This window comes from Hemitrygon akajei, unplaced genomic scaffold (genome assembly GCF_048418815.1).
Source record: "Hemitrygon akajei unplaced genomic scaffold, sHemAka1.3 Scf000042, whole genome shotgun sequence".
In the NCBI taxonomy this organism is placed as follows: Eukaryota; Metazoa; Chordata; class Chondrichthyes; order Myliobatiformes; family Dasyatidae; genus Hemitrygon; species Hemitrygon akajei.
Window position 1 is genome coordinate 745,376 of NW_027331928.1, and position 72,089 is coordinate 817,464.

Sequence of the window (72,089 nt, forward strand, 5' to 3'; positions counted from 1 at the left end):
TTGTCTGACTCCGGGTGTGTATGATGGGATGGAATGGAGGGGTCTCGCTCAGCGTCTGACTCCGGGTGTGTATGATGGGATGGTATGGAGGGGTCTCGCTCAGCGTCTGACTCCGGGTGTGTATGATGGGATGGTATGGAGGAGTCCCGCTCAGGGTTTGACTGACGGTGTAAAAGAGGCATAAATGTTTCACCATGGGGCAGCCTCCAATCAGAATTCGGGAGAGAGGAAATGTGTGCATTTTAAAACAGTGCCTCGCGTCTGCTTGAACAACAACCAATCCGCAAGGCGGGTTCATCAGCAAAAGAAAATAAAGATAGAAATATAGGAACATAGAAAACCTACAGCACAATGCAGGCCGTTCGGCCCACAATGTTGTGCCGAACACGTCCCAAGCTTAAAAAAAATTACTAGGCTTATCTATAGCCCTCTATTTTTCTAAGCTCCATGTACCTATCCAAAAGCCTCTTAAAAGATCCTATCGTGTCCGCCTCCACCTCCCGTTGCCGGCAGCCCATTCCACACATTCACCACTCTCTGAGTATAAGACTTACTCCTGACATCTCCTCTGTACCTACTCCCCAGCACTTTAAACCTGTGTCCTCTTGTGGCAACCATTTCATCCCCGGGAAAAAGCCTCTGACTATCCACACGATCAATGCCTCTCATCATCTTGTCGTTATACGCTGATTCTCTGTCAGGTCATATTGGAAGGAAAATAGACCGAATGTTCAGTTCGCAGGAAACTGGGTGACGGTCAGAAGATTCAAAGAGGTTAAACATCCAGGCAAAGTACAGCGTCCCCCTCTGGCCAAGCGGCTCAATAACAGGTATACCAGTTTGTACACCTCTGGTCGGGAGAGACAGGTTAAAATAGCCAGGTGGAGATATGTCTCACAGGTCAGGACGACACATAAACATCCATGAATACAGCCAAACGAGACAGCGTTACTCCATAAACAAGGTGCAAAACGCATTGTCAGCATTCAAACACGGCAGAAGGCACAGAAATATGTATAAAATAGAAAAAGAAACACGCAGTTTGAAGCCTTCGGTCAACTGAATACCACTGATATCTGCAGTCGACCAAAACAGAGCCTGTCTTCTGCCGAGCGAACACTGGGGGGCAGCACAGACTCCTGCCTGGAGGCCGCGCCAAAACGGCCTGCCGTGCGCAGCTCCTTCACTTCCTCTGCCAGCGACCGGCTCTCACAGTTTACACATGAACTTGAGTTGAAATAATATCTCAGCGGGAATGTCTGCCATAAAAGGTGGGTGCTGTGGACATTAAACCAGAAATGCAGGTCGATGAAAACCCTAATGCCATCACAGATAGAAGAAAGCTTGTTGGAACAGATGTCGTTCAGGCCTCAGACGAAGTCAGGAAGCAAAAGGTTGAGCCTGTTGGGACTCACGTTCCGAGCTGCCTACGTTTCAATGCAGAAAGTATTGTACGAAAGGCAGATGAGCTCAGGGCGGGGTGTCAAAGTCTGGAAGTATGGCATTGTATCCAGTAGTGAGACTTGGTTGCAGGAGAGGCAGGACCGTTAGCTTAATATTCCGGTTTTCGGCTGTTTTAGTCGCGCTAATGAGCAAATAAATCAAAGGTGAGGGGCGGCTTTACAGTCAGGGAAAATGTCATGGCGGTGCTCAGTCAGGGCAGACTGGGGATCCCGTCATGGTGAGGTTTTTTGGGAGGAACTGAGGAATAAGAAATGTATGATCTCGATCATGGGGCGATATTATCAATTACCTAATAGTCCCGGGGATTCAGAGGAATAAATCTGTAGAGAAACATTAGGTTGTGATATTGGGTAATTTTAACAGCTATTATCTGTGAGCTCCATACCGTGAAAGGACCAGTGGAGTAGCTTCTCAAATGTTTTCAAGAAAGTTTCCTTAATCAGTAGGTAGATAATTCCAACCAGAGAGTGCAATACTGGATCTCCTCCTGCGGAATGGAACAAGGCAGGTGACCACTTTGCATCTCGTGATGATATTGCCATTAGATTCAAGGTGATTATGGAAAAGGGTATTTATGACATCGGGTATAATTCTAAATTGAATGAAGGCTAACATTTTTGACGGCAGGAATGATCTGGCAAATGTGGATTCGGCCAGGCTGTTTTCTGGCAATGATGTACCTTGTAAGTTGGAGCCCAAGCGCTGTTTCATAAGAATACTGGGAGGTGTTGGATCACAACCAACAGTGCTGGAAATGGATTTCCTACGGTTGAGCACTGAGTGCTCAGCACGAGCGCTTGAATTACAAACTTTCCAGGAAGGATTGTGACAGGCAGAAACTGTCAGTCCGAGTTTTAAATTGAAAGTGACAGCTGCGCACACTCCAAATGAGGCCACACCAGAGCCTTAAAATTAAATCCTTGCCTGGGAAATCAATGTGAACCTTTTATTTGCCTTCCTCACTACCGAGTCCTTGAACAATCCAGCCTGTTGGTGCCAAAGGTTTTCAGTGACCTACCAGGTACACATTCGGAACCCGATGACTTGCGAGTGTTCACCCAGCTGAAGGATGATTCTTACATCGGCCTTCGAGACAGAGGCCACAGAAAAGAAGGGGGCGAGCAGAGCCGAACTTGGTGCCCCTTTCGAACGTCTTTTTCAACAGCAAGGAGACTTCTCAACTCGAATACTTACTCAACTACAACCTTCTTCGTCTCCGTCATCTCCTCTCTCTCCGACATCCGAACAGTTTTATGTTACCCCATCCATCCGCTGAAACCTACCCCGACTCCGTGACTCCCCCTTACTGTGCACCACTACTCCATTTCAGTTGTTCCTACTTCTCCTACTATTCCTCTCCTGCGTCTGTGTCAATCTCTCCCTCTCCCCCACTCTCGGTTGGTCCCAGGACAGATCCACTGAGATGCTGACACCCGGCAACACAGGAACCTAAACTCAGACCATGAGATATCGGAGCAGAATTAGGCCATCGAGTCTGCTGCGCCATTTCATCTTGTCTGATCCAGGTCCCCCTCAGCCCCAATCTCCTGTCTTTTCACCGTATTCCTTCATGCCCTGAGTAATCAACAATCTGTCCACCTCTGACTTCAATATATCTAAAGTCAGACTCCACAGTCGCCTGTGTAACCTGTTCTACATATTTACCATACTGTGAGGAAATAAATTCCTCCTGTGATGGGATCTTATGTTTCATTCGCTATGGTCTGTGCCTTTATGGAGTGAGAGAGAGAGAGAGACAGAGAGAGAGAGAGAGAGAGAGAGAGAGAGAGAGAGAGAGAGAGAGAGAGAGAGAGAGAGAGAGAGAGAGAGAGAGAGAGAGAGAGAGAGAGATGTGGAATACAGTGTTGCGAAAAGCAGCTGTCTTCTGCTGCTGCCCGAGTTGCTATGGAGAGAGAGGAGGAGTTACATGATGGACAGCTGATGTTCAGCGTGTGTAAGGCCAACTGTCTTTCTCGCAGACAAACAGAAGAGACTCACAGAGGCTGGTGACGAAGGAGTCACTGGATGAACTCTTCGAGTGCACACGAGGGTGGTTCGAGGATCGATCAAGTGAGATTGATCAGAGGCCGTCACAGTGAGTGCAAGGGTGACGCTGTGCAAACTACCGGTGTTTTTAACCCTGGCCTGGGTTAGTAGATTTTCCACTGAAGACGGTACCCTTAGGGGAGTCACATTTGACTAACTTGAAGAATTCAGACTAGAACGGCAAGACCAGCGACCCCTGTTTATTCAGATTACAAATACCTCTCTCTCAGCTCAGTTCTGTGGATTGAACTAAACTTTCTTACAGACCATCGTCAGACTGTAACTCTTGCCAGCCGAACTTGAATGAGTTTGGGATCTTTATTTTATTCGCCTATATCAGCATAACTCTGCTAACTTTCGATTTACCTGGTTTAAGATGCTATATTAAGTGGTTGCTAATTGAATAATGTTTGCGAACAGCAAAACCAGACTCCAGGTCTGTTCTATTGCTGCTGATGGTTTTATCACACACATTTACGTGTACCTGACACTCCCAACCTCCGTTCTGAAAGGACGGACCTCCATTCCGATGTGGGTCCGCTGGTATTGACTGTCCCGCCACGGGGAACCTTCTCTCCACATCTATTTTATCGATGCCTTTAAACATTCGATCATTTCCAACAACAACATCCGTCCCCCTCATTCTTCTGAGATCCAGCCATCAAAGGCATTACATGTTTGACTATTTTGCCTTAACTCTGTGTAATGTTCAATTCAATGGGCATCGCAAACCCGCTGACACCCCTACACTCCCCATACAGTGTCACAGGGCAAGAATAATCTCGAACAGCTCACAAAATGCCTGCCTCCAGCATAAAGTTACAAGAATACTGGTGAAAAGTTCAAGGTGCATTGATTCTGAAATTATCTCTGAATGAAACAATCTTCAGATATCTAACAACTCCAAATCACTAAATCTGTTCTCATCCTCAGATTAGTGTGTGAGGACATATTTGCCGAAACCTGTAAACATTCACATACTGGCCTGCACGCTCCTCGCTCATCAATGAGCATCTCTGTATTGCCGGACACATCACTAAATCTGTTCGCTCCCCCAGACTGGTGTGTGAGAGCATATGTGCCGACACCACCCTAAATCTGCGTAATCCCAAAAATCAGTGCTCTCTCCATACACACTGACTCCCCAACATGCATAATAGATTATCTCAGAGCGGGAATCATTTCAAATCGATCAGAAAATGACTGCTTCGACATTAAAATCAGCACGCATCCCGAAATGCATCTGCAATTCCAGATCGTTTGACACACACAGATCTGGGTGTAACCGGTGCACCTCCATAGTAGACAACAGACGCCTAAATCTGCGCACATTCCCAAGTCCGTATTCAACCATAAATCTGTGCGCATGACCGAGTAAGAGCTCGCCCTAAATCCATATGCACCCCAATCCTGACGACAAACCCACATGCACGCTGGATTATCCGAAATCACGAGTCAGGTCAAACAGTTCACAAAATAGCTTCACGTTCAAAAATCTAAAACAAACTTCCAAGTTCAATTATTAAAGTATCTATAAGTGAAACAACCTTGCCATTCGTCAGCCACCCCTATCCAGCGACACACCCAAATCCATGTGTATCCAAACTCGGCGCGCACATGTCAAAATCTTTGAGAACCCCCAAATCCGAGTCCGCCCCTACATGTACAATTGTTTATCCTAGAGAGAGAAACATTTCAAATATTTCACAAGATAGCTTAATCCACTTTAAAAAATAGCAAGAACAAGGCTCAACGTTAAAGTGAATTATTTATCCGAGTATCTGTAAAAGAAACAATTTGAATTTTGGCATTATACCCAATTCCTCCGACATCCAAAATCCACGTGCACTCCTAAATCCGTATGCACACCCAAATGGGTGCGCACTCCGAACCTGTCAACATCTCCCACTTACAGATTATCCGAGAGGAGAAATAATTTTAAATAGTTCAGAAAGTAGCAACTTCCAACTTAAAAATCACAGCAAGATCAGAGTAGAAAACTGAAAGTGTATTTATTAATAAAGTACCTATCAATGAAACAACCGTGAGATTTGAAAGGACCCCAAATCCGGGAGCATCTAAGATCGCGTACATCACCAAACCTGCTGATACTCACGTGTACACATTTGATTTTTCACAAAGGAAGAGTCACCTTAAAGAAATCGCGAGGGCATAGTGCAGCTATTATTAAAGGCTGTATAATTAAAATGACTTTGAGATTCACCACAACCCCAAATCGACCGACACTATCAAATTCATGTGCACCCATATGCGCCGACACGCACCTGATCATCCCCAATCGTCAGGCACCCGTGTGCACCCCAAATCCGTACTGACGTCCTGTGATTATTGATTTCTAATCTTGTGCGACCTCCCAATCAGAAAGCACCATCAGATACGTATGTGGTTCCAAATCCACCCATCACTGTGCACACGTACTCGCCGAAACTCTCCTAAAGAGACCAAATCTGTATGTACCCACAAATCCGCTGATTTCTCTAAATCCCTTCGCATCGCAAATCGGTTGCCGCCCATATATGCCGAAGCAGCCCGAAATCTGCGCAAACCCAAAATCGGTGCGCACCCCAAACCCTCTGACACCCGAGAGGCATAATGGATTATCCCAAACATTTCAATCAATTCAGAAAATGACCGTCTCGAGGTTAGCAAGCCATATGTGCGCCAAAATCCTTTTGCAGATCGGCGACATACCCAAATCTGCGTGTCAACCCAAATCCGTGTGCAGCCCCATATTCAAGACTACAGACCAAACTGGACACTGATCACTAAAATCCGTCCGCACCCCCAAATCTGCGCACATCCTCAAATACGAGAGCACCCCACGGGCATATTAGATGACCCAGACGGATAATCATTGCAAACACAAAATGGCTGTCTGGTAAAAACCACCACGTATCCCAAAGTCCCTACGTATGTCACCAAATCGATATGCACTCACAAAAACGTGGAGACTACGACCCTAAATTTGCTATCCCTAAAAAGGTGCGCACCCTTATATCGGAGCACTCCCCTAAATCAGTTTGCAACCCTTTATTAGAGAACGCTCCTAATCCATGAACAACCCCCGATCCATATGAACCAGAAGACCGTATGCAACCCACATTCGACGACAAAAAATAAAATTGCGCAATCGCAAGTTCAGTGCGCACCCTAAACCCGCGGACTCCGCCACTTGTGCATCAGATTTTCCGGGAGCAACAATCAATAAAAAACAATTGAGAAAATGGCAGCCTCGACATTAGAAATCCGCACTCAAATTTTGATCCGTCAATTCACCAAATCTATGTGTGTTCCGTGATCGAAAAGGCAACCCAAATCAGCGAACATCACCAAATCCATGTGCATCGTCAAATTGATGCGCATCACCAAATTCGTGCGCAGCCCAAACACGCTCGTTGTACACAGATTTTGTCATCTTGTGAAGGTTCGAAATTTTTCTTTTGAGATAATCTAATTAGCGGGTGTGTGTCCACGGTTTTAAAGTTGTGGGGATTCATTTGCATTTGGAGATGCACACGGATTTCTCACGTATTTGAGGTGTCTGCGGTTTTGGGGTGTGCCGAATCTCAAAGTTGTTTTATTTAGATCACGTGAAAAATGAATTTAATTTGAAATTTGACATGAAGTATTTTAAATGATACTTCCTCTGGGATAATCTAATGTGGAAGTTGGTTTCTCCACAGGTATGATATTCGCATGAATTTTAGGGTAGTTTAGCCATCAGTAAGACTTGGTTGTAGGAGGGGCAGGTTTGTTAGCTCAAACTTCCTGTTTACCGCTGTTTTTGCCGTGTTAATGTATGTATAATTTAGGCCGAGGCGAGGCTTTAAAGGTGGAACTGAGGAATAAGAAAGATATGAACTCCTTCATGGAGCTTATTATCGACCACCGAACTGTTTGGGTATTTAGAGGAACAAATCTGTGGAGCGTTCGGAGTCTGTTGTAAGAGACATCAGGTTGTGTCATTGGGTGACTTTAACATTTTTGGTATTGACTGTGAGCCTCATACCGTGAAAGAAACATTGGACAGTTTTCTTAATCAGTTAAGAAAGTTTCCTTAATCAGTAGACGGAAAGTCCCAAAGAGAGTGCAGTACTTGATCTCATCCTATCGAACAGGACACGCCGTTTGTGCCGGGGACCACTTTGCATCGTGTGGTGGTAATGCCATTAGATACAGGGTAATTACGGAAAAAGGATGGGTGTAACCTCGAGTTAAGTTTATTTTTGAGGTTTATAATAATACGAGTCGCAGGTTGACCAGATAGCTTGTATCTTTTACCCCCAGCGTGGAAATGTCTCATACCAGAGGACCTGCATTAAGGTGAGAGAGAGTAGGTTGAAAGGAGATGAGTTTGACAAGTTTTTGTTGTTACAGAGACTGGCGGGTGATTGGAAAGTGCTGGCAACGCTCGTGGTTGAGGGAGATCCATAGAGGCGTTTAAGTGGCTCTTTAACAGGCACGCGGGTGGGCAGGACTGGAGGCGGGCGGATGTTGTGCCGGCAGAAGGAATTCAGAATTGGTATATCACAACTCTTGGACCGAAGGGGATCTCTTCTGTGATTTACGTTCTCTGCTCTGTAGAAAGAGCAGAGTGATTTGAGCTCATCGGGTGGGAAGAGCAGGGGGATGGGGAGAACAAGGAACTTGACGATTTATTGACAATCAGAGGGAGCGACCAATTCGCAGATGGCATAAGCCGTGAAAAAGACACACAGCGACACCATCTTCAAAGGGACACTGAAAAACCCCTTACAGTGTTTCTGTGTCACCGACACAACCCTCGTCGTGATACGAACTCGACCCTCACAGTGACACCCACACACTGACAGACCCTGCAATGCAACAAGGAAACCTCCTCGCTCATAACACCCACCCTCCACAATACCCCTCCTCGAATCCGTAAAACACGCCCTCTCCAACACTACTCCTCGTCCCCGTCACATATTCCCTCCACTACCCCACTCCAGTCTCCGTCATCCGTCGCTCCCTTACCAGCTACCCTCTCTCCGTGATACAGTCCCTACCCTGCACACATTCTCCGTCCGGGTCATTCCTAACATTCACTACGCCTGTCACCGTCCGCGTGACCCACTCCATCACTTAAACCCCAACCCGTCTTCGTCAACCTCTCCTTCTCCTGCACTGCTCCCTGTCTCTGTCACACACTGCTCACACAGCACCGATTCACTTTCATTCAGCCCCCTTCCCTTACAGGCTACCACGTCTCCGTGACCTATTCCCTCCCCTGCACACGCCCCGTCTCCCTGATCACCCACCTTGCTGTGGCACCTCCCACGTCTCCGTTGCCTCCTCAATCCCTTAAAACTACCCCTGTCTCGGTCGCCGCCCCATTCGCCTCCCTTACTATGTTCACAGGCAATTGTGGGGTGTATGAGGGAGAGCTGACGTTTGTTGCTACACCTCGCTCCTTCCACCGGATATCTCTCACCCTTAGCAACAGTTATATTACTGTGGATACTGTCGGAGAGGTGACCGAATGATGGAAAATCGCAGTGGGATCTTTCAAGGAAGGTGCGCCATCTAAAGGCGAGACAGTTTCACTGCATTTCAATTCAATTCAATTCCAGCGTTAGACATCAGAAAGTGGAAGGAATTGAAGGAGGAGGGGTGAAAATCCTAGGCAGAGAAAATGTCACCGCCCTGCTTAGTCACGACAGACATGAGAACGCGTCTAAGTGAGGCCCTATGGGTGGAAATGAGGAATAAAAAATAAATGACCATTTCCTTGGCGCTAAATTCTATTTTATTACGAGAGACACAGATAGACCAGACAACCGGTACATTTTCCTGGAGCGGCGTAGTGTGGGAGGTGAGCAGATACAGGTCTTTCTCATTTCGAAAGACATAGACAGACGAGATAACCTATATATTTCTCCCCTAGGATAGAAATTTCGAATACCGCAGAGTTTAAGGAGAGATGCGGTATGCTTATAGGAGCTGCGATGGGCAAGCTCTTGTTTACACAGAGAGCCTGGGTGACTGGAATGTGCTGCCAGGGTTTGTGGGTGAGACAGATCGATAGAGGTGTTAAAGTGCTTCTTTGACAGGAGCGTGGATGTACAGGGAATGGAGGGAGATGGACATTGTGATGCCAGAGAGGATTTCATTCAGCTCTCCCCACCCTCTCAAATTCAGCCCGCAGCCATGGAGGGGAGGGTTCACCATGATAGAGCTGGGTGGGGCGACATCCCTCTGCAGCCTCTTGCGACCCTCTGAGTTGCAGGCTCCAGACCAGATCCTGATCCTCTCCACTGAACCTCTGGAGAAATTTCCGAATCTTCAGCGAGAGACTGCAGATCCCCAGACTCCCAAAGTTGTCATCCCTTCGGTATCTGAGTGCTATGGATGGTGGTGAATGTGAGTGCAGAGCAAGGTGTAGAATACACTCAGACTCAGATGCTAAATAAACAAGAACACATTGAAGAAACCCAAAGACGGATTCACAAACACTGGTAACTGAAAGGGATCTCCTCTGGTTGAGGAGCCCTTTAACTACAGACATTCCAGGAAGGAATGTGGCGGGCAAAAATTGGCAGCCTGAGTCTTAAAGGGGAAGTGACAGCTCACCACACTCCGGGGAATTGACGTGCCGAAACCTGGATGCGCGTTCACATTAGCCTTTTCGCTTTGTATAATTAGAAAGCGTTTTACTGTCCGTTTTTATATGTTGTGCTGGTTGATTTTCATAGTGCAGCTTATCTTTCTTAATTGCTCGCTTAGCAGTTCTCTGTTGCTTTTTAAACATTTCCCAATATTCTGGTTTACCGCCACACTTGGCGACGTTGTGTGCACCAGCGTTTTAGTTTGATGCCTTCGTTCATTTCCCTTGTTATCCACGGCTGGCTCTCCCAACTCTTCCTCTCCTTGCTTTCAACCGGAATGTACTTCTGTTCAGGACCATGAAAATTCTCTGTGAAAGTCTTCCCCGGATCCTCAACCGTTCCGCCACAGAGCCTGTGTTCCCAGTTCACACCATCCCATTGTTGTCTCCATGTTGAGGCACAATATACTGGCTTCAAACCGACCTGTTGCACCCTCCATTTGTATGAGGAGCTCAGTCATACTGTGATCACTCTTTCCAAGAGGACCCCTAACTACAAGATCACTAATTTTCGCTCTCCCATTGCACAGAACGGGTCTAAGATAGCGCGTTTTCTTCAGTTCACTCCACTCTTATTATTCTCGTTTTTAGTTTTTTATTTTACTTTATCTTTATCCACACTTTTCTCTTGTACTCTATCCCTACTTCTGCAATCTGCTAAGACCACACCACACCTCCCTCTATTTAGTTTAAACCCCTATCCACAGCTCTAGTTATGTGATTTGCTGGGATCCAGGTCCAGGCACGTTTCAGATGGAGCCCGTCCCATTGGAGCAGCTCCCTCCTTCCCTAATACTAGGAACAATATCCCATGAAATCAAATCCTGAGCCAGGTGCTTAACTCTCTATTCTTCTTTACCTTATGCCAATTTTCATGTGGCTGAGGCAGTAATCCAGAGGTACATCTTTTTCGTGTCTGCTTTTTCAGTCTCCAGGGGCTCAGGAGCCCTCAGCAGAATCTCCTTCCTCGTTGTACCGATGTCTTAAATATATCCAGTGACCTGGCCTCCACAACCGCCTGCTGCTGCTAATTCCCCAAATTTACCCCTCTCTGGCTGATGAACTTCCTCCTGATTTCCGTTCTAAATTGTCATCCCTGTATTGAGAGGCTGTCCTCGCTGGTGTTAGTCTTCCCCACCATTGGAAGCCGTCTCTCCCCACCCACTCTATCGAGGACATTCATCATTATATCGGTTCCAATGAGGACACCCCTCATTCTTCTGACAGTCCCAGATTCATCAAATGATCCTAATGTGATAAGCGTTTCAATCCCGAAATCATTTTCGTGAGCCCCCAGTTAACGTTCCTCAATGTCAACACATCTTTCCCTACATAAGTGACCAAAACCGCTCATAGTACCCTGGATTAGGTTCTTAAAAAGGCTGAAGATGTCATGATTGCCTTTATATTCCAGTCCTCTGGAAAGGAAAGCTGCCACTGTATTTGCCTTCCTCGCCACTGACTCCATCTACAGATTCACTGAGGGAATCCTGCACGAGCACTCCCAAATCCCTTTGCGCCGTCGATTATTGAATCTTCTAGTAGGGAAAACAGGGATAGAGAGGAGAGAGAGGCAGAGAGCAGACTGTGGGAGGAGTGAGAGTGAAGAGAAGGGGAAAGAGTGAAAACAGAGTAGGGTTAGAAAAGGGAGAGAGTGGATAAAATTTGATAGTGCACTACCTCCTCACCGTCTCTCCATCCTCCATCCTCACCACCCCAAAACGTCGCTCACAGGTTACTTCCCAGCACCACCCTCCCAACGCAGAACTCGCTCCTCATTGCCCCTTCCTCCACAAGGACCATCCCATGTTATCTCTCCTCACCGACCCAACCACAGCACTTGGTCCTCGTGCCATCCCACGAGGCTCCATATATACCGTCCCTGCGAGGGCGCATCATCCTTACCGACCATTCCGAATACACTCCCTCCTCATCCCACCCTAAATGTCGCCCCTCCCACGGCGCAGCATTCTCACCGATCCTCCCACAGAGGTCCCCACTCATCCCCAACGCAAGGTCCACACCGAGTTTCCCATTCATCACCTCCTCACGCGTTTCCTCCATCTATTCTCAAACAGAGAATCACGGGAGTCAACTGGGCGAGATCTCTCGACAGGACGGGACACATCAGCTGAACAGAGTCAAAGCGATAAAAAATGAAACTCACCCCCATCTGTCCGGACCCGGGGCTCACAGAGAGTCTTGACATTAAGTTCCACGCAGAAAGCATCAGCTGCAGCTGGGGACATAATGTGAAACATCAGAAACAGAGTGAATCTCCCTCCACACCGTCCCATCACACACACCCGGGGTCAGACACAGAGTGAATCTCCCTCCACACCGTCTCATCACACACTTCCGGGTTCAAACACAGGGTTAAACAGTTTCCACTCCAATTCATCGCACACTACAGGGTTCTGACAAGAGTCAATATCCCTCCACACCGTCCCGTCACACACAACAGGGTTTGGAGGACTGAAGGATATCTCATGTTGTTCTGTTGCTTTAAAAAGATTTAACAGTCGTCCGGGAAATTATAGGACTGTAAAGGTGAAGTCGGTAGCAGGTAAATTATTGAAAGGAGTCCTAAGAGATAGGCTCTACAAATATTTGGATCAACAGGGACATATCAGGGAGAGTCAACATGACTTTCCGAGTGGGATGCCATGATTAACAAAGCTATTAGATTCCTTTTTGAGGAGGCAGCCAGGCAGGTTGATGAAGGGAAGGGAGTGGATGTTGGCGACATGGACTTCAGTGAGGCCTTTGACAAGGTCCCACATGGGAGGTTAGTTAGGAAGATTCAGTCGCTAGGTATACATGGTGAGGTAGTAAATTGGTTTAGACATTGGCTCAGTGGGGGAAGTCAGAGAGTGGTAGTGGAGGATTGCTCCTCTGAGTATAGGCCTGTGACTAGTTGTGTGCCACAGGGACCGGTACTGGGTCCATTGTTATTTGTCATCTATATCAATGATCGGGATGACAAAGTGGTGATTGCAACTGCAAATTTGCTTGTGATACCAGGATTGAAGTTGTAGTGGACAGTGAGGGAGGCTTTCAAAACTTGCCGAGGGATCTGAACCAGCTGAAAAATTGGCAGACGTACTTTACGCAACACACACAGACTATTGGTGGAACGCGGGAGGCCAGACAGCATCTATAAGGAGAAGCACTGAGAGACCCTTCGTCGGGACGGACGGCCTGTACCGTCGACAGTGCTTCTCCTTATAGATGCTGCCTGGCCTCCCGCGTTCCACCAGCAGTCTGTGTGTGTTGCATAAACTCCGTCTGACAATTTTCCTGCTGGTTCAGATCCCTCTGCAAGTTTTGAAAGCCTCCCTCACTTTTCAATACAACTTCAAATGGTCTCGTGTTTGCAGATTGCGTTTACTACAAGTGTGAGGTATTGCACTTTGAAGAAAAAAACAAGGTAGAACATACAAGGTAAGTGGTAGGAGAATGAAGAATGCAGTAGAAGAGAGGGATCTCGGAATACAGATAGAAAATTCCCAAAAAGTGGCGTCAAATATAAGAAAGGGTAGTAAAGAGGGATTTTGGTACATTGGCCTTTATAAATCATTGAGTAGAAGAGTTACAATTTTATTGTGAGGTTGTATAAGGCATCTGTGAAGCCGAATTTGGAGAATTGTGTGCAGTTTTGGTCACCGAATTACAGGAAGGATATTAATAATGTTAAAAGAGAGCAGAGAAGGTTTACAAGGACACACAGACACAAAGTGAATCTCCCTTAACACCGTCCAATCACACACTCCCGGGGTCAGACACAGAGTTAATCTCCCTCCGCACCGACCTATCACACACTCCCGGGTTCAGACACAGAGTGAATCTCCCTTCCAACTGTCCCAACACACACTCCTGGGGTCAGCTACAGAATGAATCTCCCTCCAAACCGTCCTATCACACAGTCCCGGGGTCAAACACAGACTGAGACTCCCTTCCTCCGTCTCTCTGCCCCACTCACCTTGGGAACGAGACCGTGAGTCCGTTTTGGTGAACTTCACATTCACGTAAGTCTCGCTGTCGTCCATCCTGTCGAGGATCCTCTGCGTTTCTGAGCTCAAAACGGGAAGTGACCGTTGAAAAAAGAACCCGTGTTCACCGACACCAACAAACACCAGATCAAGGGCCGACAGCAGGGGAAGGAAGTGCGAGGGAGGAGAGAGATTAAAGGTGTGAGTGCGCATGTCTCGACAGATGGAGTGTTGGGGGAAGGAGTAGTGAGTGGGCGGTGAAAGAGGAGAAAAGGTGAATGAACGAACGTTGGCGGTGTTCGGAGAGAGAGTAGGTGACAGTGGACAGAGAGGTGGGAGGGGAGTGAAAGTGGTCGAGCTGTGGAAGTGAATGTATAGGGAGTGCGGCAAGTGTGGGGTATTTTCCGAGAATTTAGGGGAGAGAGGGAGAAAGCAGAGGGCAAGCTGACGGTGGAATGAAAGGGAAGAGAGAGAGAAACGGACAAGTAGCGGGCGAAGCGCATGAGAGGGAAGAGAGAGCGCTACAGGCAGGGAGGACCGATGCAGTGAAGGGACGTTTGACAGAGATGTGGACGATGGAGTGTGAAAAGAAGTGGAGGCAGAAAAGAGTGGAAGAAAGGAATTCTTGGAGGATGACAGGAGTGAAGAAGGACTGAACCACAGATGGATATGTGACATTCATGCAGTGCCTCTATTGTCCACTCCATTAGCCACCCGCGATTCGTTCCTGGTCTGATCGTCTGACCCTCCCACTGCTCTGCTCATCACCGGGGATTCAGACCCTCAGACCCTCTGTGCGCTAGAAACCACGGCCCAAGGGACAAACACCCAACATCAATCGAAGCGAGCGAGACACCCCCACCCCGTGTGAAATGAACAGCTCCTCTCAGTCTCTCTCTCCCTCGCTCTTGTCTCTCTCTCAAATCTACACCTAATTTGCACCTGAGGAAGTCGAAAACACGAGCTTGCGGTTTGAGACAGTACAGCACTTATCAAAGAAAACGGACATCGTTCCGCTGAAGTTTACAGGAAGCCAACGCACGCTGATCGTTATCTGAGGTTTGACTCTCTCATGATCTGGCGTTTTCTGTTTTTCGGAGAAGTCTTGAAAGACTGCGGCTACACTGAGCGGTTCAGTTTGACGTCATGGTGGATAAACTAATGGAAAGTATTCTTAAAAATGGTATATATGATTATCTGGATAGACAGGTTCTGATTAGGAACAGTCAGCATGGAGTTGTGCGTGGAAGGTCATGTTCGACAAACTGTATTGAATTTTTGAAGTTCCAAAGAAAGTTGACAAGGGTAAAGCAGTGGATGTTGTCTTTAGTAAGGCCTTTGACAAGGTTCCGCACGGAAGGTTAGTTAGGAAGGTTCAATCGTTAGGTATTAATATTGAAGTAGTAAAATGGATTCAACGGTGGCTGGATGGGAGAGATTCCAGACAGTAGTGGTGGATAAATGTTTGTCAGGTTGGAGGCCGGTGACTAGTGGTGTATCTCAGGGGTCTGTACTGGTTCCAACGTTATTTTCCATATATATTAATGACCTGGATGATGGAGTGGTAAATTGGATTAGTAAGTATGCAGATGATACTAAGGTAGGTGGCGTTGTGGATAACGAAGTCGGTTTGCAGAGAGATTACGCCAGTTAGAAGAGTGGGCCGTGCGATGGCAGATGGCGTTTAATGCTGATCTGTGTGAGGTGCTACATTTTGGAAGGAATAATCCAAATCGGACATACATGGTATATGGTAGGGCATTGAAGAATGCTGTAGATGAGAGAGTTCTAGGAATAATGGTGCATTGTTCCCTGAAGCTGGAATCTTATGTGGATAGGGTGGTGAAGAAAGCTTTTGGTATGTTGGCCTTTATAAATCAGAGCATTGAGTATAGGAGTTGGGATGCAATGTTAAAATTGTATAACGCATTGGTAAGGCCGAATTTGGAGTATTGTATACAGTTCTGGTCACCGAATTATAGGAAAGATGTCAACAAAATAGAGGGAGCACAGAGAAGATTTACCAGAATTTTACCTGGGTTTCAGCACCTAAGTTTCAGGGAAAGATTGAACAAGTTAGTTATTTATCCTTTGGAGCATAGAAGCCTGAGGGGGGACTTGATTGAGGTATTTAAAATTATGAGGGGATAGATAGAGTAGACGTGGACAGTTTTTTTTTTTCCATTGAGTGTAAAGGAGATTCAAACAAAAGGACATGAGTGGAGACTGAGGGGGCAAAAGATTAAGTGTAACATGAGGGGGAATTTCTTTACTCGGAGAGTGGTAGCTGTGTAGAACGAGCTTCCAGCAGAACTAGCAGGCGCAGATCATTTAAAGCAAAATTGGATAGATATATGGACAGGAAAGGAACGGTGGGTTATGGGCTGAGTGCGGGTCAGTGGGATTAGGTGAGAGTAAGTGTTTGACACGGACTAGAAGGGCCGAGGTGGCCTGTTTCCGTGCTGTAATTGTTATATGGTTATATGGTTTGATTGAGGGCGAGGCCTGTGTGAGTGGACGTGAAGAGACGGCGTCCTGATGGGAGTGCGAACGGTGAGAGAGAACGCCAATGGGTGGGATCTCGTTTTAGCAAAATTATCCTCATCTTCGATTTCACCCTGCGCTACTTCTCCACCGTAGAAGTCAAATTTGATTATCAACCGGAACTGTGTGATGGTAGGGTGTGGAGGGAGCTTCACGCTCTGTCTGACCGCGGGAGTGTGCAAGGGGCGGTGGGTGGGGAAATTCGCTCCGTGTTTCGCGCCGGTATTCTATCCTCCATCCGTCTCGTTCTCGGGACCTCAGTGACTCGCGTCTGATATTCTAGTCGATTTTTACTGTCTGCAGGGTGCAGGAGGGGGACGGTTAGCCAGGAAGAGGTTAGGTGGAGATGAGATCCCGGGCGCCCAGTCTCTGTAGGTCCGACCTCCCTCAGCCTGGAACCAAGACACTACTGTGTCAGTGTGAGGAGCTCCGACCCACTGTTACAGTGCACAGGGTGCGTCGAGCAGCAGAAACCTCAAATAAAACTCAAGTTCAACAACAAGACAGGAAGTCACAGCAGTTTATTCATTTCATCGTGACAAATGTGCAGTAAGCAATATGTGAGCTGCTGACTTTCGGAAATCAATAAGCTGCTCCCGACTCACTCACAGTCAGACACAATTAACTGCCCGACGACAACGAGTGACAGTTTGAATAATCATTCCCGTTTCTCACCGTCACTCTACATTGGGTTACCGATAATTCTAAAATCACACTCCAGGCCCGTTTCCGGGATCGCTGCAGATCCAGGGTCATTTCGGAGATATTTGTCAATTTAACATCATTATATCGGCCAGACGTCCGAAGGCACCGTCCTCAGCAAAGGGAGCAAAAATATTCTCTCCCCGGCTCATTCCACTCCGGGACACTGGGGTCCTAGACTGAGTCCCCGCCCCCGGTGTCTTCCTGCCTGTGCAATTCCCGGGGTCTCATGTGGGGTATTTTTGAACCCGCACATCCGGCGGAAGATGCATCGCTGGACAACAGGCGGAAATGCGTCACTACGGGTCCGCTATCGATGTCACAGAGCGCGAGACTGGAGAAGGTTCCGTTATAACTGATGGGAATTCAACCTGGAGCGCAGCCATTAAAGGTAAGGGCAGGAGTTAAAGAGAAGGGCGTAGAATCAGCTAAAATGTCCCCATCCCGCAGGCGGGGATGTTCACACATTCAGTTGCTCAGAGATACACTGTCAGACTGGGTCTGATTTCCTGCACAGATCTCAGTTCCTTCTTCCCGGTACGACTGAACCGATTCCCGTACAACCTGAAACAGATAGAAGAATACAGGGGACTGGGGTTAATGTTTCAACAACACTCACTGACAAAAATCACCAGAAAACCCGCAGATCCGCTGATATTTTATCACATTGAACATTAACACAATCACTCACCTGATTCGCTCCAGACTCGTGAGGGTCAGTATGAGGCGGCGGAGAGCGGGGACAGATCGGTCTGTGAGCGGGTTGTAACCCAGGTTCAGCTCCGTTAGTGATCGGTTTGTATTGAGAGCGGAGATGACACTCTCTGCACCAGAATCTGTGAGACCGACATTGTCCAGCCTGGGGATGAGAGAGAGTGAGGGTAAAGGACACAGAGAGACAGGAGACGGTACAAATCCCCAGTGTTTATCAATAACACAATTACTGATCATATTAACGTTCAGTGTCAGACACCCAGTGACTGTAAACACAATCTGCCACGGACTGGTACTTACACCAATTTGTGTATTTGACACTCCGGGTTCGTCAGATACGTAAACACCAGTTTCACTCCTGAATCTCCCAGTTTATTACGACTCAGGTTCAGCTCCGTCAGTGATGGGTTTGTAATGAGAGCGGAGACGAGATCCTCAGCACCAGAATCTGTGAGACCGACATTGTCCAGCCTGGGGATGAGAGAGTGAGGGTGAAGGACACAGAGAGATAGGAGACGGTGCAAATCCCCAGCGTTTATCAATAACAAAATTGCTGATCATATTAATAGACAATAGACAATAGGTGCAGAAGTAGACCATTCGGCCCTTCGAGGTTGCACCGCCATTCTGAGATCATGGCTGATCATCTACTATCAATACCCGGTTCCTGCCTTGTTCCCATGTCTCATGATTCCCCTATGCATAAGATACCTATCTAGCTCCTTCTTGAAAGCATCCAGAGAATTTGCCTCCACTGCCTTCCGAGGCAGTGCATTCCAGACCCCCACAACCCTCTGGGAGAAGAAGTTTTTCCTTAACTCCGTCCTAAATGACCTACCCCTTATTCTCAAACCATGCCCTCTGGTACTGGAATCTCCCAGCATCTGGAACATATTTCCTGCCTCTATCTTGTCCAATACTTTAATAACCTTATATGTTGCAATCAGATCCCCTCTCAATCTCCTTAATTCCAGCGTGTACAAGCCCAGTCCCTCTAACCTCTCTGCGTAAGACAGTCCGGACATCCCAGGAATTAACCTCGTGAATCTACGCTGCACTTCCTCTACAGCCAGGATGTCCTTCCTTAACCCTGGAGACCAAAACCGTGTACAATACTCCAGGTGTGGTCTCACCAGGGCCCTATACAAATGCAAAAGGATTTCCTTGCTCTTGTACTCAATTCCCTTTGTAATAAAAGCCAACATTCCATTAGCCTTCTTCACTGCCTGCTGCACTAGCTCATTCACCTTCAGTGACTGATGAACAAGGACTCCTAGATCTCTTTGTATTTCTCCCTTACCTAACTCTACACCGCTCAGATAATAATCTGCCTTCCTGTTCTTACTCCCAAAGTGGATAACCTCACACTTATTCACATTTAACGTCATCTGCCAAGTATCTGCCCACTCACCCAGCCTATCCAAGTCACCCTGAATTCACCTAACATCCTCATCACATGTCACACTGCCACCCAGCTTAGCATCATCAGCAAACTTGCTGATGTTATTCTCAATGCCTTCATCTAAATCATTGATGTAAATCGTAAACAGCTGTGGTCCCAATACTGAGCCCTGTGGCACCCCACTAGTCACCACCTGCCATTCCGAGAAACACACATTCACCGTTACCCTTTGTTTTCTATCGGCCAACCAGTTTTCTATCCATGTCAATATCTTTCCCCCACTGCCATGAGCTCTGATTTTACCCACCAATCTACTATGTGGGACCTTATCAAATGCCTTCTGAAAATCGAGGTACACTACATCCACTGGATCTCCCTTGTCTAACTTCCTGTTTACATCCTCGAAAAAGTCCAATAGATTAGTCAAGCATGATTTGCCCTTGGTAAATCCATGCTGGCTCGACCCAATCCTATCATGCTACCTAGATATGCCACTATCTCATCTTTAATAATGGACTCTAGCATTTTCCCAACTACTGATGTTAGGCTGACAGGACGATAGTTCTCTGTTTTCTCCCTCCCTCCTTTCTTAAAAAGTGGGATAACATTAGCCATTCTCCAATACTCAGGAACTGATCCTGAATCTAAAGAACATTGGAAAATGATTACCAATGCATCCGCAATTTCCGGGGCCACCTCCTTTAGTACCCTAGGATGCAGGCCATCTGGACCTGGGGATTTGTCAGCCTTCAGTCCCATCAGTCTACTCATCACCGTTTCCTTCCGAATGTCAATCTGTTTCATTTCCTCTGTTACCCGATGTCCTTGGCCCATCCTTACTTCTGGGAGATTGCTTGTGTCTTCCCTCGTGAAGGCGGATCTAAAGAACTTATTAAATTCTTCTGCTATTTCTCTGTTTCCCATAACAATTTCACACAACTTATTCTTCAAGGGCCCAACATTGTTCTTAACTATCTTCTTTCTCTTCACATACCTAAAAAAGCTTTTGCTATCCTCCTTTATATTGCTGGCTAGCTTGCGTTCGGACCTCTCTTTTTTTTTCTCCCAGTATTGCCTTTTTAGTTAAGTTCTGTTGTTCCTTAAAAATTTCCCAATCATCTGTCCTCCCACTCTCCTTAACTCTGTCATATTTCCTTTTTTTAATGCTATGCAATCTCTGACATCCTTTGTCAACCACTGTGGCCCCTTTCCCCCCTTTGAATCCTTCCTTCTCCGGGGGATGTACTGATTTGCACCTTGTGCATTATTCACAAGAATACCTGCCATTGCTGTTCCACTGTCTTTTCTGCTAGGATATCCGTCCAGTTAACTTTGGCCAGTTCCACCCTCATGGCTCCATAGATTCCCCTGTTCAACTGCAACACTGACACCTCCGATCTGCCCTTATCCTTCTCAAATTGCAGATACAAACTTATCATATTCTGCTCACTACCTCCTAATGGCTCCTTTACTTCAAGATCGCTTATCAAATCCTTTTCATTACACAAGACTAAATCCAGAATAGCCTTGTCCCTGGTCGGCTCTCGTACAAGCTGTTCCAAGAATGCATCCCGTAGGCACTCTACAAACTCCCAATCCTGGGGTCCAGCACCAACCTGATTCTTCCAGTTCACCTGCATGTTGAAATCCCCCATAACTACTGCGACATTAGCTTTGCCAGATGCCAATGTTAACTCCCTATTCAACTTGCACCCAATATCCATGCAAATGTTTTGTATCAGGCACCCAGTGAATGTAAACACAATCTCCCACAGTCTGGGACTTACCACAGTTTCTGTATTTTACACTCCGTGTTCCTCAGAGCCGCAGACACCAGTTTCACTCCTGAATCTCCCAGTTCATTACGACTAAGGAACAGCCCCGTCAGTGATGGGTTTGTACTGAGAGCGGAGGCGAGATCCTCAGCACCAGAATCTGTGAGACCGACAAACTCCAGCCTGGCAATGAGAGAGAGTGAGGGTGAAGGACGCAGAGAGACTGGAGACCGTATAAATCCCCAGTGTTTATCAGTAACACAGTTACTGATCACATTAATGTGCAGTGTCAGACACCCAGTGACTGTAAACACAATCTCCCACAGTCTGGTACTTACTGCAATTTCTGTATTTTACACGCCGGGTTCCCCAAAGCCGCAGACACCATTTTCACTCCTGAATCTCCCAGGTCATTCCGCCCAAGTCTAAACACAAACAGACAATTTGATGAACAAAGTGATTCAAACCGTGGGTCTGAGGGAATTTCGCTCACACGGATATTTCAAGAAATATTAAACCCTTCAGGAAATCACGGATCGGAGTTGCCATCACTGTCAAGGTCCCTCACTGTCCACTTCCAGGGTATTCACCGAATGTCAGTAACTTAGTCTGTCGGTGTGACCCTGCAAACTCCACAGGTTCTGTCCCATTTCCAGGGTATTCACCGAATGTCAGTAACTTAGTCTGTCGGTGTGACCCTGCAAACTCCACAGGTTCTGTCCCATTTCCAGATGACTAACCAGAATGTCCCTCAGATGTGAGGGGGTCAGGGTTGAAGGATAGGACGGAAGTCTCACAGTGAATGGGAAAGTGTCAATGGGAGATGGTGGAAGAGAACCCGCTTGAGGAGAAGGGATGGGGAAGACAGAACCTGCAGAAGGAAGGGGGATGGTGAAGAGAGATCCCACAGCAGGAAGGGAATCGGGTAGAGAAGTCCCACAGGAGGAAGGGCAATGGAGAAGACAAATCCGTCAAATTCCTCAGGAGGAAGAGAGAGGGGAAGAGCGATCCTACTGGGGGTATGGTGATGGGGAAGATAGATCCCACTGGCGTGAGGCGGATGGGGTAAAAAGATTCCGCAGGAGGAAGTAGGATGGGGAAGAGGGATCCCACAGGACGAAGGGAAATAAGGAAGTGATATCCCACAGGAGGAAGGGGATGGGGAAGAGAGATCCTGCAGGAGGAAGGGAAATGGGAAAGAGAAATCCCACAGTTTTACTCAAATTAATTTACATTGAAACAACACAACGGGACAAGAGGAAGAAGGTAATAGGTATTTGATGTGATTTGGCATCCTGTTCAGAGTGAGAAATGAATAAAGTTACCTCAACTTCTGGCACTTGTGCATCCCGGGTCCCAGCCGCTGGATTCCTTCACATTGGATGTGGCAGTCCTCCAGATCGAGATGTTTCATTGTATCACAGAGTCCGATGACATGAGACAGGACCGCGCAGTCAACCGGGGTCAGTGTCATTCCACTGAATGACAGTGTTTCCACAGATCCTATTGCGGCCTGAGCCAGTCCACGATTCTGAGACTCAAACAGGTAGTGCAATGTGTTCAGGAGGCTCCTTTTACCACCTTCATTCCTCGGGTTTCCACTCTGGCGTTTAACCTCCTCCTTCACCCAGTCAATCACCCGGCAGGTTGTTTGATTAGGAAATGGACCCAGAAACTCCTCCAGGCCCCGAGCTGTCATTGGGTTGGAGAGACCAGCAACAAAACGGAGAAATACCTCAAATCGCCCATCAGCCGTGTTGTGGGCTTCAGTGAGGAATTTCAGGATATCCCCAGGATGTGGATTCAGGAATTGTGCGACAGCAGCTACAAACTCTTGGATGGTGAGGTGTGGGAATGTGTACACCACGCTGTGGGCAGAATCCTCTCTCTCTAAAAGCTCCATCAGGAACCCGGACAGGAACTGGGAAGGCTGCAGATTGAACTTGATCAAATCTCCGTCTGCAAACACAATCTTCTTCTCGGACACTCCTCTGTAGGCCATCCGACCCACCCTGAGTAACACATCACGGGGTCTCTCAATCTCACGGCCGTGGTTTTTCAGGATGTTGTAAATATAGTAGGAGTACAGTTGGGTGATGGTCTTGGGAACTCTTTGCGGGTCCCTGACTCTTTGTGTGAAGAAGGGGCCCAGTGTCAGAGCGAGGATCCAGCAGTAGGAGGGGTTGTAGCTCATGGTGTACAGGATCTCGTTCTCCTGCACGTGTTTGAAAACAGCTGCTGCCACCGTCTGATCTTCAAAATACCTGATGAAATATTCCTCCCGTTCCTCACCAACAAATCCCAGGATTTCAGCCCAGACACCGATCTTCGCCTTTTTCAATAAATGTAACACAGTGGGGCGGGTGGTCACCAGCACTGAACACCCTGGGAGCAGCTTGCCCTGGATTAAACAGTACACAATGTCAGACACCTTGCACCGGAATTCAGGATCTGTGCATGAGTCCTGAGGGTCTGTGTTTCTCCGGCTGTCAGCAAAATCAATTGTGTCGTTGAATTCATCCAAGCCATCAAATATAAATAGCATTCCCTCTGGATTCTTCCACAGTGATTTCAGGACATTCCCGAGGTAAGGATAGAAAAACAGCACCAGGTTCGAGAGGTTTATTGTACAATTGATCGTGTTTAAATCTCGGAACTTGAAACTGAAGACGAACTGGAACTGTTGGTAAATTTTTCCCGTGGCCCAGTCATAAACAATCTTTTGTACCATTGTGGTTTTCCCGATCCCTGGGACTCCGGCCACTGCTGCCGAACTCCCAGATTTGGATTTACTCCGGGAAAAGCTGCTCTGCAACAACTGATCAGTCCGGATTTTTACCAGCTCCATGCGGAGATGTTTCTCTCTCCACTCCTCGTGGTCTCTGCCTCTTGCCAGCAGCTCATGTTCCACCAGTGTCCAATCTCGAAGAGTAGAAATGACCGTGAGCTCAGCGTATCGATCAACCAGCTGGAAAACCTTCACCTGCTCCCTCATCAGGATCGTGTTCACTCTCAGTGTTTCAGTTTGTGCCCGCAGAGTCTCCTTGTGTTTCTGTTGAACATCTTCCATGGGAACAGAGAACATATTCAAAATGTTAACCAGCTCAACTGACAAAGAACTTTATAACTACAGTTCAATATTCAGTGTTTGAGGTTACATGAATTAATTCAATGCTTCCATGGATATTAGGACAGAAAGTAAAATTCTGTACACAGACACTGGAACTAACAGTGATGATTGTCCCAGAAAAATATCCAATCCTCATATTCTGACACTAATTACTGATGAAGGTGAACATTCCCTGATATCCTATTGCAATCATGACTGCACTTCCGTTACAACATTTCACTATATTTAAAGCATTGTTGCGTCGTTAACAGATGATGTTAATGTTGACCTGGTGTGGGAATATGGAGAGCAGGACAATGTGCATTTTGTCAAAGCTGCACACTGGGGTGTCACGGGTGTCCACTGCTCTTGCATCAAAACAGGAGCAGAATATGCGGGAAATACTCAAGCCGGGCAGCGCCTGGGGGAGAATCGCAGTGAACTTGCGGATCGATAACCCTTCGGAATGACAAGAAATAAAATGGCTAGTTTGCAGTCCAACCGGGACACTCCGATATGGAGAGGAAGCTTTTGCCGATGTAGCAAGCTCCGTCTCTCCCTGCATCTGATGAACACAAAGGAACGGCAGAGACTGACACAGCTTGGCACCAGAGATGTTTCAGGAGATGCCAGTCTGCGTTGAACATTATTTAAGACTGCCTCAGGGGCTCTAGATCCACTGGGTTTACTCCAAAACTCTTCCCCATGAGGGGTACAGTTACAGAGCCGTGGATGTTTGACATCAGAGCTTTCCTGTTGCTGGGTGAGCTGCCAATCACGGCCGACCAGACCCATCTGCCCAAAGCGACAGGTTGTAAGGAACCAGTAACCCGCCTTTACCCCTTCTCCTGTCGGAAGAAACGCTTCCACCGGGCTTAGTGGCTGAGCCAAACGCCAGCATACCAGCTGCCCGTTTTCCTGCTGTTCCCACGTCTGCAGATCCCAACAGTCACCAACGACCGTGCCATCATTCAGCAACGCACGCACACACACACACACACACACACACACACACACACACACACACACACACACACACACACACACACACACACACACACACACACACACACACACACACACACACACACACACCCCTACCAGGGAAGAGAAAAGGACTTAGGGTACTGGATGTATCTTATGGAACTTGGAACTTCTGTTAACCAAACAAGGGAGACAATCAAATGTTTTTCGATACAATATAACATTGAAAGATGTCTGCTTTCCTCAGTGTTTGATATAGAATTACATAATTTATTATCAGTTGTTCCTTAAATTCGTTCATACGCTAAAGGTATTCTCTCTGCTTTTCTGTACGTATTATGGTTATCTAAATAAGTGGTTATTGTTTATGAGATACATAATGTTACAATTTTATATATAAAATTCTCTTATTATTAGGAGCCAGTAATAACATAGTAGGTGACCATTCAATAGTCATAAATGCAGAATTAAAGCTATCCTTGAGGCTGCTGGTACGTACCTTCAGCTTTTTATATTTTCTGCCGCATGGGAGTATGAAAGGGAGAATGTTTGAGGGTTCATCAGCAAGGCTTTGGGTGGGGCTTGTGTCTGGCTAACTTAATTGAGTTCCTCCAGGAGGTGACAAAGGTGATGGATGAAGTTACAGATGGATGTTGTCTACTTGGATATTGGTAGAATCTTTGACAAGGTTCCCACATGGGAGGCTCATACACAAGGTTAACATGCCTGGGAACTGTGGTGAATTGCCCTGGCTGGCGGGGAACCATATTGTGAGAAATTGCTTTCGCTGGCAGGTGGTGAATCTGTGAAAAAATTGTCATAGATGGCAGAGGAAGACAAGTCAATGGTCATACTAAAATGCAAGTCTATGTTCCTGATTCGGAAGAACATCAACATTTACAGAAGGCAAGATAATGGGGTTGAGAGGAATTGCGGAGCAAATTCACTGAGCTGAATGGCTTAACTGTCTGCTTAAGTATGATGGTTTTAAGGTGCATCTAGAGTATTGTGTTCACTTCTGATTGTCCAGCACTGGGGATGATTGGAGAGGGTGCAGAACAGGTTCACCTGGATGTTGCTTGGATTCGGTGGCATGTGAGGCAAGTACAGCTTTGAGAATCAGAATTGAGTGCAGCTGCTTTACGATGGAGGAGGTGCTTGGGAATCTGAAAGGTCTGAAGAGAGAAAGGTCACCTGGACTGGGTCATACAGTGTGTCAGGAGCCTGTCTGGGGATACCCAGAGCATTAGGACCCGGAGTGGAGGGTTCAGCAGACACAAGGGCTGGATGAATACATTCACAGCTGGAACAGCTGGAAAAATACACTTTACAATGTTCAGGCTGCAACGAGAGATGATCTGAATTGTAACCTGAAACCAGAGATCGGCGAATGATTGATGGTGGATTTTCGTTCCCAGATTCTGCCAAGTCACAGACTAACATTTGAGTTGCGGTGTGATCTGAGGATTTCATCACTCACCTGTCAGTTCAGTGGGTAACTCAGATAACCCTTGTGCGATGTTTATGTATTCCTCTGGGTCAGGACCTGTTTAAATCAAAAAAAGAGTTCATGAAAACAGAACTAAAATAATTACAACTATTTAATGTGCCTTTGTGTTCAGTGCATGTTTTTAACATACCGAGCTCCTGTATTTCCCTCAGTATCCTGTCCAACTTCGGTAACTCAGTCCTCCACATCAGAAAGGATTCCCACATTGCCCTCCGGGCCCGGGAGCCTTTGCCATTCACCAAACTGACGAAGAGTCTGGAACTCTCTGTCCGGTTGCCCTTCTCTGTCAGTTCAGTGACTTTCTATAAAAGCAAACAATTAATTTATTGTGGAGTAGATGGACAGACATGGCGAATCTCACTGTTTAATATTCATCCTGGATTAATGAGCTGAGGTGAATTTGACCGACGGTCCTGATAAGATGCAAAATTAATTTTAGACTGAATGCCTTTTCAACAGTCCAGATATGCAGCCCTTGCACTTATGCCATACAACGATATGACTATTACAGCACAGTAACACAGTCCGTGCCGAGCGATAACTCTCTCCTAGTCCCACCTACCTGCACTCAGCCCATAACCCTCCATTCCCTTCCTGTCCATATACATATCCATTTTTTAAAATGACAGTATTCAACCTGTCTTTGCCACTTCTACTGTAAGCTTATTCCACACAGTTACCACTCTCTGAGTAAAGAAGTTCCCTCTCGTGTTACCCCTAAACTTTTGCCCCCAACTCTCAACTCATGTCCTCTTGTTTGTATCTCCCCTACTCTTAATGAAAAAAAGCCTATGCACGTCAACTCTATCTATGCCCTCATAATTTTAAATGCCTCTATCAAGTTCGCCCCTCAAACTTCAACGCACTAAAGAATAAAGACTTAACTTGTTCAACCTTTCTCTGTACTTAGGTGCTGAGACCCAAGTAACACGGTAGTAAATCTCCTCTGTACTCTCTATATTTTGTTGACATCTTTCCTATAATTCGGTGGCCAGAACTGTACACAATACTCCAAATTTGGCCTTACCAATGCCTTGTACAATATATCTTTACTTCCCATCTCCTCTACTCAATGCTCTGATTTATAAAGGCCAGCATACCAAAAACTTTCTTCACCAGCCTATCCACATGAGATTCCACCATCAGGGAACTATGCACTATTATTCCTAGATCACTCTGTTATACTGCATTCCTCAATGCCTTACCATTTACCATACATGTCCTATTTTGATTAGTCCTACAAAAATGTAGCACCTCACACTGATCAGCATTAAAATCCATCTGCTATCTTTCAGCCCACTCTTCTAACTGGCCAAAATCTGTAAGATTTGAAAACCTACTTCATTTTCCACAACGCCACCTATCTTAGTATCCTCTGCATACTTAGTAATCCAATGTACCACCCCATCATCCGGATCATTAATGGATATGACAAACAACATTAGACCCAGTACAGATCCCTGATGCACACCACTAGTCACCAGTCTCCAATCTGACATACAGTTATCCACCACTACTCTCTGGCATCTCCCATCCAGCCACCGTAGAATCCATTTTACTACTTCAATATTAATACCTAACGATTGAGACTTCCTAACTAACCTTCCGTGCGGAACCTTGTCAAAGGTCTGACTGAGGTCCGGTACACGGATAAATACAGCAGGTGTGAGAGGAGAAGGTGACTCTGAACCTGCGGTTCCCAGTGCTCCCCAGCTGAACAGCTGAAACAGATCTACTGAAGACAAAGGTCTGACTGAGGCCCAGTACATGGATAAATACAGCAGGTGTGAGAGGAGAAGGTGACTCTGAACCTGCAGTTCCCAGTGCTCCCCACCTGAACAGCTGAAACAGATCTACTGAAGACAAAGGTCTGACTGAGGTCCGGTACACGGATTAATACAGCAGGTGTGAGAGGAGAAGGTGACTCTGAACCTGCAGTTCCCAGTGCTCCCCACCTGAACAGCTGAAACAGATCTACTGAAGTCAAAGGTCTGACTGAGGTCCGGTACACGGATAAATACAGCAGGTGTGAGAGGAGAAGGTGACTCTGAACCTGCGGTTCCCAGTGCTCCCCACCTGAGCAGCTGAAACAGATCTACTGAAGACAAAGGTCTGACTGAGGTCCGGTACACGGATAAATACAGCAGGTGTGAGAGGAGAAGGTGACTCTGAACCTGCGGTTCCCAGTGCTCCCCACCTGAACAGCTGAAACAGATCTACTGAAGACAAAGGTCTGACTGAGGTCCGGTACACCGATAAATACAGCAGGTGTGAGAGGAGAAGGTGACTCTGAACCTGCAGTTCCCAGTGCTCCCCACCTGAACAGCTGAAACAGATCTACTGAAGACAAAGGTCTGACTGAGGTCCGGTACACGGATAAATACAGCAGGTGTGAGAGGAGAAGGTGACTCTGAACCTGCAGTTCCCAGTGCTCCCCACCTGAACAGCTGAAACAGATCTACTGAAGACAAAGGTCTGACTGAGGTCCGGTACACTGATAAATACAGCAGGTGTGAGAGGAGAAGGTGACTCTGAACCTGCAGTGCCCAGTGCTCCCCACCTGAAGAGCTGAAACAGATCTACTGAAGACAAAGGTCTGAATGAGGTCCGGTACACCGATAAATACAGCAGGTGTGAGAGGAGAAGGTGACTCTGAACCTGCAGTTCCCAGTGCTCCCCACCTGAACAGCTGAAACAGATCTACTGAAGACAAAGGTCTGACTGAGGTCCGGTACACGGATAAATACAGCAGGTGTGAGAGGAGAAGGTGACTCTGAACCTGCAGTTCCCAGTGCTCCCCACCTGAACAGCTGAAACAGATCTACTGAAGACAAAGTTCTGACTGAGGTCCGGTACACTGATAAATACAGCAGGTGTGAGAGGAGAAGGTGACTCTGAACCTGCAGTTCCCAGTGCTCCCCACCTGAACAGCTGAAACAGATCTACTGAAGTCAAAGGTCTGACTGAGGTCCGGTACACGGATAAATACAGCAGGTGTGAGAGGAGAAGGTGACTCTGAACCTGCGGTTCCCAGTGCTCCCCACCTGAACAGCTGAAACAGATCTACTGAAGACAAAGGTCTGAATGAGGTCCGGTACACCGATAAATACAGCAGGTGTGACAGGAGAAGGTGACTCTGAACCTGCAGTTCCCAGTGCTCCCCACCTGAACAGCTGAAACAGATCTACTGAAGACAAAGGTCTGACTGAGGTCCGGTACACTGATAAATACAGCAGGTGTGAGAGGAGAAGGTGACTCTGAACCTGCGGTTCCCAGTGCTCCCCACCTGAACAGCTGAAACAGATCTACTGAAGACAAAGGTATGACTGAGGTCCGGTACACTGATAAAAACAGCAGGTGTGAGAGGAGAAGGTGACTCTGAACCTGCAGTTCCCAGTGCTCCCCACCTGAACAGCTGAAACAGATCTACTGAGGATAAGTCAGAGATCAAAGTCTCCATTGCCATGTAGAACTCCTAGAACGTGCAGGAGATTAATATCGATCACTATCCCCTCTGATACCAGCAGTTCGGTGACAATACACTAAATACACTCACCTCATTTTCTTCTCTACTGAAATGTCCCTCCTTTGTCAGCATCCAACCGAGTCTTTCAACTTTTTCTTCAATTGCATGTTTGAGTCTGTCCCTGTAGAACTTGGTCAGTTGGTACAGTCGATACTCGCCCCCCTCTGCCAGGAGGTCGGAGATTGTAAATTCTGTCTCTGCGAATATAAAATGAGAATGTAGTCACAAACTCAAATATCACTTATCTCCATTGCTTCACCCAACTCAACAAACCAGTCATGTCTTGAACCTCAGTGTTTACCTGCTTTCTACTGGAACCACGTATTTTGCCGTAATCTCCAACACTGGCCTTAAAAAACTGACCCATCAATGCGCTGTGCTAGACGTTCCCAGAAGGAACCCATTCACCAGAAACCTGTCTCTCAAATCGTCCCATCCACTCACCGATTTCAGTTTAAAATGGACAATAGATGTTGGGACTGTCGCTTCCCAGAGATACTCTCTCTATCCTGGCGAATGCATTTCCCATAAATCATATCCTGGAAATACTCTCTTACCAAGCTGACAGGTAGTCGCCTCACTTGTGCCGGTTCCAGGGTCCTGCTCTGTGTCTCTGACGTCACTGTCTCTGGGCTGACAGGAAGTCGCCTCACTTGTGCCGGTTCCAGGGTCCTGCTCAGTGTCTCTGACGTCACTGTCTCTGGGCTGACAGGCAGTCGCCTCACTTGTGCCGGTTCCAGGGTCCTGCTCAGTGTCTCTGACGTCACTGTCTCTGGGCTGACAGGCAGTCGCCTCACTTGTGCCGGTTCCAGGGTCCTGCTCAGGGTCTCTGACGTCACTGTCTCTGGGCTGACAGGCAGTCGCCTCACTTGTGCCGGTTCCAGGGTCCTGCTCAGTGTCTCTGACGTCACTGTCTCTGGGATGACAGGCAGTCGCCTCACTTGTGCTGGGTCCAGGGTCCTGCTCAGTGTCTCTGACGTCACTGTCTCTGGGCTGACAGGCAGTCGCCTGACTTGTGCCATTTCCAGGGACCTGCTCAGTGTCTCTGACGTCACTGTCTCTGGGCTGAATTTGCTCCTCCTCCTCTGCGGCCGGACCGCATTCCATTGGGACATTGCTCTCAATCTGACCGTGCTTTGGAACCTTGCTTCCCGTGTCCCGATCACATTCCCTCGATGAGCTGCCGGGTAAAAGCCTCTTGAGGACTTTCTGTACCCGATTTAATTTCCCACCTGCTGTAAATGATGAATTGCAGGTTTAGAGTGATTTGTGCTCGAACAAGGATTCACAATGGGTGTCTGCAATGGAGCCAGGAAACCGGCTGACCGGATTTGGAGTGGGACTATGCTGGTGAATGTGAACCACACATCCTGCTAGGTGACCATCCCGGTAAGCCAGTGAGTGGACACATCCACTCCCAGAAAAAGAACTGGATAGACACAGTAATACTGATCACCGACTACGCATTAGCTGAACACACCAATAATCAGCGGTTATTAATGCAAAGGCATTAGGTGATACCGGGAATTATCACTGGGATTATTTCCCACAAACTTAAATCTCCCTGGATCACAAACTGTCCAGTCACCTGTGTCACTCACAGACAAGCCACTGGATTACTCGTGGTCCGATCCTCGAGATCAAACGTTCTCCGGTTGCTATGTCACACACTGTCTTGTCCCCTGGGTCAAAGACTGACCACTGCCTTGAGATGGACAACGTTCAGTCCCCTGGGTTACAGACTGAACATAACCTTGAAGCCCATGATGCCTGGTCCCCTGGGTCCCATCCCGTCTCCTGGATAATAATCGTCATGTAGCAACTATACAAGTCATTGGCAAAGGGAGAGTCTTGCGTGCAGTTCCAGTAGCTAAACAAAGTCTCGCTGAGAGAGCTTTGCATTTGCTAAGGATGCAGTTGCTAACAATCTACAGGATGGATGGGATTCAGCTGGAAAGTGTCGGGGAGATTCACAAGTACGTTACCGGATGGGGTTGTTTGTTATCCGGTTCGGCTGGGACAGTTTGCCCCGGAACACGGGAGCTTGAAGGGTAAACTTGCACACGTAAAACAGAATCAGAATCAGGTTTATTATCACCGGCAGTGACGTGAAATTTGTTAACTTAACAGCAGAAGTTCAATGCAATAGGTAATCTAGCAGAGAAAAAATAATAATGAATAAAATTTTTTAAAAAGTAAACAAGGAAACCAATTACGGAAATTGAATAGATTTTTTTTAAATGTGCAAAAACAGAAAGACTGTGTATTTTGAACAAAGTTAGGTAGTGTCCAAAGATTCAATGTCCATTTAGGAATGGGATGGCAGAGAGGACGAATCTGTTCCTGAATCGCTGAGTGTGTGCATTCAGGCTTCTGTACCTCCTCCCTGATGGTAACAGTGAGAAAAGGGCATGCCCTGGGTGCTGGACGTCCTTAATAATGGATGCTGCCTTTCTGAGACACCGCTCCCTGAATATTTACAACTTCCGGCAGCTTCTCTCGGTCCTGTGCAGTTGACCCTCCATACCAGACAGTGACAGACCAATGCAGACCACAAATGAAGTGTCTCCTGATGCTCAGCCATTTCCAAGGCTGGCAATGTTCTCGGCTCGGCTACGGAAAACAGAGTTCGGAAAACTCCCCTCATCTACTTTGCGCAACGAGGGGGGAGTTGAGAGCTGCCCGGACAAAACCTGAAGTGTTGTATTATCGCACAATCTCTGAAATCCAGGAAATGCTCTTGTCACCTGTCTCTGAATTTTGTAAATGAAAGTTGAAGATGTCTTTCACCTCTAAACAGGCCCTGATGTGCAACAAACCCTTAACCTAGATAATGTTGTAGGGGTGGAACTGGACTCTGATGATGGTGTCTGAAAAGAGGATGCTGTCCAAGTTGCATGCCATCTTGGAAAATGCTCTCCTCCACTCCATAATGTACTGGTTAGGCACAGGAGTACATTCAGCCAGAGACTCATTCCACCGAGATGTAACACTGAGCGTCATAGGAAGTCATTCCTGCCTGTGGCCATCAAACCTTACAACTCCTCCCTCGGAGTGTCAGACACCCTGAGCCAATAGGCGCGTCCTGGACTTATTTCCACTTGGCATGATTAACTTATTATTATTTAATTATTTATGGTTTTATATTGCTATATTTCTACGCTATCCGTGGTTGGTGCGCCTGTAACGAAATCCAATTTCCCTCGGGATCAATAAAGTATGTCCGTCTGTCTGTAGACTTTTACGTAACAAACAGCACCGCTGTCACATTCCTGTTTGTGTTTCACTCTCAACCTGCTGATTCAGGGTCTCCGGCTCCTTTCACTCAGATGAAGCTTTGCCTGGTGAGTGGAGTCATTTGACCATTACTGGTGTCAGGTCCCTGCGCTGGAACTGTTGGACCGATCGATTACACGAAGTCACTTTACCAGTGGGATCAATGACACTGCTTGAAGAAACTTTTTCTCTGCCCTGTTAGCGCCTGTGTAAGCTTCTTCATCTGAACTATTGTGCACCAACAGGGCAGAAGTTTAGTTATAAAGATCCAGGTGAACATACCTGTAGCCATTCTGATTCTGACCGACGGTGGTTGATTGTCGTCGTCTTGTTTACACCCTGATCCCGGTGCTGGACAGCGCCGCCTTCTGGTGATGCCCTGAATTACACACAACAAGCAGACAGTGAGTCAGAGAGAGTTGGATTACTTTGCAAATGTGACAGTACAGCCATTCTCTGTATCAGAGCCGCAGTTCGCATCAACTCCCAAACCATGTCTGTATGTCTGTCCAGTGATATCTGGAGCATGCTTCCTATAGAGGCACAGAGCAACAGAGCACGGATATTGACCCTTCAGCCCATCGAGACAATGCTGACCACAGTGTACACTGAGATGGTCCTAATTTTCAGGCCTTTGGTACAGGGTCAAACAGGAACATAACTTCATTGTAAAACCTAATTCTGCTTAATCACAGATTCGCAGGTTCTGACAATTTATTAGTAGAAAAGCACTTGATGACGACAGGGTAGGTAAATGTAAATTATTGGTTGGCATTTGCTAGTTCGGACTGAGTGAAATGTGGAGTTGGGACATTTGGCTTCAAGGGGGTTTGCTCTCAGCAGAGGCTCGCATGATGATATACTCGAGGGCAAGCATATCATTGCAGCTTGCAATAGACAGAGGAGTCAATGACATGTTGCTGTAGTTCGTGGTGATTCCACATTTCTGCAATCCCTGCAGCAGGAAACAACAGCGGCATCTTCTAACGGGAGGAAATTCTCCACGCATTTTGAGATAATTGTGACGTAACACAGACGAAGCAAGGAAAGGTCAGAGGTGATGTTGGAAATGGACAAGCAATGTGAGGGAATGTGCGTGGCTTCGCAGAGCTGATGCTGACATCTGCAATGATTGCGACTGAGTCTGATAGAGGCATAAATGGTATTTCTAGGCTTACTCACTCTGACTCCAGCTATTTTCTACCTTCCTTGGTACAGAAATGTAATGTCTAAAGAACTAGCGTTTGAGTGAATGAGACTCACCAAACTTTCTCCTGAATGAGTCAATGGAAACTCTGATTCAGACAGAGGGTAAGTTGTTCTACTCAGAGAGGTGTGGATCCCCGGATTGCCCTGTCTGTTATGGAGGTGGAAGCAAATACAATGGGGGCTTTTAAGAAAAGTTTAGATAAGCACATGGGTGTGAGGAAGATTGAGAGGATATGGACATTGTGTAGGAGGGAGTCATTAGTTTATTTCGGGTGGTGTCGATTTACTTTTCAGCTGGTTTGGCACACCATTGTGGCGGGAAGGCCTGTTCCTGCGATGTACTGTTCCATGTTCTGTTCTATCTTCAGCATCTTGAGTTTCTCTTTGACTCCCACTGCCAAATGGACAGGTGACAGTCAGGGGGAATTTCCATATACGAATTGAATTCTGAAACCCCGGTCTCTTTCTACCGGTGCAAACACAAAACAGCGTATTTAACCACAGCCTCTCCCTGTGAGGGATGGAACGGGGACTCGTTCTCTGCTTTGCTTCCAAAGGAACTTCACAACCAAACACCTGAGCACAGAACAGAAATACTCGCTCAACATCTCATAAACCCGGACAGCTTGATCCCCTGACTCATTTTATCTGGATCAGATCAGGTGTGGTATCCCAGGTCCAACCTCAGAGGGTCACAGCCCACACCGAGAGACTCTCACATCTTTCCCACACCTCACACTGGGAGTTCCCACATCTCACACCGAGAGACTCTCACATCTTTCCCACACCTCACACTGGGAGTTCCCACATCTCACACCGAGAGACTCTCACATCTCTCCCACACCTCACACTGGGTGTTCCCACAGCCCACACCGAGCGACTCTCACATCTTTCCCACACCTCACACTGGGAGTTCCCACAGCCCACACCGAGAGACTCTCACATCTTTCCCACACCTCACACTGGGAGTTCCCACATCTCACACCGAGAGACTCTCACATCTTTCCCACACCTCACACTGGGTGTTCCCACATCTCACACCGAGAGACTCTCACATCTTTCCCACACCTCACACTGGGAGTTCCCACATCTCACACCGAGAGACTCTCACATCTTTCCCACACCTCACACTGGGAGTTCCCACAGTCCACACCGAGAGACTCTCACATCTTTCCCACACCTCACACTGGGTGTTCCCACATCCCACACCGAGAGACTCTCACATCTTTCCCACACCTCACACTGGGAGTTCCCACAGCCCACACCGAGAGACTCTCACATCTCTCCCACACCTCACACTGGGTGTTCCCACATCCCACACCGAGAGACTCTCACATCTTTCCCACACCTCACACTGGGTGTTCCCACAGCCCACACCGAGAGACTCTCACATCTTTCCCACACCTCACACTGGGTGTTCCCACAGCCCACACCGAGAGACTCTCACATCTTTCCCACACCTCACACTGAGTGTTCCCACAGCCCACACCGAGAGACTCTCACATCTTTCCCACACCTCACACTGGGAGTTCCCACAGCCCACACCGAAAGACTCTCACATCTTTCCCTCACCTCACACTGGGTGTTCCCACAGCCCACACCGAGAGACTCTCACATCTTTCCCACACCTCACACTGGGTGTTCCCACAGCCCACACCGAGAGACTCTCACATCTTTCGCACACCTCCCACTGGGTGTTCCCACAGTCCACACCGAGAGACTCTCACATCTTTCCCACACCTCACACTGGGAGTTCCCACATCTCACACCGAGAGACTCTCACATCTTTCCCACACCTCACACTGGGTGTTCCCACAGCCCACACCGAGAGACTCTCACATCTTTCCCACACCTCACACTGGGTGTTCCCACAGCCCACACCGAGAGACTCTCACATCTTTCCCACACCTCACACTGGGAGTTCCCACATCTCACAATGAGAGACTCTCACATCTTTCCCACACCTCACACTGGGTGTTCCCACATCCCACAGGGAGAGACTCTCACATCTTTCCCACACCTCACACTGGGAGCTCCCACATCTCACACCGAGAGACTCTCACATCTTTCCCACACCTCACACTGGGTGTTCCCACAGCCCACAATGAGAGACTCTCACATCTTTCCCACACCTCACACTGGGTGTTCCCACAGCCCACACCGAGAGACTCTCACATCTTTCCCACACCTCACACTGGGTGTTCCCACATCCCACACCGAGAGACTCTCACATCTTTCCCACACCTCACACTGGGAGTTCCCACAGCCCACACCGAGAGACTCTCACATCTTTCCCACACCTCACACTGGGAGTTCCCACATCTCACAATGAGAGATTCATGCTACCAATATCCAGCCCACGGAGACGTCTGCGTCATTGCGGAAGGAGGAATATCAAGCCGCGTCTGTAAAAGCACCGACGCAGACCGAAGCCCAGACACTGCCAGTTCCATATTCCTGGAGCCCCCATCCCAAGATTGTATCTCAAGCACCAACTCTCTCAGGGCTCTTTGCTGCCGGTAATATGCGGCAGTGTCTCAGCTAATCCCAGGTCAAAAACACACTCCCACACCAACCCATGGCAGAACTGGAGCCTGATGATCCTTTGTGTGGACCTGGATCAGCCGGGAAACGTGGGCATTGGGTCACAAAGAGGGCGCTGATACTTGTCTCTACAGTTACACTGAGCACAGTTGTTCATTATTTTATTGTTGAGTGCGGTGTAGCCCAGGACAATTACCAGCCCCTTTCCTCGTCGTGTAACAGGAACAAAATGTTTTAAATATAAAATTGAAAATATAGCACTCAGTACAGGAGATTTTTTTTTGTTCTTTTGACGTAGAAACGATTCACTGACTACAAGATGTTTGACACCCAGAACAGAATTGCATAAATACTATCCCTGCAATCTTCTTCATTCCATCCCGGACAGTAACTGCTCAAAGCATCCTCGTCTCTGAGGCCACTCTCTCTCCTCTGAGAGTCAGCAACCAGAGAGCGAGAAACATGTTCAACACTCTCTGCAGCTCTGGTGAGCTGTTGCCCTGGCGACGGAGGAAGTGGCTCGCAAAGATAACCGAGCGGGGAAATAACAAACTCAGTGTCACATGTTCTCAGTTTCATTGTGACGAAGTTCAATTGAACATTCAGCCATTTTGAAATGGTGACACTAAAATTCCAGTGGTTGCTTTTACCCTGTCGGGGTGCATTCGGTAAATCTCATGGTGGTTCCAGCTCTACAGAACTCTCAGCGGCGCAGATGCTGGTCCAACATAAAAACAAATTGTTGGATACGACCCTTCCGCAACAAATGTCGATGATGTGCAGAAGTTTCAATTGAGATTTGCAGAGCCCTTAGAGCACAGACACAGGACTGTGAGCCCATCCAGTCCGTGCCGTGTTCGGTGTGGTCCCATCCCCCCGCACCCAGACCGCAGCCCTCTATACCTCTCTCATCTAGATACCCACCCAAACATCGCTCAAATACCACAATCGAACCTTCATCTCTCACTTCTGCTGGGAGCTGGTTCCGCATTCGCACCACCCAGTGAGTGAAGTAGTTCCCCCTCAGATTCCCCTTCAATGGGTCAGTTTTTGCCCCAAATCCATGATCTTACCCAGCCTGAGGGGAAAATGTCTCCCTGCATTCACCCTGCTTATAGCATCATAGATTTCTGTATCTCTAGCAGGGGTTCCCAACTTGGGGTCTATAGACCCTTCCTTTAATTGTAGGGCAAAATGGCTTAGAAAAGTTGGAACCCTACTAGGGTACCCCGTCATTCCCTTGTATCCAGGTAATAAAGTTTAACCTGTTCAAACTATCACCATAATAAATTCCTGAAATACCAGCAATGTCCGTGTAATTTTCCCTGCACTCTGTCACGCTTATCGGTAACTTTCCTCCAAGTAGCTGACCAGAACTGCAGACAATTCTGCCTATTGTAGAATCACGGTGCCCTTTTCAACTTTAGCATTAATATCCCAACCCCTCTTCGTAATAGCCCGCGTTGTGAAGGTCAATCTGCCCAAAACTCCCTTTATGACTCTGGTGCTACCTGAAAGGAATTGTGGATCTGTAACACCCACACCAGGACAATCAGGCGCAAAACTGTTATTTTCCCCAAGTAGTAAGCCTGATCAACACCTCTACTCACTAACCCATGCTCCACACCCCACCCACTACCAGTTTAACATTTCCTGACAGTTCCAGACACTCCTGTGCCTAACGTTACTTTATGGACAGACAATCAATGTCCATCTCCGTTATGTCCAGACATTCCTGTGCCTAACGTCACTTTATGGACAGACAATCAATGTCAGTCTCTATATGTCCAGACACTCCTGTGGCTAACGTCACTTTATGGACAGACAATCAATGTCACTTTCCTTATGTCCAGACATTCCTGTTCCCAACGTCAACTTATGAACATAGAATCAATGTCACAGACCAGACAATTGTGCAATATTACAAAGGAAGAATCGCTGAATCAAAAATGCAATCGAGTAGAAGGCTATATTAACAACAGCAAAGATATGCACAAAAAAAGGAAATTACTGGGATTAAGGAAACCTCCTCTACAGGATGCATAACAGATCAATAAAGTATGTGAGAGCTGGATTCAGTATAGAGAGCAGCTTTTTCTGAAGGTAGTAGAGGCGAACCCCCAGATATTAAACACCCTAATTCTGGCCCACCGATTGCCAAAGAAGAAATAACTAAAGCAATGAAAAGCATGAATCATGGTAAGGCCACTGGACCTGATGAAATATCAATGGAACTGATACAAGCCCAAGAAGATCTGGGCATAGACATTCTTTCTGAAGTGTTTAATGGCGTATATGAGTCTGGTGTATTCCCTGACGATCTCTTGAAATCAGTGTTTATAACTCTGCCTAAAATTCCTGGAACTATTGACTGTGAAAATTATAGAAGAATCAGTCTTGTGAATTACATAATAAGGATTTTGTTGAGAATTGTTCTGAGTCGAATCAAAAACAAGTTAAGGCCAGACATTTCTAAACTGCAATAAGGGTCTATTTAGGATAGAGGAGCTAGGAACGCAATTGTCATACTACGAATACTTTCAGAAAGGGCAATTGAATATCAAAATGATGTATTTTTATGATTTATTGAGTTCACTAAAGCATTCGACAAAATCAGCGTGAAAAATTATTTCAAATTCTCACTAAACTAAACATTGACGGAAGGGACCAATAATCTCTTCAAAATGTACCGGTATATTGGAATCAAATGGTGGAGGTAAAAATTGATGATTTAATAAGCATTTGCACCAAAATTCAAACAGGAGTTAGAGATGCGTTGCCTCACTGAAATTATTTAATATCTATACTGAAATGATTTTCAAAGAAATAGAAGACCTAAATGGGATAGAAATTGGAGGTGTTAACATCAACAATATGAGATATACAGATGATACCACCCGAATAGCAAGTGCTGCAGAAGGCCTACAAATACTCCTGGACAAAGTAGTACAAACAAGTGCAGATTTTGGTCTGACCATCAATTGTAAAAAAAAATCCAAATATATTGTCACATCAAAAGAGCAGAATTCTCCCAAGTGCCAATTGTCCATCGGTAACAAAAGAGATTGAACAAAAGACCAGCTGTAATTACCATGGTAGCTTTATATCACAAGATGCTAGAAGTAAAGTGGAAATAAAAAGAAGAATTGCCATTGCCAAAAACAACTTCCAAAAAATGAAATCTATTTTTCCCAACAGACACATTTCTGTGACAACAAGGCTTCGGCTACTAAAATGCTACATCTGGTCAATCTTGCTGTATGCTTCCGAAACATGGACTGTAACATCAGAACTCCAAAGAAACTTAGAAGCAACAGAAATGTGGTTTCTCAGAAGAATTCTGAAAATATCATCTAGAGATGGGGTAACTAATGAGACAGTACTTCAACATGCCCAGACAAAAAGATCGTTAATGAGGATATTACCTGAGAGGAAACTTCAATTCCTGGGCCATGTCATTAGAAAGGGAGAAATAGAATGTCTTACATTGCAAGACCGTATGCCTGGGAAACGTGACAGAGGAAGGCAAAGAAGAAAATATATGGACACTGTGAAAGAATTAACAGATCTAAGTGTGCGAGGTATCATCGGCGCTGTGAGGGATCATTGGATGTGGAGAGTCATGATCGGCCAGGCATGTAAGGCGCAAGTCACATGCAGAAGAAGAATCAATGTCAGTCTCATATGTCCAGACACTCCTGTGCTTAACCTCACTTTATGGACAGACAATCAATATTTTTAAACGATCATACTTTATGTATCGTGTTTTGTCTATTATTGTGGTCTCCATCATTTTTCTTTTTCTGTCTTGCTTTGGATCCAGAGTAACAATTATTTTCTTCTCCTTCAGACTTGTGTACTGGAGTGACATAAAACAATTTTGGATCTGGAACCCTGGGGAGAATACCACGACCATCCACATTATCTAAACTCCCTCTTGATTCCATCAGCTCCTACAATGTCACCCTCATTCTCCTCTGGAATAAAGATCCAGCTCGGCCAAACGCTTCCTATGACTCGGCCCTCTAGTCCAAGCAACATCTTCAGCAATCTCTTCTGCACCCTCTCCAGTTTGTAAATATATTTACTACAGTAGGGTGAACACAACTGTACATAATACTCTGTGTAGCCATGTTGATTCATACACAAATCAATGGCATGAATAGTGAATTACAGAGGTCTCAACACTGACACACACACCCCACTCGTCACAGGCCTCCATTCGCTAAAACCATCTTCAATCATCTCCCTCTGCTTCTTGTTCTCGAGCCCGGAGTGAATCCTCCTCGCCAGCTCCCCGTGAATCCCACGTGACCGAACCTTCCCGATCAGCTGCCATGCGGGATCATGTTACAGACTTTAGCAAAGTTCAGATAAACAACATCACTGCACAACTTCACCCAACTCCCTAGTGAACTCTTAAATAATATCCAAAATACCTGACAGATACGATGTCCTATTGGGCAGTGTAGAGGGTGATTTCCCCATGACTAATGCCCAACCGCCCGAGACCTCAGCTTCACTCCATACTGATAAAATTCCGATCCCGGCTGTGGAATTACCAACCTGGACTGAAGCCCGCATACTGCCAGTTCCATATCCTCAGAGTCACCAGCCCAATATTATCACCCATACACAGACGCTTTGGTGCCGGCGATTTGCCGTGGTGTTCCTGCCATGTCCGATTCACAGACTAAGGTGGAACTGGAACCTAATGACCCTCTGCCGGGGCCGGGGTTCAGGCTGATTCACCGGTCTGTGTGGAGGATGCGGATACACTTCAGCCTGTCCCCAGCAGCTATAACCGAGCACATTTGATCATAATTTTCCTGCTGTGTGGGATCTTGCCCAGCACAGCTGGCTGCTATGTTTCCCGCAGTGTAGCAGAAACAAAATGTAAAATTACAAAGTAGAAAATGCTGGGAACTCAGTACATCAAACTACATCTCTGAAAGGTGAAATGGTGGAAAACTGTCCGAGATCTGCTGAGCGTCTCCAGTATTTTTCTCCTCCTCACTTTAAATTTCCTGCAACTGTAGTATTTCCTCCCTCTTCATTTTAATGCACAGATAGTAACTGATTGCCACCCGTGACTGTCAATGCCACACCACCCCAACCAATGTGTCAGTTGTCAGTTCATTCTGACCCTGGTGTACCTCAGCCCATACAGTCAATGCTCACAGCATCCTTTCTCCCCACTATCGCTCTGTGCATTTGCCCCTGAGGCCGCTGTCTCTGCGCTGAGAGGCCGTGACCACAGAACCAGTGAAACACTCGCTGCAGCTCTGACAGGCTGTCACCATGGAAACAGAGGAAGTGGCTCACTGAAAATAACCGAAAAAGGAAACAAACTCATCATGTGATACAAGTGTCGTTTTGACAAAGACGAACACTGCAGCCATTTTGTAACGGTGAAACTAAAATTGAAATGGCCGCTTTTACCCCGCCGAGTGTTGATTTCAAATAAACCTCTGTCTGAACGGGGGAAAGATGCATCTACTCATACACGTGGAGCAGTGACCCGAGGATGAGATCTCTCTGTTTAATCCTCGCTGTCTGCAAGCACACAACGGGCCGAACGGCCGCTTCCGGTGTGATGGAAGCATGTAAAACAATTATCGACCCCAGGCGCCGATCCAGGTGAAGTCTGGATCCGCTACCGGGCCGGGTGATGGAGTTAAAGTTCCCCAGGTACATCTTAATGCGTGTGTTTAATCTCGGCATCACCACCTCATCCGGCTCCTGGGACCAGAACACCAGGGGCTGAGCGGCAGCTCATCTCAGGCGGTCCGGCGTGAAGGTCCCATAACCCGGACCGACCACGACAGGTTGGATCCAGGAAGCGGGACGAGGCCGCCAGTTCGAGGAAGTTAACGGGACTCTCTGCCCGACATCAGGTACCCTCAACCACACCCCTCACCCGAATCGGCTTCAGTACTCACCGATGGGAAATTGTTGGTCGCGTTCACCCCTAATGACCGGCCTCAATTCTCACTGATGAGAACTTGATTAATTTGTCCCGCAAAGAGCGATCGGTACACCACTCCCCGCCGACGACCCGCTTCAACAGAGGACGGGAAGAAAAGCACCGCCCATCCGGAGACTGTGAGAGCGGGGGCGGGGCCTCGGAAGCGAAAACCTCAGATGCTGCAGATCTGTGTTTGAAATGGGCGCCAGACGCTGGATCACGTGACGGGAGGAGGGAATCCCTCCTGAACTGGGGACTCTGCTCCACGCCCCTCACACACTGCCCGACCTACCTGCCGCATTTTAAACCTTATTTCATACTTACACCAGCTACATTTTTAATTTTCCCCTCTGTATCTTTCCCGTCCCCATTGCTCCGCCTCCCGGTTCCTGGAGCTTTGCGGGTTCGATTCCATCCCGGTCCGATACACAATGCCCACCCGAACAGGAATTGCGCGGGTTTCATTGAAATCACTTGTATGTTTATAAACAGTAATTTCTATTCACAATCCTCCGGAGCCTCACTGGACAGGAACACTATAACATCAAGTGAGAAACAGCAGGAGGAGTCTGTTCAGCCCCTCAAACCAAAAACAAGATGGCGGCTGCTCTCCCATCTCAGCCCACATGTTTCTCCCCGATCCTCATTTCCTCGATCCCTTCGGTCTCCACACATCTGCCAGCCTCTGTTTTATGTGAAGATGATCACTGAGACTTCATCGTCCTCCAGGAATCAGTCTGGCGAATCTCTAAAGCAAACACTGTCCAACTTCTTATAATCCTCGATAGAATTAAATTCTATTTCTGCAGCCCTGTGTTACCCCCACAACTCACCTTCCACCCATGTCACTATTTCCACCTTTCCACCTCCCCCCTCACCTGGATCCACCTCTCTCTCCCCAGCTCTTGCCCCATCCCCACCCCTCACCGCTTTTCTCTGAATATTTCCTGTCAACTATCTGTCCAGATGGAGAGTCTCGGTCCGAAATGTTGACGGTCCATTTCCCTCCACAGCCGCTGCCCGACCCACTGCGTTCCTCAGGCAGTTTGTTCTTTGGTCTGTATAACCCGTGTTAGTATGGGGAGCGGGATTTTACACCAAATATTCTGCAGATGCTGGGGTCTAAGAAACACACACAACACGCTGGAGGAACTCAGCAGTTCGGGCAGCTTCCGTGGAAACGAGCAGTCAACGTTTCGGGCCGAGACCCTTCGGCAGGACTGAGAGGGAGGGGGCAGGAGCACTATAAATACGGTGGGGAGGGAGGAAAGGAGAAGGCTGGTAGGTGCCAGGTGCAAAAATAACAGTAAGGGGAAAGATCAAGGGGTGGGGGAGGAGAAGCAGGGAGGGGTTATGCAGGAAAGGTGAAGAAGGAGTGTAAGGGTAAAGCACAATGTGTAGTATAAGAAGGCAAAATCATGAGAGGTGATATTTGTGGCAAATACGATTATATGATATGTATGTACAATATCTGATGTATATCTTTTGGAAATGTTTGTTTGATTCTGAAGTTCAATAAAAATTCAATTGCAAAAGAAATAAGTTTTCTGATTACACAAAGGCTGGGGGTGTTGTGGATAGTGTGCAGGGCTGTCGAGGTTACAGCGGGACATTGATAGGATGGAAAACTGTCCTGAGAAGTGGCAGAGGGCGTTCAACTCAGATTATTGTGAGATGGTTCATTTTGTTAGGTCAAATATCATGGCAGAATGTCGTATTAATGGTAAGACTCTTGGCAGTGTGGAGGAGCAGAGGGATCTTCGGGTCCGAGTCCATAGAACACTCAAAGCAGCTGCGCAGGTTGACTCTGTGGTTAAGAAGGCGTACGGTGCATTGGCCTTCATCAACCATGGGATGAGTTCAAGAGTCAAGAGGTAAAGTTACAGCTATTTAGGATCCTAGTCAGACCCAACTTGGAGTACTGGATTCAGTTCTCATCCCCTCAGTACTGAAAGGTTGTAGAAACTATACAAAGTTTGCAGAAGAGATTTACAAGGATTTTTTCTGGATTGGGGAGCATGCCCTATGAGAATAGGTTGAGTGAACTTGGCCCTTTTCTCCTTCGACAGATGGAGGATGAGATGTGACCTGATAGAGGTGTATAAGATGATGAGAGGCATTGATCGTGTGGATAGTCAGCGGCTTTTTCTCAGGGCTGAAATGGCTAACGCGAGAGGACACAGTTTTAAGATGCTTGGAAATAGTTACCGAGGGGATGTCTGGGTAAGGTTTTTGTACGCAGACAGTGGTGAGTGCGTGGAATGGCCTGCCGGCGACGGTGTGGAGGCGGATAGAGTGGGGTGTTTTAGGAGAATTTTGGGCAAGTAGATGGAACTTAGAGGAATAGATGATGGGTAACCCTAGAAATTCTCGAAAGTAAGTTCATGTTTGGGATAGCACTCTTGGCCGAAGGGCCAGTGTATTATGTTACAGGTTCTCTATGTTTCTGTGCTTCTATGTTCTCAGTTCATTCCATACCGCCAATGCTCACAGCATCCTTTCCTCCCACTATCATTCTGTTTCATTTGCTCCTGAGACCACTGTCTCTACCCTGAGAGGCGGTGAACACTGAGCGTTAAAAAGATGTGCAGCTCTTCTTGCAGCTCTGGTGGGCCGTTACCCTGGAAACGGAGGAAGTAGCTCACCACAAAATAACCGAAAAGGGAAATGACAAACTCAACATCGTATGCTGTGAGTTTCATTGTGACAAAGGTTGACACTGCAGCCATTTTGAAACGAAGAATCTAGAACTGTAAAGTCTGCTTTTAACGTGCTGTATTCAGTTAATTCTCTAGTAGTTCTGGCTAACAAAAATGATCAATAGTTAGCGATCAATAATATATTAACCTCTGCCGTAAATATACGCGGTGACAGCCTGAATCACCATCTGTTGTTACAAACTCTACAGATTGAACACTCTTTTTTCTGAAGAGGTTTCTCTCATCTCAGTTTTAAAGGGAAGCTTGATTATTTGGATGTTGTCATCTCAAACCCAAGACTCTCCGTTTCGCTCCCGACGCGATTCCGTTGTCCATTTATACACCCCCCCCCCCATCCCTCCTCACCGACCTCCCTCCGGGCACTCATCCACCTGCCCCCACACATCTTCCCTCAACACCATCCCAGGCCCCAGGCAGTCCTTTCAGGTGAGGCACCACTTCACCTGCGAGTCAACTGGGGTGATATACAGTATCCGGTACTCCCGATGCGGCCATTTATACATTGGGGAGACCCGCCACAGACTAGGAGACCGTTTAGCCGAACACCGGCGCTCAGTCCTCCAGCAGTGGCGGGATCTTCCTGTGGCCACACACTTCAAACCCACAGACCAGTCCCACTCTGACATGTCTGTCCATGGCCTCCTCTATCGTCAAGATGAGGCCACACACAGGTCGATGGAGCAATACCTTATCTCCGGCCTAGGTAGCCTCCTACCTGCCGGCATGAACATTCAACTCACAGACCTCCGTTGATACCCCTGCCCCCCCTTTCCCCATCCCTATGTATTAATTTTGTCTGGTTCTCTTTCTCTTTCTTTTTCCCCCCTCACTATAATCTCCCCCCAGTCCTACCTTTCTTTCTCTTCTATTTCCCATATATCTCCACCTTCCCCTAGCCCATTTCCGTCTAGCCTATCACTTCCCAGTTCTCTTCGTGATCCCTCCCCCCACTTCTTATCCCAACTCGACCATACCATGGTACTTCACTCCTGATGAAAGGTTTCGGCCCGAAACGTCGTCACTACCTCCTCCCATAGATGCTGTCTGGCCTGCTGAGTTCTGCCAGCATTCTGTGTTTTTACTTGGAGTACTGTGTCCAGTTCTGGTCGCCTCACTATAGGAAGGATGTGGAAGCATTGGAAAGTGTACAGAGGAGAATTACCAGCATGCTGCCTGGTTTAGAGAGTGTGCATTATGATCAGAGATTAAGGGAGCTAGGGCTTTACTCTTTGGAGAGAAGGAGGATGAGAGGAGACATGATAGAGGTGTACAAGATATTAAGAGGAATAGTCAGAGTGGACAGCCAGCGCTTCTGCCCCAGGGCACCACTGCTCAGTACAAGAGGACATGGCTTTAAGGTAAGAGGAGGGAAATTCAAGGGGGATATTAGATATTTTTACTCAGAGAGTGGTTGATGCGTGGAATGCTCTGTCTGGGTCAGTGGTGGAGGCAGATACACCAGTGAAGTTTAAGAGACTACTAGACAGGTATATGGAGGAGTTATATGGGAGGCAGGGTTTAAGAGTAGCACAACATTGTGGGCCGAAGGGCCTGAACTCTGCTGTACTGTTCTTTGTTCCATGTTCCAAATAATCTCTTCCCCAGATCCCTCTAAACCTCTTATTCCCAAATATATTCCCTTTGACCTATGACACGTCTGCTCCCGGACTGTGGCCGATACGGGCATCAGTGAGGCCTTTGATCAGGTTCCACATGGTCAGCTGCTGTGGGAAGTTACACCGCATGATACCCAGGGAGAGACGGCGAACTGGATGCACGGTTACCCTGATGGCAGGAAGCTTGGAGCGATGCTGGGAGGCTGTATATTGGACTCGAGGCCCGAGCCTTGTGGTGTTCGCGGTGTTATTGTCATTAGATACATGTCACCTGTGTCAACACTTTGGTTCAGACTGTACAATGTGTGGGGAGTAATTTTGTAACAAGTAGGTTGATCATTTTTTTGAACGACAGTAAGTGTAAACACCCGTCTGTTTCCCTCACGCCTTCCCAACTTCTCCCTCCTCCCGCAACTTCTACCCACTTACCCCTCCGCCCCATCTTCCCTCACCCCCGACAGAGATCCCGGATAAAGGCTGAAATATTATACGGGAACCTGCGGGGATTTTCTTTTCACTCACAGACTGGTGTGAGTGTGCAACGAGAAGTTGTGAAAGTGGGGCCAATTTCACAATTTAACAAACATTTAAGTGCAGAGATGGGAGGGGTGCAGGTAGATGGAACTAGGCAGAAAATCAGTTTAGTTTTGCAGTTCGGACTAGATGGGCCAAAGGGCCTGTTTATGTGTTATGGTACTCTGTGACTCTAATCATACTCCGATGTTTTAATTCCACAGTAAGTGCTTTGCTGCTAATGACTAAACCCAGAAATTTACAGAATGGGTGAAGAGGCTGTCCAGTTTCTGTTCCTGTGCTTAAAGTCACTGGGACGTCCCATCACTGAGCTGATATTGTCTTCTCCATTCTCTTTCACTCATCCTGTCACTCGACAAGTTCATTGTTTACAGGACTCGGAGAGAAGGAAATACCGACAGAGGATTCCTGCTCCTCCTCAACTTGATATTGGGGAAAAGCTCCCAGTCCCGGGGAATGATATGGGAATCCTTTCTGAAAATAAGGAAAGGATTGGCAAAGTTGGATAAAATGCTGGAAGAAGTTCTTGAGCTCGGTATGGTAAAACAACACACTGATCGAAAATCACATTGGAACAATGGGTTAGATAGGGTTGTAGGGTTGTAAAGAGCGCTTTTGGTACATTATAAATCAAAATATTGAGTATAAGATTTGGATTGTAATGGAGAGGTTGTATAAGACATTGGTGAGACCAAATTTGGAGTATTGTGAGCAGTTTTGGTCACCTAATTACAGGAAGGATATTAATAACGTTAACAGAGTGCAGAGAAGATTTACAAGGATGCTGCCGGGACTTGAGAAAACTGAGTTACAGAGAAAGGTTGAATAGGTTAGGATCTGATTCCCTGGAGCGGAGAAGAATGAGGGGTGATTTGATAGAGGTGTATAAAATTATGATGGGTATAGAGAGAGTGAATGCAAGCAGGCTTTTTCCACTGAGGCCATGGGAGGAAAAAAAAACAGAGATCATGGGTTAAGGGTGAAGGGGGAAAACTTTAAAGGGAACATGGGGGGGGGACTTCTTCACGCAGAGAGTGGTGGGAGTGTGGAATGAGCTGCCAGATGAAGTGGTGAATGCGGACTCACTTTTGACATTTAAGAAAAACTTGGGCAGGTACATGGATGAGAGGGGTTTGGAGGGATATGGCCCAGGCGCAAGTCAGTGGGACGAGGCAGAAAAATTGTTTCGGCACAGCCAAGACGGGCCAAAAGGCCTGTTTCTGTGCTGTAATGTTCTATGGTTCCATGGACAGAATTAACAATGTCATAGAACATGGACAGGACATAGAACAGCACAGCCCATAAACAGACCATTTTGCTCACATTCGTTTGACATTCTCAGAGTTTCTTAAACGTCTCTGATGTTTCTATCTCTAGCGCCGCCCCAGACACGCATTCCAGCCACTCACCAATCTGTGTGAAAGAACTCGCCTCTCACATCTCCTTTCGGCATCTGCTCGTGGGACGGACAGAGTTTGTGATGCCCCAGACACGCATTCCAGCCACTCACCAATCTGTGTGAAAGAACTCGCCTCTCACATCTCCTTTCGGCATCTGCTCGTGGGACGGACAGAGTTTGTGATGCCCCAGACACGCATTCCAGCCTCTCACCAATCTGTGTGAAAGAACTCGCCTCTCACATCTCCTTTCGGCATCTGCTCGGGGGACGGGCAGAGTTTGTGATGCCCCAGTCACGCATTCCAGCCACTCATCAATCTGTGTGAAAGAACTCGCCTCTCACATCTCCTTTCGGCATCTGCTCGTGGGACGGACAGAGTTTGTGATGCCCCAGACACGCATTCCAGCCACTCACCAATCTGTGTGAAAGAACTCGCCTCTCACATCTCCTTTCGGCATCTGCTCGGGGGACGGACAGAGTTTGTAATGCCCCAGACACGCATTCCAGCCAGTCACCAATCTGTGTGAAAGAACTCGCCTCTCACATCTCCTTTCGGCATCTGCTCGGGGGACAGACAGAGTTTGTGATGCCCCAGACACGCATTCCAGCCACTCACCAATCTGTGTGAACGAACTCGCCTCTCACATCTCCTTTCGGCATCTGCTCGGGGGACGGACAGAGTTTGTGATGCCCCAGACACGCATTCCAGCCACTCACCAATCTGTGTGAAAGAACTCGCCTCTCACATCTCCTTTCGGCATCTGCTCGTGGGACGGGCAGAGTTTCTGATGCCCCAGACACGCATTCCAGCCACTCACCAATCTGTGTGAAAGAACTCGCCTCTCACATCTCCTTTCGGCATCTGCTCGTGGGACGGACAGAGTTTGTGATGCCCCAGACACGCATTCCAGCCACTCACCAATCTGTGTGAAAGAACTCGCCTCTCACATCTCCTTTCGGCATCTGCTCGTGGGACGGGCAGAGTTTCTGATGCCCCAGACACGCATTCCAGCCACTCACCAATCTGTGTGAAAGAACTCGCATCTCACATCTCCTTTCGGCATCTGCTCGTGGGACGGACAGAGTTTGTGATGCCCCAGACACGCATTCCAGCCACTCACCAATCTGTGTGAAAGAACTCGCCTCTCACATCTCCTTTCGGCATCTGCTCGGGGGACGGACAGAGTTTGTGATGCCCCAGACACGCATTCCAGCCACTCACCAATCTGTGTGAAAGAACTCGCCTCTCACATCTCCTTTCGGCATCTGCTCGTGGGACGGGCAGAGTTTGTGATGCCCCAGTCACGCATTCCAGCCACTCACCAATCGGTGTGAAAGAACTCGCCTCTCACATCTCCTTTCGGCATCTGCTCGGGGGACAGACAGAGTTTGTGATGCCCCAGACACGCATTCCAGCCACTCACCAATCTGTGTGAACGAACTCGCCTCTCACATCTCCTTTCGGCATCTGCTCGGGGGACGGACAGAGTTTGTGATGCCCCAGACACGCATTCCAGCCACTCACCAATCTGTGTGAAAGAACTCGCCTCCCACATCTCCTTTCGGCATCTGCTCGTGGGACGGGCAGAGTTTCTGATGCCCCAGACACGCATTCCAGCCACTCACCAATCTGTGTGAAAGAACTCGCCTCTCACATCTCCTTTCGGCATCTGCTCGTGGGACGGACAGAGTTTGTGATGCCCCAGACACGCATTCCAGCCACTCACCAATCTGTGTGAAAGAACTCGCCTCTCACATCTCCTTTCGGCATCTGCTCGTGGGACGGGCAGAGTTTCTGATGCCCCAGACACGCATTCCAGCCACTCACCAATCTGTGTGAAAGAACTCGCATCTCACATCTCCTTTCGGCATCTGCTCGTGGGACGGACAGAGTTTGTGATGCCCCAGACACGCATTCCAGCCACTCACCAATCTGTGTGAAAGAACTCGCCTCTCACATCTCCTTTCGGCATCTGCTCGGGGGACGGACAGAGTTTGTGATGCCCCAGACACGCATTCCAGCCACTCACCAATCTGTGTGAAAGAACTCGCCTCTCACATCTCCTTTCGGCATCTGCTCGTGGGACGGGCAGAGTTTGTGATGCCCCAGTCACGCATTCCAGCCACTCACCAATCGGTGTGAAAGAACTCGCCTCTCACATCTCCTTTCGGCATCTGCTCGTGGGACGGACAGAGTTTGTGATGCCCCAGACACGCATTCCAGCCACTCACCAATCTGTGGGAAAGAACTCGCCTCTCACATCTCCTTTCGGCATCTGCTCGTGGGACGGACAGAGTTTGTGATGCTCCAGTCACGCATTCCAGCCACTCACCAATCTGTGTGAAAGAACTCGCCTCTCACATCTCCTTTCGGCATCTGCTCGGGGGACGGACAGAGTTTGTGATGCCCCAGACACGCATTCCAGCCACTCACCAATCTGTGTGAAAGAACTCGCCTCTCACATCTCCTTTCGGCATCTGCTCGGGGGACGGACAGAGTTTGTGATGCCCCAGACACGCATTCCAGCCACTCACCAATCTGTGTGAAAGAACTCGCTCTCACATCTGCTCGTAGGACGGACAGAGTTTGTGATGACCCAGGCACACATTCCAGCCACTCACCAATCTGTGTGAAAGAACTCGCCTCTCACATCTGCTCGGGGGACGGACAGAGTTTGTGAGTACACTGGAGGGGACTGAGCTGTCTGAGGCGTTTTCACATGAGAACGGATGAAGTGTTGGACTTCTTCATTCATGTCCTCTGGTCCTAGCTCTCTTTCAGATGGGCTGGATATACTGGCCCGAGTCAAGTCGGACCGCCGGCAGGAAGTCATCAGAACGGTGGTCAGCTGGACAGAGTGGGTAAAGGTGAAATACCGTGTACAGAGGTGTGTAACTTTGGAACAAACGCTTTACCTGTAAAAACATTTCTAACTGGAGGGGCAAACACAGAAATAAGACTGATTGATAGATACTTTATTGATCCCGGTGGAAATTACATTATTAGGGTAATGTTACAAGTGCACAGACATACCAGATATTAGAAGATAAGTTTGAAAGAATAAATAATAGGTTACCTCAAACTGTGTAGTAGGAGGGGATAATCATTTTCCCGGTTGTAGGTTAATTCATTAAGGAAGCTAATAGTCGCAGGAAAGAATGAAGAATGCCCTCATTTAACGCTCTACGTCTTAGTCTCCACCGCATAGAAGATCGCTCTGGCGACAACAGACTGGTAGAGACGTGAAGGGGAGGACTGCACACTCCGAAGTAATTCACTCTCCTCCGGAACTGGAGGGACTCTGGTACTTCCTGAACTGATCTACGGGGCGCTTGTGTGAATTCTGTCCGTTCTCCTGGTGACCGCAGTATTTCCACTTCGTGCTCCACAATCGATAATCAAATTGACGATGTGCATTTCCGTTGGACCATGGGATTCATGGTCGAAAATGGGTGAGGCCGTGCCGAGAACGGGAAAATGGCGAAAAAGAAATTTAAAAAATGGTAGAACGCTTAATAATTGCTCGGAGGTAGAGATCGCGGGCTGCGGGTTCCGAAGGGTCTGTTCCCGTCCTGTGTCGCTCTCGGGCTCAAAACCCGGGTTGTTTACTTTGCTGCCGTGCTCTACAATGACCGCCAGTTCTCTATTGTCAAGATGGAGAACACTGCGACCGCCTCTGAGAAGCTCTCAGAAATACTGTTTATTAATGAATCGAATAGGATGATTCCAGCCACGTACATTCCAACGTATTACCAATCCGTTTAACTGCCGTACGAGAATTTTATTCCATTTTGTTTTATACATGCGCGCTCCCTACCGCTCTGTACATATAAAAATTTCGAAATTCAAGGCAAATTTACTTCACCCGTTTACATGTCTTAGCATCTTCCTCGAATCCCATTTGTCAGCCGGCCACAGGGTGACACTTCTTTTCAATTCCGCAACTACTCTTGGCAGTTTCCTGCGCACTATGACAAGGTTTCAAGTGTCCGCTGGTAAAAATGTGACTGACCCGCTGAACGTTTCAAGTGTCCGCTGGTAAAAATGTGACTGACCCGCTGAACGTTTCGGGTATTTTCCCTGTTATTGCTTCAACAATACAGGAAGGACAATACAGGTACCAGAAATCATCTGCCTCTTTCAGGGTTTGCTCCGAATTGCGGCAACATTATTCTAAAAGCTTCAGTGCTTATTGTTCCAAAGCGGAGTATCACATAAACGTTACCTCTTCTGATCTCTAAGGAGCAGCGCTGGGCTGGCTTGTCATTTCCTCCTCACTCCACAGATAATAGGGCGCGGTAACGTGCTCTGGGATACTAAAACACACCCCAGAACCTTTTCAAAATTGGCCAGACACCCAGTGACACAGCGGATGACTCATCGGTGATGTCTACCGCTCTCTGTTGAATCTCAACGGCGATTCGCTTGCGCGTTCCCTTCAAACTCGCAGCCACAACATTTCTCAATCTAGAGCAGTGAGCAGTGAACACTTGGATTTAAAGCACGTGTTCTAATTCAAAGCCTGCGATCCGGATGACACCAGTTATCCCATAAAGGTGTCAAGCGCGCTCGATTATGGGAATTTGCTTCAACAACGGCTGTGCGCTAATAAATCAGAATTCCGTGCCGTGAATTCACAAGGTGAATCCATTTCTCCACTCTTTCTTTCTGCGCCTGTTTCCACTGCCGGTTACTTCTCGCCGGGCCACGGATTAAACTGGGATGGGGCGGGGGAGCTCGATTTGTCATTTTAATTACTTAGGGAACAACACAATCCTAACACTTGTGAAAAATACAGTAACATTCGTATTTTAGCGTGCTTCACTCTGCACTGGCACCCACCTTTCGTGAACGGAGACACACACTGATCCCAGAGGCCTGTGCCAGTACCAAAATAATGCCACCATCTCGCTGTCTCCCCAGCCTGCTGTCTCCCCAAACTAACCCCACTGCCCCGTTATGTCCCAGCTTATTCCCCATTGCCCGGTTTCAGTCCTTAAACTAATCCCGCTGCCCCGATGTGTCCGCACACCATCGTGTCAGTTTCCAAACGAATCCCGTTACCCCAATCTCTCCCTACGAACCAACGTCAGTGCCTGAACTAACCACACTGTCCTGTTATCTCCCCACAGGCCGGAAGTTTCCAAAGACGTGAAATGGCTAAATGGAATGATGATGCTTTAGGCTGGAATTCCAAACTGGAAACGTATGCACCCTGGAAAATACACAACGGAAATGAGAAGGTATTTTAGTTAGTACTTGCATAGGGTTCTGGACAGGTGAAGGAGCCATGTTTGACAGAGATGTGGATCATCTGGTGAAGAGAAAGAAAGAAGCGGACCAGGTTTAGAAGGGCTGGGATCGGACACGGCTGTAGAGTTACAAGGCGGTCAGGGACGAACTGAAGAATGGAATTAGAAGAACAAGAAACCGCCACAGAAGGCCTACGGCGGGATTAAGGAAAACCACACGACATTCTAGATGTGTGTGAAGAAGAGGATGACCGGAGTGAGAGAGGGACCGGTCAGGGACAGAGATGAAACACACGGCTGGAGTTGCTGGAGGTGGGACCAGTCAGGGACAGAGATGAAACACACGGCTGGAGTTGGTGGGGGTGGGGCTGGTCAGGGACAGAGATGAAACATACGGCTGGAGTTGCTGGAGGTGGGACCGGTCAGGGACAGAGATGAAACACACGGCTGGAGTTGGTGGAGGTGGGAGCGGTCAGGGACAGAGATGAAACACACGGCTGGAGTTGGTGGAGGTGGGACCGGTCAGGGACAGAGATGAAACACACGGCTGGAGTTGGTGGAGGTGGGACCGGTCAGGGACAGAGATGAAACATACGGCTGGAGTTGGTGGAGAGTGGGACCGGTCAGGGACAGAGATGAAACACACGGCTGGAGTTGGTGGAGAGTGACCGGTCAGGGACAGAGATGAAACATACGGCTGGAGTTGGTGGAGAGTGGGACCGGTCAGGGACAGAGATGAAACATACGGCTGGAGTTGGTGGAGGTGGGACTGGTCAGGGACAGAGATGAAACATACGGCTGGAGTTGGTGGAGATGGGACCGGTCAGGGACAGAGATGAAACACACGGCTGGAGTTGGTGGAGGTGGGAGCGGTCAGGGACAGAGATGAAACACACGGCTGGAGTTGGTGGAGGTGGGACCGGTCAGGGACAGAGATGAAACACACGGCTGGAGTTGGTGGAGGTGGGACCGGTCAGGGACAGAGATGAAACATACGGCTGGAGTTGGTGGAGAGTGGGACCGGTCAGGGACAGAGATGAAACATACGGCTGGAGTTGGTGGAGGTGGGACTGGTCAGGGACAGAGATGAAACATACGGCTGGAGTTGGTGGAGATGGGACCGGTCAGGGACAGAGATGAAACACACGGCTGGTGTTGGTGGAGGTGGGACTGGTCCTTAATGAGGACTTTACTTCAATTTTCACCGGTGACTGATCCTGACGTTCGTTAGGAAGCGTGAAACGGGCTTATGTGCGACGACAGGACGAGGTTAAAAAAGAGGATGTACAGGAACTTTTGAAAAACATTCGGATAGATGAGTCCTCTTGTGAGGTTGCGAGAAACCCCAGGTTACTGTGGGAAGCGGAGGAAGAGATTGCTGCGCCCTTGGCGATTACCTTTGCGTTATCACTGCCGCACATGCAGTATCAGGAGATTGGAAATGGAAATTGTATCCCTTTGCTCAGGAAAGGGAGTATGGATACCCTTGTAAATTATAGCCCAGTCAATCCTACTTCAGTGATGGGCAAATTATTGGAGAACATTCTTCGAAACAGAATTTGCGAGGTTTGGGAGAACCTGATTTGGGAGAGTCAGCACGAGGAAACCTGCAGATGCTGGAAATTCGAGCAACACACACAAAATGCTGGTGGAACACAGCAGGCCAGGCAGCATCTATGAGGAGAAGCACTGTCGACGTTCCGGCCCGAGACCCTTCGTCAGGACCCTGCTGTGTTCCACCAGCATTTTGTGTGTGCTGTTTGGGAGAGTCAGAATGGTTTGGGGAGAGGCAGGTCATACCTCACCCTGCCTGGTTCAATTCTGTGAGGATGTGACAAAGTACAATGGTAAAGGTAGAAAAGTTGATCTGGTATAAATGGATTTTAATAAGGCATTTGATATGGTTAACCGCGGTAGGACGGTTCATAGCGTCAGAAGGCTTGGTATGCAGGGAGAGTTGGCTGGTGGATTCAGGACTGACGCCCACAGAAGGCAGACTGTAGTTGTGGATGGAGCGTTTTCTCCCTGGATGTCAGTGACCAGCGGTGTCCTACACTAAACATTTTGAGACCCCCGGCTTTTGTGTTTTTATGAATGATTTGGATGAGCGGGTGGAAGGGAGGATTTGCAATGATGTGGAGGTTGGTGGAATTATGGGTAGTACAGAATCCTGTCACAGATTACAACAGGACAGTGACAGGACGCAGAGCAGCGCTGGGAAGTTACAGATGGAGTTCAACCCGGAAGTTACGAAGTGATTCTCTTTGGGACAATGGATTTGAAGGCAGAGTTATTACTTGATGGAATCAACAGCGGGCCGCACGTTAGTACGAGCCCCACAATGGAAACAGAGCGGTGAGACTCTCTCCAATAAGCCGAGGGCCGCTCATCGGTGTGAGTACCAGAATCGGCACGGAGCGGTGCACTGCAGGAGCTGAAGGAAGTGTGATTGACAGGTGAGCTTGAACACTTCCGCTGTTCTGCACAGACTCATAGTAACGATTGCCTTATGAAAACAGTTGAATAAACTCGGCCTTTTCTCCTTGGAGCGACGGAGGATGAGAGGTGACCTGAAAGAGGTGGATAAGATGATGAGAGACATTGATCCTGTGGATAGTCAGAGGCTTTTCCCCAGGGCTGAAATGTTTGCCACAAGAGGACACAGGTTTAAGGTGCTGGGGAGTAGGTACACAGGAGATGTCAGGGGTAAGTTTTTTACTCAGAGAGTGGTGAGTGCGTGGAATGGGCCGCTAGCAACGGTGGTGGAGGCGGGTAGGAAATGGGTCTTTTAAGAGTCTTTCGGATAGGTACATGGAGCTTAGAAAAATAGAGGGCTATATGTAAGCATAATAATATCTAAGGTAGGGACATGTTCGGCACAACTTTGTGGGTCGAAAGCCTATATTGTGCTGTAAGTTTTCTATGTTTCTATGAAAGACAATATACCTGAAAGCAATTCAGGAGAAAAACAGACAACTTCGTGGCAAATCATAGAACAGTCTGAATATCTGCGGAATATTCACAGATTTTAGAACCATAGAACACTACAGCACAGTACAGACCCTTCAGCCCTCCTTGTTGTGCTGACCCATATAATCCTTTAAAAAAAGTACTAAACCCACACTACCCCATAGCCCTCCATTTTTCTTTCGTACATGTGCGTGTCCAAGAGGCTCGTAAATACCCCTAATGTTTTAGCCTCCACCACCATCCCTGCAAGTCATTCCAGGCACTCACAACCCTCTGTGTAAAAAACGTAACCCTGATGTCTTCCCTAAACTTCCCTCCCTTAACTTTGTAACTATGCCCTCTGGTGTTTGCTATTGGTGCCCTGGGAAACAGGTACTGACTATCCACCCTATCTATGCCTCTTATAATCTTGTAGACCTCTATCAAGTCCCCTCTCATTCTTCTACGCTCCAGAGAGAAAAGTCCCAGCTCTGCTAACCTCGCTTCATATGACTTGTTCTCTAATCTAGGCAACCTCCTGGTAAATCTCCTCTGCACCCTCTCCTTTACTTGCTACGTGTTACTTTTGTTCAAACATAGCACGGATGGCGACATACTGGTAGAATTGTGGCTGGTTTGAGGATATCTTTAAAGCGAACTCGACTGCATCGCAGGTCACGGGTACGGGGTGGTCAAGTCTTTCACTGGAAGAGGTCAGGTTCCTGCCAAACGGCCCATGTGTGCGCTGGAAAGCATTGTCCTTCGAACTGTCCACAGCCCTCGCTAATTCCCCGAGGACACGGTCCGTTTTTGTTCACAGGTCTCCGGATGATCGCTGTGGATCTTTTACGTTATTCGGAGGAGTAGAAGTGCAGTGTTACTGTAATACATGTCAGCTGTCATTGTTTATTCCATCACTCGCACCGCCCGGAATGACTGGAACAAACGAAATAAAAGAATGAACGAATGTCCCCCTTTACTAAAGAAGTGTTTTCCATTTCACCCGCCAGAACAAACTCCTTCCCTCAACTGCAGAAGCGAATGTGCTCCATCAAATGTTGCAAAATAAATCGACTTCAGGGTGAATGCCAACTTTGAGAGAAACACAGATATATATAAAATATCCTCTTTAAATTGCTGAAGCCAGGTATCATGAAACATAGCACGGAAAATTCACATCATATTTTATTTTAAGGTACATAGATTGCAATATCCCTTGAGGAGCCAAATTAATGACACGGGAACAGTGAGTAAAAATAGTTGAACGTAATTGTTTGTGCAGTTGGTTGTCACTAATGTCCCTGACGTGATAGCCACGCTAATTGCCTCAGTGGATTTGCTGTCTCCGCAATAAAAGTCTGCTAAACCGATCCCCGGTCCATCTGAGCCGCTGAAACGCTCCGCACAACCGAACGCTGATTCTGACGGAATATGGGATATCCGGCGATTTACTACATCGCGGGCATTTTCTATCCCACACTTGTAGCGGTTGGTGTCCCCGGTAAGATGCCGGAGCTGGTCACTTTATGTCTGGTGCCGTCGTCACTCTGCTGCGGTATCCGCACTGTTACTGAGCACAGATGCTACCGTCGGCTGAAACGTGTTTCCGGAATGGAGGATTCAGACATCTGATTGCTTTATTTCCATTTTTCATATTTTGATCTCGGTGTTTCTCTCTTTTGTCAATTAAGTTGGTGCCGATATTGTCGCTGTTTCATTATCGCACCTCGCTCGGCTTTCTGAAGTGACGCTGGTCTCTGCTTTTCCAGGCCCCAGTCTCTATCAGTGCAGACAGTTCGGCCTCATAACAACGTGGCAGCTCATTTAAATGACACGTAGGTCTGTTCTTCTGTAAGACAGTAAATGAGATCTGTGCTTTATATCTCCTTGACTGCACTTTGTCACCGCTACAAACAATCCCTTCAGCTATTGGTGTTGTTTGCAGGAGCGATCGACTGCTCACCGGTACGTGAGTCGTGGAACTCGGGGATGCCTCGCTCTAAACTGTGGGAAGTTCGCCGATCCACTGACACTCACATCCGTCATTATCCTCCAGCCGGAGTGCAGTGACCGAGACCGCACACACTGGATTCCCGCTTTCCACTTCCAAACAGACCATACCCTGCAGGAATCGGGGTGGGGGGGGGGGGGTGTGGGGGTGGGAGTCATTGAATCAGTTGCAGCTAAACCATCTTCTGCACAGCATTTTTAGTATGGGCGTTCAGAGAGTTACCACTGACGATATTTATTTTTTATTCAAATTCCTTGTAGTTAATTTAACGGCGATTGTGATCCTCTCTCGGGGAAAATGCGGACTCTCCAAATGCATCACCCATTACCTGGTTGGAATGGCAACAGCGGATCTACTGGTGGTTATCGTTGTTGCTTTAGTGGAACAGACCAACAATATCTACATTTATTCCCGAACCCTGCTCATCACTCCTGTGTGCGCTCTGACCCTTGTATTTAGGGTCATCATGACCGACTGTTCTGTTTGGTTCACGGTCAGTTTTACCTTCGATCGCTTCATCGCAATATGTTGCCGAAAGCTGCGGGAGCGATACTGCACCGAGAGGACAGCAACGGTGGTTACCGTGATCGTGGTTATATTGAGCTGCGGGAAATGTATCCCGTTATACTTTGCCATTGAACCTTACGTCATCATTGACAACATGCCGTGGCGTTGCGCCCTCACGCATGAGTACGCTACGTCACCCGCGTGGAGAGGATACGAATTACTGGAGAGCATTTTAACACCGCTGCTACCAATCGGCTTAATCCTGGTGTTTAACGGGTTAACCGTAAGATATATCGTTGTGGCGAATCGAGTCCGCAGAAAGCTTCGGCACAGCGCCGACAATCAGAAAGATGCCGAGGTGGAAAACCGCAGGAAGTCGATGATTTTGCTGTTTTCTATATCAGCGAATTTCATATTATTTTGGATGCCCTACGTAGCCCATTCCCTGAAATGGCAAGTGCAAAACTATTTTTACCAGGACAGATATTTGAGTTCCCCGGTATACATCCTACAGCAATTTGGGTTCATGTTGGAAATTCTCAGCATGTGCACCAACACTTGTATCTATACACTGACACAGAGGAAATTCAGAGAAGAGCTGAGGAATGGAATGACGTATGTGTTTACATTGAATGGCCATCTGTGTAGATAACGCCCGTGTCCAATGGTAAGTGTGGTGAACTAGATATACCTGTCTGACTGCTCCTGTGGCTCCTCCCAAGACCCTGCTGACTACCCCTGTGGCTCCTCCCACAGACCCCTGTATAAAGGCGACTGTGGCCTGCTGCTCTCCCTCATTTTCCCCAGGATGTAGTGTTGTCCTTCAGTCAATAAAAGCCGATATCTCACTTCCTAAGTCTCGGCGTGAGTTATTGATGGTGCATCAATTTTATTGACTGAAAGTTACAACATGGAAACCGTTTTACGCCCAGAACGTCTAGACTTGGACCCCCGAGACCCTGGAGCAGCTCTTGCCTTTGAACACTGGCTGGTGTGCTTCCAATCGTACTTAGAGGAGGTTCGTGCCACCGATTCGGCTGTTCGGCACAAACTTCTCTTCTCAAGGGTCGCCCCAAAAGTTTATTCGTTCATCAGGGACATATCCACCTACGAGGAGGCGCTTGCCGCCCTCCGAAGACAGTACCTGCGGCCAGTAAATCCAGTTTATGCACGGCACCGCTTGGCCACGCGAAAACAGCGGCCTACGGAGTCGACTGCTGAATTCCTCAGCGAACTACAGATACTCGCGCGGGACTGTGACTGCAAAGCGCTCTCAGCGGAACAGCATAAGGAACTCTTGGTCCGAGATGCTTTTGTGACTGGGGTTCGGTCAGTGTGTATCCGCCAGCGGCTGCTGGAAAAAGCTGATCTTACCTTACGCTCTGCGATAGAGACGGCCAGTTCGATAGAGGCTGCGCAACTGTACGCCGAAGAAGTCCAACCGAGCCATTCCCCGGTTCCGAGCGAATTCGCCAACGCCGCAGCCAGTCGCGGTATCTCAAACCCCACGAATTCACCAGGTATGAAACTTTGTTACTTTTGTGGGCTTCGGAAACATGCCCGGGAACTCTGTGCGGCACGCGAAGCGACTTGTTCCAGCTGCGGGAAGAAGGGCCATTTCGCCAAGGTCTGTAAATCTAAACCGCGCCCGGGGTCGAGCAGCGCCGCGTCTGAGACCTGGGGGCCGCCATTTTGCATGACCGGATGTGGACTACCATCTTTGCCGGCGTCACCTGGCCCCGCCCCTACCTACCCGTGTGCGACCTGGGAGCCGCCCTCTTGCATGCCCGGATGTGAGCGGCCATCTTTGCCGGCGTCACCAGGCCCCGCCCCCGCCTCGCCATCTTGCATGCCCGGATGTGAGCGGCCATCTTTGCCGGCGTCACCAGGCCCCGCCCTCGACACGCCCAGTTCAACGCTGGCTTCCGTGACCCTCGATCAAAGCGCTCCGCACCAGCTCGCAAGGTCGATGATGGACATCCTGGTGGAGGGGCACAGGACTCGCTGCCTGTTTGACACGGGCAGCACTGAGAGTTTTATTGACCCGGCCACAGTGAAACGCTGCGGACTCGTGACACGGCCGGTCCGTCAGAAGATCACCTTGGCTTCAGGGTCGCATTCCACAGACATCCGGGTGGGTTGTGTAGCGACATTGGTGGTGCAGGGCACAGAATATCGGAACTTTGCGTTCCTGGTCATGCCTCGGCTGTGCGCACCTGTGCTATTGGGGCTGGACTTCCAGAGCCATCTCGAAAGTGTGACTATGGCATATGACGGGCCCCTCCCACCGCTCACTGTCAGGAATCCTCAGTTTGGTGGGACTTCGCCATATACTCCGTTACCACACGCACATACACCCCGAACCCCACATCCCGCCCAGCACCATGTCGATAGCTGTGCTGCTGACACTATTTGCAACCTCTCCACCCTCAAGATCCCTCCCCCATCGCTGTTCACCAACCTGACCCCCGACTGTAAACCTGTGGCAACTAAAAGTAGGAGGTACAGTGCGGGAGACAGGGCCTTTATTCATTCAGAGGTGCAGCGGCTGCTCAGGGAGGGGATCATTGAGCCAAGCACAAGCCCATGGCGGTCCCAGGTGGTCGTTGTTCGGACTGGGCAGAAAAATAGGATGGTTGTGGACTACAGCCAGACCATCAATAGATTCACGCAGCTTGACGCGTACCCCCTACCCCGCATCGCGGATATGGTCAACCAGATAGCTCAGTACAAGGTGTACTCGACAATTGATCTGAAATCCGCTTATCACCAGCTCCCCATCCGCCCAGAGGACCGCCCCTACACCGCCTTCGAGGCGGGTGGCAGGCTCTATCACTTTCTGCGCGTCCCATTTGGTGTCACAAATGGGGTCTCAGTCTTCCAGAGGGAGATGGACCGGATGGTGGACCAGTACAAACTGACGGCCACATTTCCCTATCTAGATAACATCACCATCTGTGGTCGCGACTGGTCGGACCATGACGCCAACCTCCAGCGTTTTTTCCAGGTGGCCGATGCTTTGAACCTCACTTATAACAAGGACAAGTGTGTGTTCAGAACCACACGGCTCGCTATCCTTGGGTATGTCGTGGAGAACGGGGTCATTGGCCCTGACCCCGACCGTATGCGCCCCCTGTTAGAACTCCCTCTTCCCACTACTCTCAAGGCCCTCCGGCGGTGCCTGGGTTTTTTTTCCTATTACGCCCAATGGGTTCCCCATTACGCAGACAAGGCCCGCCCCCTGGTCAAGTCTACCACCTGTCCCCTCTCTGCCGAGGCCCGAGCGGCCTTCAGCTGCATTAAAGGGGACATTGCCAAAGCAACGATGCATGCGGTAGACGAGACCATTCCCTTCCAAGTAGAGAGTGACGCCTCTGACGTCGCGCTGGCTGCTACCCTCAATCAAGAAGGCAGGCCAGTGGCGTTTTTTTCTCGTACCCTTCAAGGCTCTGAACTTCGGCACTCCACGGTGGAGAAAGAAGCCCAAGCCATAGTGGAAGCTATTCGGCACTGGAGGCACTATCTCGCCGGCAGAAGGTTCACCTTGCTGACCGACCAGCGCTCGGTTGCGTTCATGTTCAGCAGCCAACAGCGGGGCAAAATCAAAAATGATAAAATTTTGCGATGGAGAATAGAACTCTCCACCTATACTTACGATATCCTGTACCGGCCTGGCAGGCTCAATGAACCGTCTGATGCCCTATCCCGGGGACCGTGTGCTAGTGCCCAGCTCGACCAGCTGTATGCCCTTCATGCCCAACTTTGCCACCCGGGGGTCACCCGGTTTTATCACTTCATTAAAGCCCGGAACCTGCCGTACTCCCTGGAGGACATCAGGACGATGACCAGGGACTGCCAGATCTGCGCTGAGTGCAAACCGCACTTCTACCGTCCTGACACTGCGCAGCTTGTCAAGGCCACCCGCCCTTTTGAGCGACTGAGTATTGACTTTAAGGGCCCCCTTCCCTCCACCGACCGCAATGTCTACTTTCTCAGTATTATTGACGAGTACTCGCGATTCCCCTTTGCCGTTCCCTGCCCCGACACTACTACCACGTCGGTCATCAAAGTCCTGCGCCAGCTCTTCACACTGTTCGGATATCCCTGCTATGTCCACAGTGATAGAGGGTCCTCCTTTATGAGTGACGAGTTGCGCCGGTTCCTGCTTGCTAGGGGCATAGCTACTAGTCGCACCACGAGTTATAATCCCCGGGGGAATGGCCAGGTGGAGAGGGAGAATGCCACAGTGTGGAAGGCCATACTTTTAGCCCTTAAGTCACAAGGGTTGCCGGTCTCCCGATGGCAGGAGGTCCTCCCTGAGGCACTCCACTCTATCCGCTCCCTGTTGTGTACGTCCACTAATGCCACCCCTCACGAACGCTTATTCTCTTTTCCCAGGAAGTCTGTCACTGGGACCACCCTGCCAGTTTGGCTGACGTCCCCAGGGCCAGTGCTGCTGCGTAAACATGCGAGGAGTAATAAGTACTCACCACTGGTCGAGAAGGTTCACCTCCTGCATGCTAATCCCCAGTATGCCTACGTGGTCTTGCCTGATGGGCGGGAGGACACGGTCTCTGTCCGCGACCTGGCGCCCGCCGGAGCAGCAGACCACTACCCCGAGCACTCCACGGTAACTATGCACCCTGTACCCGAGGTGACTCCGCACGCCCCGTGCCCCACACAGACTCCGTATGCGTCTGTTCCAGGGCCCTCGCTCACACGCGAGGGGTCCCTGACACCTCCTGTTGGGACAGAATTAACCCACTCTCCGCCTTCGGAGCACACACCACCTCCGGCACCTGTGCCGTCATCACCTCCGGCTCCTGTGCAATTGCAGCCGGAGCTACTTAGATCGCAGCGAACGATTCGACCACCTGATCGACTTAACCTGTAAATATGCTTGGGAATTTTTTTAAACAAAGGGGGGGGGGGGGTGAATGTGGTGAACTAGATATACCTGTCTGACTGCTCCTGTGGCTCCTCCCAAGACCCTGCTGACTACCCCTGTGGCTCCTCCCACAGACCCCTGTATAAAGGCGACTGTGGCCTGCTGCTCTCCCTCATTTTCCCCAGGATGTAGTGTTGTCCTTCAGTCAATAAAAGCCGATATCTCACTTCCTAAGTCTCGGCGTGAGTTATTGATGGTGCATCAGTAAGTCAGCGGAATTTTCAAATAAAGCCATTTTACAATGAACAGGTTTGGATAATATGTCATTAATTCAAACAACCATACGCCTGGTCATCCGGAGATTGCAGAATTGGCTGAAGATTACTGACTTCATACAGTTCAGGTAGGTAGCAATACAAGCGCTCACTGCCGCTGGCGTGATTGTTACATTGGTTGAGGGACGTTCCAAACTATCACAGACTCTCGACTGTCACAAAGTCAGGGATGGCTTCAGGACTTTCCGCGTTTTAGATGTTTCAAAATGAACGGGGTCGGGTAACAGAGTGTAAAGGGAGCGCGATGGGAAACCGGGGAGAGTATGGCAGCTGCAGAAAGGAAGGACAACGTGGAGCGTTCGTTTGTTAACAGACTGGGAGGCGAACACTGAACCATGAAGGGCGAGAACACCCCATGTGGAGGATTCTGTACAGCCGTCCACCAGATTAACAAAAAAAAACTGCAACGGAAACGGAGGGGAACCAATCGGGAAGCGGATCTTTGACATGTGCCATGTTATCGGCACGGGTAAGTGAAACTTCCACAATATTCCTCGGCACCTTCCCAGGGTAAAAGGTCCGGCATAATCTGTCAGTTGTGTGTTGGAGGGATTCATGTCAATATAAAAAGGCAGGCGGACTAGCGAACATTCCAGACCGGATCTAATATTAGAAAAGGGAACGGATCAGGTGACAGATCTCTCCGCGGGTCAGCATTTCGGAACGATAGGGCAGAACTCCCCTCCATTCACCTTACACGGGGATAGGACCAGGGAGTATGGAATGTATTTAACCGGAGATCTGCGATTTGTGGTGCTGCCTGGCCAGAACTTGGGAAGGGAAATAAGGAGACGATGCACTCAAGGAAATGAGCAACAGATAGGTGGAGATTTTTCAGAAAACATGGGGTTCGGTATCAGCTTGTCTCGTTGAGGCAGGGAAAGGATGAGAGCGTAAAGTAACCCTTGCTGACGGGAAATATGGAACAGCTCTTCAAGAGGAGGAAATAAAGATACTTAAGGTTTAGGAAGTGTTACGTACCCCGTAACGGGTTAAAGAAGAACCAGCAGAAGTGGACACACCTGGAGTCTGAGTCTTCCTTTGTAAACTCTATTTTATTAGTGACTGCGTGATGAAGTGATATAAAACAAGATTAGGTAAACAGGTTAGCAGAGTACATGCATATAGAGGTGAGTAAATAAGGCTCCCCAAGCTTACCGAGCTCAGGTGATTGGGTGATACAGTCTTACGGTGGAATGGTCAGTCATCAGTTCAGTTCTGGAATTTGATTTGAGAAGAGGTGGAGACAGAGAGACAGGGAGTCTTCCGATGCTGATGCCGATGCCGATCCTCCACGTCGTCCTCCATGCCCCGAAGCTTACAGTCACCAACCTGTGATTACAGAAAAGGGTGTCCGTTTCCACAGTAACGCTATCAACCCAGGACAGGGTTATACACATCGATAGTGTTCCACCGGTCAACCCTTTGCTCACAGTGTGAGCAAAAACCCTACCCTTGTCGTGGGCAAACAAAGCTCACCGGTGCCCTCCTTGCCTCTGGAGTCGTGTGTCCGATTAAAAAGTCAATTGACCTTGTACGTATCTCAGCAGTGCGGAACACCAGCTGTCTGTCATATAGCTCCGCCTTTCAGATTCCCAGGCAACTCACAGACTCTCTCTCTCTCTCTCTCTCTCTCTCTCTCTCTCTCTCTCTCTCTCTCTCTCTCTCTCTCTCTCTCTCTCTCTCTCTCTCTTTGCTGCTGAATTAGTTCGCACGCTGTTCGCTCCTTCTTTATCTCTCTGAAAGGAACAGTCCGCTTTAGAATAATCCTTCAGATCTCGTCACACCTCTCTCCTTTTAAGAAAAAAATGATGACACGGCATTTTTTTTGCCTTAATTATCGATTATACATTTAAAGCAATGCATGTCTAATTATCAGGTAACATAGCAAAGCATTACAAACGTAAACTTAGCATCTAGACAGACAGTCTGCTATAATATAGTCAGTACCTTTCACGTGTTTTATTTCCGTGTCATGCTGTTGCAAGATCAGACTCCAGTTAAGCAACCTTCTACTCTTATCCTTCATTTTCATCAGAAACAATAATGGGTTATGGTCCGTGTAAAGCACAAGTGGTTTCTGAGCAGGACATATGTAGATATCGAAACGCTGCAATGCTAGAATGAGTGCTAGCAACACTTTTTCAACATTGGAGTAATGTTTCTGATGCACATTAAATTTCTTAGAGAAATAAGCTCCCGGATGTTGAATTTCATCATCGTCCTTTTGCAACAATACCGCCCCAGCAGCTTCATCACTGGCGTCTACCGCGGTTAAAAATGGTTTATTGAAATCAGGTGCTTTGAGCACCGGGTGATAACACAGAATGGTTTTCAGGACGTCAAATGCCTCTTGGCAAATGTCGTTCCACACAAATATTTCACTCTTCCCTAGGAGTTTCGTTAGGGGGAGAGCGATGTCTGCGAAGTTCTTACAAAACTTAGGGTAATACCCAACTATTCCTAAAACCTTGGTAACGCTTTCTTGCCTGTCGGAACGGGAACCTCAGCAATAGCCTGAACCTTGTCCTGCACAGGTGCCAGTTGGCCCTGGCCTACTACATAGACAAGATACGTGACAGTGGCATGGCCAAGTTCGCTTTTAGCGAGGTTTACCGTGAGATTTCCCTTGGACAGTCGTTCAGTCAGTTTCTCTACTGCTGAGATATGCTCCTCCCAGGTGTCATTCCATACAACTAAGTCATCAATATAAGCCCCTGTATATTCTAAACCCTGAATCACTGAGTTCATCATCCTTTGGAACGTCCCTGAAACATTTTTCCTCCAAAAGGACTAAACGTTGTACTCATACAATCCAGATGGTGTCACAAGTGCAGATATTCCTTCCGCCCTTTCTGTTAAAGGAACACACCAGTAACCTTTCAGCAGATCAATCTTTCTAAGGTATTTAGCCTTCCCCACCCTGTCAATACAGTCACCCACTCTTGGGATGGGATACGCATCTGTCTTAGTTATTGCATTAACTTTCCTGTAATCAGTACAGAATCACACACTCCCATCCAACGTAGGGAAAATTTTGGAGTGAGTAAGACAGTAAATAGGATTAGGAAGGAATTCCACTGGCCTGATTTAAGGAAGGATTTTGTGAAGTTTTGCAAGACGGTGGTGAAAGCACGGTGACGGCCAGTCTGAAGTGGATGCATTAATCATGCCGGCTGTTAGCATGTATTCAATTTCTTGTGCAACCATTTTATTGTTGTCTTGTTTCATTCTGTAAGGGTGCTGCTTAACGGGATCAACTTCATCTGCAATTACATCATGCACCACAACCTTAGAATGTCAGGGAATAAATCTTTAAACTTGTTAATTATACTCTTCAGTTGTTTTCACTACCTGGACTGCAAATGTTGAGTCTTTCCTTCAAGATTTATCAAAACATCAGAATTTCTGCGGCTTGTATAAACCACAGGGAGCTCAGGTATTCCAGTACCAGACACTACAATCTCCTCCGTTATCATAACAGTATTCACTAGTGCAGGTTCGGCGTCATGATAACCCTTCATCATATCCACGTTGACGAGCTGTGCATCCTTTCTCCAGTCAGGAGTCCTAATAACATAATCCAAAGAATCAAATTTCTTAATTATTTCATATAATCCACTAAATCTCGCCTGAAGGGAGTTGGTAAGGAGGGGGAACAGCGTCAAAACCCTTTCTCCAGCATGTTGCATGTTTATGTGAGAGTGCTGTAAATTCTGCTTTGCAAGGTCACAAGCCTTTTAAGTCTGTCTCTGAATTCCAAAACATAACTAAGGACACTCATACTCACATTCATATCTGACCATCGCTCTCCGAGTAGGGTCAAAGGTGACACAATGTGCTTAGCTCTCAACTCTTTAACTAACCACTCGGATGTTTTGGAAGTAAGGTTACTACCCTGGTCAGATTGGATTTCTTTAGGCTGACCTACCAATGTAAAAACTTTGATAAGTGCTTTTACCACCGTCTTGCAAAAGTTTACAAAATCCTTCCTTACATTAGGCCAGTAGAATTCCTTCCTAATCCTGTTTACTGTCTTACACACTCCAAAATGTCCACCTAAAGGCATACTATGAGACCTATTTAAAATCTCAGCCCTGTAAACTTTCGGGACCACAACTTGATGCTCCATGGCCGAATCCTCACTTGCAGGCACCGTAGGTGGTCTCCACCTCCTCAGTGATAACCAGTCATTAAGATAATATCCTTCTGACTCTCTCTGAACCTCCTCTTCTGTGAGGACTGTCTCCTTTAACGCAGCAATTTCAGAATCACGACGTCGTTCCGCTATGAATTCATCCCTGGACCAGGACAAACCTTTCTCCTCCTCCTTACTACCCAGGCCCTGATGTAACATGGAAGGTTGAAAAGCCTCTGACAAGCTGTCAAATATTAAACCCTTGTCTTTGTTAACTGCATCAGCAGCCTTTCTAGACATGCTTCGAGTCATGTGAGGTTCACATCAGTATCTGTGCGTGGGTCATCAGCCACAAGCTTGCTTCTTAGCTGCACTGCTGAATAAACTTCACCCTGGATAGGTGCCAACCTAGTGTTTACCGAACTCAGTACCATCACTGAGCTTGCGAAGACCATGTTTACATTATGAAAATTTGCCTCCAACCCATCGATTCTCTTCCTTCGTCTTTTACTTCGACTCGTCTGCATAGTAACCCAGTCAGGTGGTCTCTCAAAACCAAAACAATCCTTTCTCTTCACATCGCAATCGTGAAAGACAGCTCCATGAACTTGCAGTTGTTTACTTCCGACTGCGAAAGCAAAATTCTTCAGAGTTTCACAGACTTCAACAGGACATTGTCCTGCAAGAGGGTCAGAGGTCGTGAAACCAGTCCAAACTTCCCAAGTTCTTTACTTAAAAAATCCAAAAACAGCACCTTTCTCAATATTTCCAATAAAATTCACATCATCAGTTCTCAACTGATCACCAACTCTTAGGACACCGTCTAACACAAGTGACTGAGAATCCTCAATTTCCACTGGCACCAAGGTTTATTCACTGAACCAAGTCCATCTGGCTCAGAAAGATTGCATTCCTTTCCAACCGAATCAGACACCTCAGACCTTAACTGAGTTTCAACACAAGGTTCAACACCCTGGAAATTCACAGGTGCTTCAACAACCTGAACACAGGCAATGGGGACAGCTGCCTCCTCTAGGATTTCAATACTAGTCCCAGTTTGAAATTCCAGGTTCCCCTGATCCTCCCAGCTACTCTCTGGGAAACTCTCATCCGGAGTAAACTCAACCTTGTGGGTTAAAACAACCTCGTCTGCTAACCAAGCAGGGTCCCGCAAGGTAGAGGCATCCTCTTCATCTCGGTATTGCTTTACCTCATCGGGGACAACCTTCTTAAATTCGTGAATCACAACCAGCTCTTTCAAGCTATCCAAGCCCTCAGTTACCCCTTCCGAGGTATACCAGCGATTGAAGTACGCCTGTTTTTCATGGACAAACTCCACATCACTTTGTATCCCGGACTTCCTTAAATCTCTGAACGTTTGTCCATACGCCTGTGGAACCAACTCATGGACTCTAAGCACTGCATCTGTCACTGGATCATAGTTCCTTGACTGGTCAAGGGTCAGGGGCGAATACGCCTGCTGAGCCTTCCCATTCAACACACTTTGTAACATGACAGCCCATTCATCCCTCGGCCATTTCCGATTCTGGGCCACCTTTCCGAAGTGTAGGAAATACCGGTCGACTTCAGCTTCATCAAATGGTGGTACTAACTTAATTTCTTGCTGATATTAAACTCATTGCCCCGACCTGACGCTTGATCCTGTCGCTGCCACATCTTCTCGAACTGACTCTGTTTTTTTTTCTGTCTCTTTAGCCTCCAGCAGTTTTAATTACAACTCACACTCATAGATCAGTTTCGCTGTCTGAAGCTGAACCTTAGCCTCTGTAAGCACTTTACCATCAGCAAACATACCATCACTTCCTTTTCGAACTTGCCCTCGCTACATAATGCTGTGTTATTATCAGCTGTATCTGCGCCTTCTTCATGCGAGTGGTCACCTTAGCTTTCAACTTACGAGCAATTGCCAACAGTACATCGCTCTTAGCATCATCCAACGCTTCCGGGTTTTGTTCTCCCAAAAAATTATTAACCACAAACTCCATTTCTCCTGATACTCAACCCACACAGATCAAAATCCAATCAAATCAGCTAGTCAACCAAGCCCCCAAAAGATTTCAGAACGGTTCCCACCAACTTTTGTTCATCTCCGGGACGAGAGCCCAGTTTGCTCAGATCCCGGATAGAGGCTCCAATATTTGTTACGTACCCCGTAACGGGTTAAAAAGAACCAGCAAAAATGGACACACCTGGAGTCTGAGTCTTCCGTTATAAACTTTATTTTATTAGTAACTACGTGATAAAGTGATATAAAACAAGATTAGATAAACAGGGTAGCAGAGTACATGCATATATATTTATATAGGT

General features: G+C 47.8%; 1 protein-coding gene across 1 annotated transcript; it reads right to left on the reverse strand.

Moving 5' to 3' along the window:
* Positions 1–17,196: 17,196 nt before the first annotated feature.
* On the reverse strand, positions 17,197–43,528 carry LOC140720430 (NACHT, LRR and PYD domains-containing protein 3-like). The gene is made up of 11 exons (XM_073035282.1): positions 43,386–43,528; positions 33,973–34,069; positions 30,445–30,611; positions 27,019–27,190; positions 26,859–26,924; positions 22,611–24,348; positions 21,624–21,710; positions 21,298–21,468; positions 18,409–18,579; positions 18,086–18,253; positions 17,197–17,958 (listed from the first exon to the last, which is right to left on the reverse strand). The coding sequence occupies exons 2-11, from the start codon at positions 33,980–33,982 to the stop codon at positions 17,871–17,873; spliced, it is 2,838 nt and encodes a 945-aa protein (XP_072891383.1). The 5' UTR covers positions 33,983–34,069; positions 43,386–43,528; the 3' UTR covers positions 17,197–17,870.
* Between the last annotated feature and the right edge of the window lie 28,561 nt (positions 43,529–72,089).

Coding starts and splice junctions, on each gene's coding strand:
- LOC140720430 (XM_073035282.1), bottom strand. Junction 21,469..21,623: donor TGTAAAATACAGAAATTGCA/GTAAGTACCAGA, acceptor TCTCATTGCCAG/GCTGGAGTTTGTCGGTCTCA. Junction 18,580..21,297: donor TGTAAAATACAGAAACTGTG/GTAAGTCCCAGA, acceptor TCTCATCCCCAG/GCTGGACAATGTCGGTCTCA.